Source organism: Nicotiana tomentosiformis, chromosome 10 (assembly GCF_000390325.3).
Source record: "Nicotiana tomentosiformis chromosome 10, ASM39032v3, whole genome shotgun sequence".
NCBI lineage: Eukaryota > Viridiplantae > Streptophyta > Magnoliopsida > Solanales > Solanaceae > Nicotiana > Nicotiana tomentosiformis.
This window is the reverse complement of record NC_090821.1, coordinates 63104922-63177010: the sequence shown is the minus strand read 5'-3', so window position 1 is coordinate 63177010 and position 72089 is coordinate 63104922. Positions and strand designations below refer to the sequence as shown.

The 72089-nt window shown below is 37.1% G+C and overlaps 3 protein-coding genes and 1 non-coding gene across 13 annotated transcripts; 3 read left to right on the top strand and 1 right to left on the bottom strand.

Moving 5' to 3' along the window:
• Window positions 1–41796: 41796 nt before the first annotated feature.
• LOC104118634 (uncharacterized) lies at window positions 41797–48535 on the bottom strand. Of its 6 annotated transcripts, none has more exons than XR_001973728.3 (14): window positions 48349–48533; window positions 47318–47615; window positions 46766–46956; window positions 46528–46663; window positions 45701–45979; window positions 45484–45581; window positions 45185–45299; window positions 44943–45048; window positions 44291–44384; window positions 44004–44194; window positions 43566–43665; window positions 43374–43485; window positions 43091–43147; window positions 41797–42497 (listed from the first exon to the last, which is right to left on the bottom strand). XR_001973728.3 is itself a non-coding variant. In XM_009629915.4 (14 exons), the coding sequence occupies exons 1-14, from the start codon at window positions 48445–48447 to the stop codon at window positions 42390–42392; spliced, it is 1989 nt and encodes a 662-aa protein (XP_009628210.1). In that variant the 5' UTR covers window positions 48448–48531; the 3' UTR covers window positions 41797–42389. The 6 variants fall into 6 exon arrangements, 3 of the variants coding, with proteins under 3 accessions (XP_009628210.1, XP_033508037.1, XP_018633927.1); XM_009629915.4 differs by having other exon boundaries at window positions 43374–43490; window positions 48349–48531; XM_018778411.3 differs by having other exon boundaries at window positions 42410–42596; window positions 43374–43490.
• A 1292-nt stretch (window positions 48536–49827) lies between these two features.
• Window positions 49828–56414, top strand: LOC104118635 (cell division control protein 48 homolog B). 2 transcript variants are annotated; one of them, XM_009629920.4, is made up of 12 exons: window positions 49828–50131; window positions 50224–50268; window positions 50574–50629; window positions 51261–51410; window positions 51562–51669; window positions 52220–52319; window positions 52475–52759; window positions 52835–53004; window positions 53822–53950; window positions 55340–55427; window positions 55536–55613; window positions 55762–56414. In XM_009629920.4, exons 1-12 carry the CDS (start codon window positions 49982–49984, stop codon window positions 56233–56235), a joined length of 1833 nt encoding a protein of 610 aa, XP_009628215.1. In that variant the 5' UTR covers window positions 49828–49981; the 3' UTR covers window positions 56236–56414. The 2 variants fall into 2 exon arrangements, with proteins under 2 accessions (XP_009628215.1, XP_009628216.1); XM_009629921.4 differs by lacking the exon at window positions 50574–50629 and having other exon boundaries at window positions 49993–50131.
• A 1233-nt stretch (window positions 56415–57647) lies between these two features.
• TRNAN-GUU (transfer RNA asparagine (anticodon GUU)) lies at window positions 57648–57721 on the top strand. Its single transcript has one exon. It is a non-coding gene; the product is annotated as a tRNA-Asn (tRNA).
• A 4638-nt stretch (window positions 57722–62359) lies between these two features.
• On the top strand, window positions 62360–71034 carry LOC104118636 (pre-mRNA-splicing factor ATP-dependent RNA helicase DEAH10). 4 transcript variants are annotated; one of them, XM_018778412.2, is made up of 13 exons: window positions 62360–62523; window positions 62651–62697; window positions 63249–63329; window positions 64668–64884; window positions 65133–65550; window positions 65797–66000; window positions 67122–67282; window positions 68025–68210; window positions 68855–69083; window positions 69299–69498; window positions 69643–69777; window positions 69901–70113; window positions 70293–71034. In XM_018778412.2, the coding sequence occupies exons 1-12, from the start codon at window positions 62447–62449 to the stop codon at window positions 70082–70084; spliced, it is 2139 nt and encodes a 712-aa protein (XP_018633928.1). In that variant the 5' UTR covers window positions 62360–62446; the 3' UTR covers window positions 70085–70113; window positions 70293–71034. The 4 variants fall into 4 exon arrangements, with proteins under 4 accessions (XP_018633928.1, XP_009628218.1, XP_009628217.1 ...); XM_009629923.4 differs by lacking the exon at window positions 70293–71034 and having other exon boundaries at window positions 65133–65274; window positions 65356–65550; window positions 69901–70139; XM_009629922.4 differs by lacking the exon at window positions 70293–71034 and having other exon boundaries at window positions 69901–70139.
• Window positions 71035–72089: the final 1055 nt, after the last annotated feature.

Genomic DNA, 72089 nt, shown 5'->3' with positions numbered 1-72089 from the left:
AACGAGATGTTGAGGAAGTTTGTATCTCGTTTTCAAATGGAACGAATGGACCTGCCACCAGTCACAGACGATTGGGTTGTTCAGGCTTTCACTCAAGGTTTGAACGAACGAAGTTCGACGGCTTCACGATGGTTAAAGCATAACCTGATCGAATACCCAGCCATCACGTAGGCCGACGTGCACAATCGGTACCAATCAAAAATTAGGGTCGAAGATGATCAATTGGGGTCTGAACCTGATGTTCGAAGGGATACTAATCGAGAACAAGGTCTGATCGAGGATCGATACCAACCGTACAACGGAAACCGCAGAGTCAGTGAATCGAGACATAACCTCGGACAAAATAACAAAAGAAGTGATCGAGGTCAAGGGTCCCGGGGGCTGATGAACAGAAGCAGGTTCGATAGGCCTGCCGGATCTAAGGAAGCGCCTCGGTTATCGGAATATAACTTCAGCATTGATGCATCCGCCATCGTTTCGGCTATCGGACGCATCAAAGACACTAAATGGCCTCTACCCATGCAGACTGATCCTACCCAGAGGAATCCCAATCAAATGTGCGAATATCATGGCACCCATGGCCACAGAACGGAAGATTGCAGGCAACTAAGAGAGGAAGTCGCCCGATTATTCAACAAAGGGCACCTTCGAGAATTTTTAAGCAATAGGGCGAAGAACCATTTTAAAAATAGGGATTTCGGCAAGCAAAATGAACAAGAAGAACCATAGCACATCATTCACATGATCATCGGCGGTGCCGACACCTCTCAGGGACCGGTGCTTAAACGCACTAAGACATCGATTGTGAGAGAAAAGCGATCTCGAACTCAATATTACACACCTACAGGAACTTTGTCCTTCAATGATGAAGATGCAAAAGGAGTCATACAACCTTATAACGATTCACTGGTAATATCTGTACTCATGAATAAAACTAAAGTTAAGCGTGTGTTGATTGATCCAGGTAGCTCGGCCAACATCATCAGATTGAAGGTCGTAGAACAACTCGGCCTGCAGGACCAGATCGTACCCGCAATCCTGGTTCTAAACGGATTCAATATGGCATGTGAAATCACCAAAAGCGAGATAATTCTACCGATAAATGTAGCCAGGACCATCCAGGAAATGAAGTTGCACGTGATCGAAGGCGACAAGAGGTACAATGCCCTTTTTGGAAGCCCATGGATCCACAACATAACAGTTGTACCTTCGACCCTACACCAGGTTCTTAAATTCCCAACACCGAGAGGAGTCAAAATAGTGTACGGAGAACAACCAGCCACAAGAGAAATGTTTGCCATCGAGGAAGCGAAACCAATATCCTCGCCTTCGCCAGTAAAGGGATCGGGCTCAGAAAGGGAACGAGATACCAAATAGCAACCACAGACATCGGCTTTGACCCTACCAGATAACCAGAAGATCGAAGAAGATGATGATCAGAGGATCCCTCGATCCTTCATGATTTTAAATGATTTCGACGCTACCAAATCAATGATTGAGGAATTGGAGCAAGTCACACTAATCGAGCACTGGCCCGAACGGAAGGTATACCTGGGAACGTGGTTGATCCCCGAACTCGGGAAGAAACTTATTCAATTTCTTATCGATAACATTGATTGCTTTATCTGGTCCCATTTATATATAACATGGATCCCACCGGGCATAACGACGTATCGGCTAAGCTTGGACCCTAGGTTCAGACCGGTGAAGCAAAAGAGAAGACCCCAGTCCGAGGTAAAGCATGCATTCATAAAGGACGAGGTAACCAAACTTCTCAAGATAGGGTCCATTCGGGAAGTGAAATATCCCGAATGGTTAGCCAATGTAGTTGTAGTGCCTAAAAAGGGAACAAACTTAGAATGTGTGTGGATTATAAGGATTTGAACAAAGCATGCTCCAAAGATTTCTTTCCGCTGCCCAACATCGATCGCATGATCGATGCCACGGCCGGCCATGAGATCCTTACTTTTATTGATGCCTATTCCGGGTATAATCAAATCCAAATGAACCCGGAAGACCAGAAAAAGACTTCATTTGTCGCCAAATATGGAATATATTATTATAATGTGATGCCTTTCAGGCTAAAAAATACAGGAGCTACTTACCAACGCCTAGTAAATAAAATATTCGAAAACAAATAGATAAATCAATGGAAGTTTATATTGATGACATGCTAGTTAAGTCTCTGCGTGCAGAGGACCATTTGACCCATTTGCAGGAAACGTTCGAGATTTTGAGGAAATACAACATGAAGCTCAACTCGAAAAATGTACTTTCGGGGTCGGTTCGAGCAAGTTCCTCGGCTTCATGGTGTCAAATCTGGGAATCGAGATTAACCCCGATAAAATCAAGGCCATCAAAGACATCACCATCGTGGATAGCGTGAAAGCCGTACATAGGCTAACGTGACGGATTGCAGCCTTAGGCCGATTCATTTCGAGATCGTCAGATCGAAGTCACAAATTTTTCTCTCTACTCAAAAAGAAGAACGATTTCACTTGGACCCCGGAATGCCAACAGGCATTAGAGGAATTAAAACGATATCTATCGAGCCCGCTATTACTTCATACTCCAGAAATAGACGAAAAACTTTGCTTGCACTTGGCAGTATCCAAATCGCAGTAAGCGGTGTCCAAGTTCGAGAAGAGCAAGGTACGCAATTTCCCATTTATTATATAAGTCGGACCTTAGGAGAAGTAGAAACTAGATATCCGCACATAGAAAAATTGGCACTTGCACTGATAAGCGCCTCTAGAAAATTAAGACCGTACTTTCATTGTCACCCCATATGTGTATTAACTACTTACCCTCTTCGTAATATTTTGCACAAGCCCGAACTATCAGGCCGATTGGCCAAATGGGCCGTCGAACTCAGTGGGTACGATATCGAATATCAATCCAGTACGACCATCAAGTCTCAAATTTTAGCAGTTTTCGTGGCCGATTTCACGCCAACTCTCGTACCCGAAGTCAAAAAAGAACTCTTGTTGAAATCGGGTACGTCATCGGGGGTATGGACCCTTTTTACGGATGGGGCTTCGAACGTGAAGGGGTCCAATCTAGGCATAGTTTTAAAGCCACCCACGGGTAATACTATTAGGCAATCTATTAAAACTACCAGGTTGACTAACAACGAGGCCGAGTATAAGGCCATGATTGTAGGTCTCGAGCTAGCTATAAGCTTGGGAGATGAAGTCATTGAAGCCAAGTGTGACTCTTTGCTGGTGGTGAATCAAGTAAACAAAACCTTCGAAGTTCGAGAAGATAGAATGCAAAGGTATTTGGACAAATTACATGTCACTTTGCACCATTTCAAACAATGGACTTTACAGCATGTTCCACGAGAGCAAAACAGTGAGGTTGATGCACTTGCGAATTTGGGATCATCGATCGAGGAAGGTGAGTTGAGCTCGGGGACTGTCGTTCAACTCTCGAGGTCCGTGATCGAAGAAGGTCATGCCGAGATAAATTCTAAGAGCTTAATCTAGGATTGGAAAAATAAGTATATTAAATACTTAAAGAACGGAAAAGTCCCATCGGACCCTAAAGATTCAAGGGCTCTACGAACCAAAGCTGCTCGATTCACGTTGGCTTCAGATGGAACGCTATACCGAAGGACATTCGATGGACCATTGGCAGTATGTTTAGGTCCGGGAGATACCGATTACATCCTACGTGAGGTGCACGAGGGTACTTGTGGGAATCACTCTGGTGCCGATTCATTAGTCCGAAAAATAATCAGGGCAGGGTATTATTGGATCGATATGGGCAAAGATGCAAAGGAATTTGTTAGAAAATATGACAAATGTCAAAGGTTTGCACCAATGATCCATCAACCCGAAGAGCAACTTCACTCAGTCATATCCCCATGGCCATACATGAAATGGGGAATGGATATCGTCGGCCCTCTGCCATCGGCCCCAGGTAAAGCTAAATTCATTTTATTTATGACTGACTATTTCTTTAAATGGGTTGAAGCACAGGCATTCGAGAAAGTAAGAGAGAAAGAGGTTATAGACTTTATCTGGGATCATATCGTATGTCAGTTCGGGATACTAGCCGAAATAGTGTGTGACAATGGGAAACAATTTGTCGGCAGCAAAGTGACAAAATTCTTCGAAGACCACAAAATAAGAAGGATATTATCAACACCGTATCACCCCAGTAGGAACGGACAGGCTGAATCAACAAACAAAACTATCATTCAAAACCTAAAGAAGAGGATGAACGACGCTAAAGGAAAATGGAGAGAAATCCTACCCGAAGTCCTTTGGGCATATCGAACAACCTCAAAATCTAGTACGGGGGCAACCCCGTTCTCCTTAGTATATGGCTCTGAAGCCTTAATACCAGTCGAAGTCGGCAAACTCAGTGCCAGATTTTGATATACAACAAAAGAATCAAATAACGAGGCTATGAACACTAACCTCAAATTATCGAACGAAAAACGAGAAGCTGCTCTCGTCCAATTGGCCGCCCAAAAGCAACGAATCGAAAGATACTATAATCGAAGAACCAAGCTCCGCCATTTTAAGCCCGAGGACTTAGTGCTAAGGAAAGTCACCCTCAATACCCGAAATCCAAACGAAGGAAAACTAGGACCGAACTAGGAAGGACCATATCAGGTTCTCGAAAACGTCGGAAAGGGATCATACAAGCTCGGCATTATAAACGGCAAACAACTATCAAGCAATTGGAATGTGTCGCATCTAAAACGATACTACTGCTAAGGTACGACCCTCCCGTATTCGTTTACATTTCAAAACTAACCCCTGCAGAAGTCCGATCAGGAGCTAATATGGATCCTTCAATACGAAGCCTTAGGTCTGAAAGCACGCGTTGCACTCTTTTTCCCTTAGACCGGTTTTATCCCAAATGGGTTTTTCGGCAAGGTTTTTAATGAGGCAACCAATGATCGTGCTGTACTTGGAAACAATACGACAGTATCTGAGGCCTCTTTACAATTGACCTCGAATACTGGGGGGTATTAGCCCTCAAATATATCAAGTTCTGATGCAAGAAAGTTATTTCGCAACAACGGGGTTCCAATAGGAAAAGTTGTAAGAGCCAAATGGTCAAAACGAACCATGCTCATGTAGTTGGCCCGGGCCTGACGCAAAACATGAACGCATGTATAATGACTTGCAAAGAAAGTTCTCCTCTTTACCGATATCTTATATCCAAGAAAAATTCCTTTATTTTGAGATTTATTATGAAAACAGAATTAAGATAAATCTCTGAGTTCGAGCAAGTACTCACTCGACCATTATGCCTACGGGCTACATTATTTCAAGTTCAAATCATTCACTCGACTACTAAGCCTACGGGCTACTTTTATCTCCGAGTTCGAGCAAGCACTCACTCAACCATTATGCCTACGGGCTACATTACTTCGAGTTCGAAACATTCGCTCGACCACTAAGCCTACGGGCTACTTTTATTTCGAGTTCGAGCAAGCACTCACTCGACCATCATGCCTACGGGCTACATTACTTCGATTTCGAAACATTCACTCGACCACTAAGCCTACGGGGTACTTTTATTTCGAGTTCGAGAAGCACTCACTCGACCATCATGCCTACTGGCTACATTACTTCGAGTTCGAATTCACTCGACCACTAAGCCTACATGTTATTTTTATTTCAAGTTCGAACAAGCACTCACTCGACCATTACGCCTACGGGATACATTAATTTGAGTTCGAAACATTCACTCGACCACTAAGTCTACGGGCTACTTTTATTTTGAGTTCGAGCAAGCACTCACTCGACCATCACGCTTACGAGCTACATTATTTCAAGCTCGAATCACTGACTCAACTAATAAGCCTAAAGGCTACATCACTTCAAGTTTGAGTAAAGCCTATGTTCAGACAATCACTCAACTCGACCACTAAGCATACGAGCTACTTTATTTCAAGTTTGAGTAACCGCTCGCTCGGTTATAGAGGCTACGAAGTCCAAATTTGATTAAGTTGTTTAAATCCTTGTGAAAATATTCATAAGGCATGAATAAAGTCTTCACAAGGCAGGAAACAAAATAGAAGCAAGTCTGCAAAAAGGGGGATATTTTTATATACAAAAATTGTTTACATGATTGATTACAACGTAAAAATTAAGGACTAAGCTTCCTGGTCATCCCCAGGAGCGATCTCTTCTCTATCCCTCCCCCCCCAATTCTCGGATCCGCTCTTACTCCCATCGTCATTATCATTTTCATCATCATAGTCATCGGAAACCAAGGCTTCAGTATCGGCTTCGAGTTCTTTGGCCCTTTTTATCTCTTTAGCGAGGTCGAAACCTCGAGCATGGATCTCCTCGAGGGTCTCCCTCCGAGATCGGCATTTAGCAAATTCGGCGACCCAATGTGATCGAGTATCGGCGGTCTCGGCTGCCTCTCGTGCTTGGACCTGGGCAGCTTTAGCATCGGCCCGATAGAAAACCACGAGTACATCCGCATCGGCCTTTGCCTTTTCGGCGTCATATTTGGCCTTGGCAAGTACAGAGGCCAACCGAGCCTCGAGCTCCTCTATTTTTCTTGCTTGGACCGAGCTTTTCTCCTTCATTTTTTAAAGTTGGTTTTTGGTTGATGACAATTAGGCTCGAGCAGTTTCTTTCTCTGCAGCAAAGCGGTCCATTCCTTCTTTCCACTTCAAAGACTCCGCTCTTATCACATCGACTTCTTCACGGAGTTTTCCGATCATCTCGATTTTCTGCTGCAACTGTGAGACCGAAAGATTAGCCATCATTCCGGTATCAAGCCCATAGGCTTTTAAAAGCATTATTACTTGCTCGGATATATCGATCTGATCTTGGCGAGACCTGGCCAACTCAGCTTGGAGGTCTTTTATTTCCTCTCCCCTTTGGCCCAAAATTAGCTTTAAGGAGTTCCTCTCCTCCGTAACTCGTTGAAGCTCGGCCTCGAATCGATACAGCTCGGTTCGGGACTGAGAACATGATTCTCGATGAACTACCGCTGCCTGCAAAGAAAGAAGAAATGAAGTAAGAAAAGAAAAGCAAACTTAAAAGGTAATGCTATATGATTTAAGGCCTACCTGATTCAAAGCTTGCTGCACTCCGTGAAAAAGATTTGATGCATCACTTGTACCGGTAGTGTCTTCGACGCCGATGAACAGGTCATGAAAAGGATCCTCTCCATCATGAGGCCTATCTAATTTGAGGGCCCCCAAAGCTTGGGCTTACCGAATCGCCCCTGCGGAAAAAGCAGGGAAGGTAGGCGAGCCTCCGATTACTACTGCCCCAAATGAGTCATCTGGGGCATTCTCTTCGGTTCGAAAAGATTCGGGAAGATCCCCTTTCAGACATATCCCTCATTCGTCGGCTTCGATGGGAAACATCTTTGATCTCCAGCAACTCGGGGACTCTGCCCGAATCTCTCTCCGATATATCCTCAAATCAAGGCGGAGCCTTATGAACCACCATTGATCCAGCTGTATGTGGAACGTCGGTGGTCTTCTTTGTTCGGGCCGCCAGAGCAGACCATCGTTCTCTTTTTCTTCTTCTTCATCCCTCAGACGCAGAACTGATTCTATAGTCAAAGGAATGGAATTCTTGCTCAGCTTACGAGCCGTCCTCTTCATCGATTTTTGATCTTCGAGGACGGGGGCTCTTTTCCTCTTATTATCTTTCACCGGCTTTGGGACAGAGGTCGAAGCCTCTTCCTCGGCAGACGAGGGCCTCAAAACCGCATCCTTGCCCACACTTGTATACAAAAAATTTTACTGAAGTATGTGAAAAGCATCTTATTCGAATTACCAAAAGATACGAGAGAAGTGCTCACCGTGATTTTTGGCCTCCCATCGGCCATTTGACAAGTCGCGCCATGAGCGCTCGGCATATGAGGAGGTCGAAACCAGATCATGTACCCAGTTCTTGAGATCGGGCACTGCGTCGGGCATCCAGGGAACCGCTGCATCACAAAAAGGGAATATTGGTGAGAAAAGAAATGAAAGAACAACATAATAGGAGATAACAGCAGAATTACACTTACGCTTCATGTTCCACTCCTCGGAAAAAGGCATCTTTTCGGTTGGGATCGGGTCCGAAGTCCTCACTCGAATGAACCGGCCCATCCAGCCTCGATCCTTATCATTGTCCATACTCGAGAACAAAGCCTTGGTAGCTCGATGTTGGAGTATTATTAACCCTCCTCGAAAAAGGCAAGGATGGTATAATCGGACAAGATGATCGAGGGTGAAAGGCATCCCCTCGATTTTACTCACAAAATATCGGATCAAAATAACGATCCGCCAAAAGGAAGGATGTATCTGGCCTAGGGTTATTAAGTATTTACGACAAAAGTCTATGATAATAGAGTCGAGGGGACCTAACGTGAAAGGGTAAGTATACACGCTTAAAAACCCTCTCATGTAAGTAGTAATATCCTCTTCAGAGGACGACACTTCCACCTCTTTGTTCTCTCAGTTACAATCTCTCTTTATCCGCTCGATGTACTCCCGAGTTATCAAACAAATATATCTCGATACTGGCTCACATCGGCCAGGGACCGGTGAACCTCTATCAAGTTTGTAATCAGAGGTAAAAACATACGCCGCCGGAACGCACTCATCAGGACGGGGATCCACCGGTCTTTTATCGGCGGCGAATTGAGAAGAAGAAGCTTTTTCTTTTTGGGGGACGGTTTTGGATGTCTTCACCATTTTAGATTTAAAGAAGGTGACAAAGATTTGGTAATTCAGAAGAAGAATTTTGCAAAGACGAATCACAGATTTGCGAATAAACTCAGAAAATACAAAAAAGAAATTGGGAAATTTGGAAGATTGAAGATGTAAAAGTGATAAATAATAAAAGGAAGGGTTATTTATAGGTTTAAGCAATGGCGGTTCAGTATCAGCGATGGCCGACTACCGTCTGACATGTATTAAATACCTTGAAAGACTAAATCGACAGGACAGCTATCACGTGCGTCATGGTCGAGCCCAATGTAAACGTCAGCTTATAATCTGATCGAGCCGTTGAAAAATCATATCGTTTCTCACCACATTCTTCCCGAGAAACGAGGGGACTATCTGTATACGGTCGAAATAGATTTCGGCTTTCGTACAATTGATCAAGTTCGAAACATAATCGAACGAAGTAAGACTTCGAGATGGGTTGCGAAGATGCTACAAACAAGCTTCGAGTCCGAGGAGCCGATCAATGTCGAGCTCGATATTATAATCAAGCTCGAATCCAAATCGAGCTATGATGCAAAGTAAAGTTGTCGAGCTTATGATCCAGAGACCGACCAACATTGACCATGAATTAATTCAAGGGTCCGAGTCAGAATCGAGCTCAAGCCAAGATCGAGAGTTCGAGTCAAGACCGAAAACTCGAGTCAATATCGAGCTTATAGACAAGAGCCATTGCAATCCCACTAGAGGAGAGAATCTTGGCGGGAATTGTAGAAAAGCTGATTTATCATTGGTCTCCCACTACGTATTTTTAATTATATCTAAAGTAAGATCTCTCTACTATAAAGGGGATAGTTATCATTTCTGTAGAGGGCAAGTTTTTTGCTTACATTATAATCCAAGCACCATATTCTCCTATAGCGAAGAGTTGTTCTTTCAAACTTCTTAAATTGATTCCACTTGTTTAGTCCTAAAGTTCACCTTCTTTGCAACCTTATCTATTTTGCATTCTTTGTAATCCATACTTGATATTTCTATTTATCCTTACAATTTGTATTAAGTTGCACCACATATCCTTAGAACCACGTACAAATTCAACTCTATCCGTTTTTCGAATAAACAGAATGAAGCCATTACTTTTGAATACATGTATAAAGTTATATTTTGAGACCTCTGAACTCACAGCCACTAGCAAGGTCCTCCGATGGAAATTACTAAACAATTCATCAATTACAGATTCATATCTTGGAGCCGACGAACAGAGAATTTTCAAATTTATGTGTTTGATACAAAGTGATTGAATCTCGTTTACAAGATTGTATGAATGAAATCTGACCTCCTTCATAGAGAATGAAAAATAATATTCAATAAAAAAATTGTCAAACTTGAATGAAAAAATTTTCTACTCTGAAATTGTTGAAAAAATACTAAATATGGAAGTACCAAATAGAAGAATAAAGATGCAACCATAAACAAAGAAAATGTCTAGGACATGAAGAATCGATTCGGGGCACGCTATGTAAGGTGTTGCATTCATAATAGATTCCTAAGCTACCTAGGTGCAAATAACATAATGGCGTCCTACTCCCAGCAAAATGTTGTGCATTTTCAAAAATAAGCATATTAATTTTGAATCAATCAAAATAACAACCAACATAATTAAGCTATCAATTGATCATTTAGCCATGTAACATATCTTAGATTGATCAGATGCTGGACAAGGTGATATTTTCACCCAAATTTTCAGCACAAGTTCTAAAGTGAAACAACCTGTTGATTCCATGAACATACTTTAATCCGATCTCAACTTCCATTAGCCTTGAACACGAGCCTGAGTCTTTTTTTCATATATCTATCAGCTTGGACGAACGCAAATTGGGAGTAACAATGATAGCATCAATCAAGTGAGTTTTTGACCAATATTATCCCTTATCTTTGAGAGTAGGTCTATTTTGGTCCCTCAAATATAGCTCTGAACATATTTAGTCCCTTAAATATGCTAAAGTGGAGCACATTTAGTCTCACTAACACAATGTGTTAAAAAACTAATGGTGTTATCCAACTCTGATTCATGAAGCAAATCTTCTGCTCTGAATCAAAATGTTTCCTCTCCTTTTATTGGTTAACACAAATTATCACTTTAATTCCACATTTTTAGATAATGTCTTCAAAAATTTTGACCTTGAAAATATCCCCTTCTTTGCCAGTTTTCAATGAGAAAATGACACTGCATAGCAGCTGTAATATATATATACACATACACACATATACATTTTGTATGTACATTGTATAGCAGTTATAATATATATACATTTTGTATGTTAATATACAAAAATTATACAAATTTTATATACTTTTTCCGCTACCAGATGTAAATAATTTCTAACACGGGCTAAAAGTGATAATATAACCTGGTTATTCGTTTGCTTCAATAATATGCCTAGAAGTGATCCTGCCAATTTTATTTTTTTTTAAATTTTAACTTTTTTTAAAAAAAAATCAATCGAAATTTTTAAATATATATTTTTCGGCTATTCTTTTTACAACGGCTATACAGTGTCATTTTCTCATTGAAAACTGGCACATAAGGGGATATTTTCAAGGTCAAAATTTTAGAAAACATCATTTCAAAATAAGGAATTAAAGTGATAATTTGTGTTATCCAATAAAAGGAGAGGAAATATTTTGTTTCAGAGGAAAAGATTTGCTTCATGAATCATAATTGGGTAACACCGTTAGTTTTTTAACATATTGTGTCAGTGAGACTAAAGATACTCCACTTTAGCATACTTAAGTGACTAAATACGCTCAGGATTATATTTGAGGGACCAAAATAGACCTATCCTCAAAGACAAGGGACAATATTGATCAAAAACTCTCAACCAAGTCAACCATTTTACTTCAGCTCAAATTCTCCAATTCAGGACTCAAAAGTTTGATTCTATTCAACCTCTTGCACAAACAAAGAGACAAGGATTTAAGACCCGAGAATGCAGGGGAAATCTCTTCAGGAAATCCGAACGTATTCACAATTCTATTTCTAGGGCTTGTAGCTTAGTACTACAAGCGCGCATATCAAGTTTCAACGCTTCTTCTTCTGATGAAGAACTAAACAAGTGAAACTCGAACACATTGCGAGCTTCTATTTCTATTGCCCTAATTTTATTGCCATTCACCTGAACCTTTCTAAGTTGATTCAGACGACGTGGCCCTGAGAACATAGGGAGTAACAATTTTTCAAGATTAACTCAACAATAAAAGGACACTTTTCAATAAGCTTAGAGAAATTTGCCGAAGATATACAAACAGAATCTAAACATATATCCTTTAGTAGATACAACTCACTAGCATCATCCCAATGTTTTTCTCGTCAATTTTGCAACCTTTTAAATGAAGAACGGTTAATAATCCTAGGTCTAAAACATGCATCTAAAAATTGAAAAAAGTAGTACTACATACAAAAAATAATATTCAGTGTAATTACAGTAGTCCGTCGTATTAGCAGCAAGTTTAATCATACGGTGGCGAATATGAAACCAACTATCATTATGTCCAAAATTATAGGCCATTGGATTGCAAAATCCACAGCTTGAAGAATGTGTTTGCACAAATTTGTTGTCATCGTATGATGCTATAGTGTGACACCATTTTGGGGAAACAAGGGAAGTTATTGCTCTCTGTTTGAGATTTAGAGAATATAGAATTTTGTGGAAGATTTCGTGGGCATTTGATCATAAGAATTGTAAAATTCCCAAAAAAGTGAATTTTTTATTCTAAGTGAAAAATGGTGTTTGAAAATTAGAGTTGTGTTTGGACTTGAATATGGGTTGTTTTTGAATTTTTGTGAGTGATATGAGTGAAAATTTTGCAAAATTAACTTTTTGGAGTTTTTTAAATTTTCAAAATTCATCTTCAAGTGAAAATTGAAAATTTTATGGTCAAACACTGATTTCAAAAAAAGTGAAAAATATTTCATGGCTAAACGGGCTCTTCATCTAGTAAAGTAGAAATTAAACTTTCAAAAGCCATGAGTTTTGCTTGTAGATTTTTAGCAGTATATATAATAAGGGAATCTTATACAAATATTCCAAATAAGTCCTAACTTACTAACATCTAGCCGACTTAACAAAACTAGCCAAGCACATATAAAAATTAAAAACTCAAATAAATAAAGTTTTTTTCTCTCTAATAATCACACGCAAAAATCTCCTTTCATATTTTTAAGCGTGATCATCAATATTAAATGCACGACGGAAAAAATAATTATGGATAAGGTAGCAAACAAGGTAATAATATATATACATATACATACAAGATTTCAAAAATCTATACAAAAAGGGACCTTTTTCAATGGGTATGGTTAAAATTTATTGAAAATATATAGATTAGTCAATATTCGGAATTTGAGAAGATTGGAGGTGATTTGGATTGATTTGGTATCAAAATTTGTAGTTACAATCATGTTCAAAAAATTCGTCTATGACACATGTAGCACGCATGTATCACACACATAGGTATACATGGATATACATGTGATACACAAATGATACACAGTGTTATACACATATCATTTTTTCATGTTCATCTTCTACTTTGAATTTTCAATTCAAACCACTTCAAAACTTTACCAAATCATCCCAAAATCGTGATTCAAATTCCTTAAGATGTACGCAATCTATTCTAAGAACACACACTCAAAAAAAGTAAAAAATTTGGTATTTTGGCTACAAATAGCTAATTGGCTAATATTAGTAATATTTTATGAATTGGCCAAATTTTGTAACAAACTACTTTTAAATTGACATAGCAGGTATTTTCCCTATTTATAAGCATAAGCAAGCCTGTCAAATTGGGCCCAAGCCCAAATGACCCACCAAACTCGTCCAAGGTTGGGTTGTTATTGACCCGTCCATTTATTGAACTCAGTCCATCTTGACCCAACCCATCTCGACCCATTTAAAGTTAGGCTGAATTTTAGCTCAATTGATCCATGAATAACTTTACCAAAATATCTTAGAAATAATTCTTTTTTGTTAGATATGTTATATATGAAACAATACATATTAATGAAACTTACACATCTAATTTTTGCGGATGATCTCATGATATTTTGTATAGGAAATATCTCATCAATGTGTTGAGTAATAGAGGCCCTGAAACATTTCTCTGCTACTACTGGACTAATAGCTAATCTGGAGAAGTCTAGTATTTTTATTGCTGGTATTGATGATGCCACATATCGTTGGAGAAGACCGGATTTGCCTTAGGTACCTTTTGTAACAACCCGATCGATCGTTTTGAGCTTTAGAATGTCGTTCGGCAGTTTGAGGTCTTGAGTAGCTTCACTTCAGATATTATGACTTGTATGCATGGTCGAAATTTAATTTCGAAAAGTTCGGAGTTGATTTGAAAAGAAAATTCTAATTCCGGAAGCCTTAAGTTAGAGGAATTGACAAAAGTATAATTTTTTAGTAAACGACCTCGGAATCAGGATTTGAAGGTTCCAACAGGTTCGTATGATAATTTTGGACTTGGACGTATATCCGGATCGGATTTTGGATGACCCGGGAACGTTTCGACACCTATTGTGAAAGTTGGCATTTTGGAAGAATTTCATAAAAATTGAGTTAAAGCATATTTCAATGTTATCGATGTCCGTTTGGGGATTTCGAGTCTGAGAATAGCTCTGTATGGTGATTCTGATATTGGGAGCGCGTCCGGAAGTGAATTTCGAGGTCTGTAGGTCATTTCGGGGCCTTTTGGCGAAAGTTAGAAATTTGAAGGTTTTTGAAAAGTTTGACCGGGAGTGCACTTTTTGATATCAAGGTCGGATTATGATTTCGGGATTTGGAGTAGGCCCGAAATGTCGAATGTGACTTGTGTGCAAAATTTGAGGTCAATCGGACGTGATTTGAAAGGTTTTGGCATCAAATTTAGAAGTTTGAAGTTATAAAGTTCATCAAGCTTGAATTGGGGTGTGATTCATGATTTCGATGTTGTTTGGCATGATTTGAAGGATCGATTAAGTCCGTATTGTATTTTAGGACTTGTTGGTATAATTGGTTGGGGTCCCAAGGGCCTCGGGTGGATTCCAGAAGGTTAACGGATCGATTTTTAAACTTAAGAATTTTTGAAGCTTAATATTTCTTGTGTAATCACACCTGCGTAACTTTGGCCGCAGGTGCGAGATCACGGGTGCGGTGAATTGCTCGCAGAAGCGAGAATGGACTGGAGTCGGGGGAGCCGCAGAAGCGGACTAGAGCAGTGCACCTGCGGGTGCGCAGGAGCGAGGCAGTTGCCGCTGGTGCGTAAAAATATGCATATGCGCGAGAGCAGGTTGCATCTGCGACGCCCGCAGAAGCGTAAAGACTTCTGCATGTGCGAGTTCTTGGATGGGCTGTGAGGACCGTAGGAGCGGAATTTGGACCGTACCTGCGGAGCCGCAGAAACGGTCAGGTCATCGCATGTGCGATGAACGCTGGGCAGTGTGTTCTCTTTAAATTGGGGGTTTGGCTCATTTTCACTTTATTTCGTCCATAGGAGAAGATTTTAGAGCACTTTTGGAGTGCCATCTTCATCAACTATAATGAGGTAAGTGATTTCTTCACATTGTGAGTTAAATACATGGTTTTTACATGGATTCAGGCATGAAATTTATAGAAATTGTGGGATTTTGAAAGAAACCTAGAAATTTATATTTTTGAATTTCGACCACGAATTAGGGCATGGAATTGAGAACAAATCATATATTTGAGTTCATGATGTTATGGGTAGTAGTTATCTTCAAAAAATTCCGAAATACGGGCACGTGAACCCGGGAGTGAATTTTAGGAATTCTTAAATTTGGGTTGAAAAATCACTTTAATAGCTAGGAAGTGAACTCTTGAGCATGTATTGACTATTTTATACTCCCTTCGTTTTAATTTATGTGAACTTATTTTCTTTTTAGTCTGTGCCAAAAAGAATGACCACTTTCTTTATTTGGAAACAATTTACCTTTATGCAATGATTTATAGCCACACAAAATATATGTGCCTCATTTTACACCACAAGTTCAAAAGTCTTCTCTCTTTTCTTAAACTCCGTGCCCAGTCAAATAGGTTCACATAAATTGAAACGGAGGGAGTATAATATTTTACTAGCTTCGATCGTTTGGCGCCATGTAGAGGATTTAAAAGCACAATTTTGGATCAGAAAGTAAGCTTTGAGACGAGGTAAGTCTCTTGTCTAACTCTGTGAGGAGGAAATTACCCCTAAGTGTTGTATGTTGATGTGTGCTACTTGTTGTGGGGGATACGTACACACGAGGTGACGAGAGCCCGTACGTAGCTACATTCATGTTATTGTCCAGGTAGGCTTAGGTTCAGATCATGATGTAGGTGCACTATTTGAGCATTTTCTTGCCTATTAAATTCCCTTGTTTTACATTTCTACTTGAGACTAGACTTGATATTGTAGAGACTTCACGAATTCATGATTAGTCACCGAATAACTTTACTCCTCTTACGGCATGTTTCCTTGATATATATACTTCATTGAAAGGTTTTCGTTAAAGAAATTACAACTCAAACGTTTATTCGTGAGTGAGGTCAAGGACCCGTCAAAACTTCTTATTCTAATGGTATCGGTCGTTTGGCTCGGAGGGATTATGTATTTCACTCTTATGGGATCGGGTCGTTCGCCTCAGCAGGATTATGTATTTCACTCTTATGGGATCGGGCCGTTCGCCTTGGCAGGACTATGTATTTCACTCTTATAGGATCGGGTCGATCGCCTCTACAGGATTTATGTACCACACTGTTATGGAAGCGGGTCGTTCGCCTTGACAGTTTAATAGATGCATCTATGGTTCATGTTGTTCGACCCTCGGTAGTGCACAGTTTAAATATTTATGTTGGATCGGGCCGTATGCCTCGGCATTTCCTATATCATATCCTCGTGGAATCGTGCGTAATATTTTGCAAGAAGCCAGTGTATCTGTGAGTTTTCCCAATTTGAGTTATGACAATTTATATGATGAGATCCACTATATCTATATATATGCTCTGGTTAAGGAGGGAATTTCTAATGGAGAGCTTGGGTTTCTTGTAAAGAAGGGGAGTTATACCACATGATTTATACTTGTTTATCTCATTTATTTACTCTGCCTCATATTTACTTACCTCTTTACTGTACCTAATATTATTGGACCACTAGTGAGTGTCGATGTCCACCCCTTGTCACTACTCCTCCGGGGTTTGACTAGATAATTACTGGGTACACGTTGATTACGTACTCATACTACATTTCATGCACATTTTTATGCAGGTACATATGTGACTAGTGGCCTTGTGAGAGCAGATGCGTGTATCTATGTAGGGACTTACTTGAGCTACATTTCATATTATGACCTGCAACTGGTAGAGTCTCTTTCAGAGTATTTATATTTCTTCTGTCCAAATTTGTATTCCGGACAGATACTGCATTTTATTTTACATTCCTAGTTGATGCTCATGCACTAGTGACACCGAGTTTTGGGGTGATTATGGATTATTTTGGATTAAATTTGTTAAGAATTATTATTGTTTACATTGTAAATTCCATCTTTTACTATTTAATTGAAGGAAAACATGACTTCAAAAATATTAAAATGAGAACCAAATTAAGTATTTATTTTTGGCTTGCCTGACAGCGGTGTCCGGCGCCATCACTATCTTTAATAGATTTTGAGTCGTGACAATATGGTATCAGAGCACTAGGTTCACTTAGGTCTCACGAGTCATGAGCGAATCTAGTAGAGTCTTGCGAATCGGTACAAATATATCTGTACTTATATTCGAGAGGCTACAAGGTTGTTAGGAGCACTTCCCTTCTTGATTCCTCATCGTGCGAATTGATTCTTTTGAGGCTTGTACCTTTATTTCTTTCTTATTCAATCTTATGCGACGTGAAGTGCTTGTTATAGATTGGGAATCAAGGAATTGTCATGGTACTACAGAGGTAGTGCAAGTTGTTTCTGCCTGCGTATTTGATTGGGCTATTACCATCGCCTTGCGGAAGGTCGTCCTGTCGTTTCAGCTTAGCATAAGTATTTCCTATGGTTTTGAGATTTGGTATTGATTGTTATGATGATTTGTATGTTGTTATTGCACCATCTTGGTGTAATGGTAGGGTGTTTGTTTATGTGTCGAGGCAGTGAATGACTTGAAATGAGGTTTTTCTCAGTGCATGATTCAGAAGTTCAGCATTTTATTTCCGGCGGACGAAATACAATCGGACTAGGAATGTTTAGATTTGGGTTGATGGAATAACGAGACTTGGTATTTTCGAGCGCGGCATAGTTCTCAATTATGATGTGGTGTCATCATCCTTGTTGAACGCGTTAAGGTTCGTCGGTGTTATGGTCTTCTTCAATTCCCCTTTGGGGAAGGGGATTGTGGAATAGTGTCGGGGAAGCGACTGTCATAGATCGCGGTGTGCAGTGGTTCAGGATCGAATCGGTGTTCCTACTGTTGATGGTTCGAGAAGGATGATCTTCATAGAGGCTTTAAAGTTGGTAGCGATCTATTGGTTCAAGTGCTACAGAGACGGATTTTGATTTAAGGCAACAACTGGACAGCGGAGGATGAGGAAGGACATGTGGAAAGTATCTTGTGGTGGTTAAACATCTAGAAGGCCAAATTTGTGAAGAGGAAGTCGAGTAGTTGCTTAAAGGAGAGGGTCTGACCAAAGTGGGAGAGTGGCAGAGTATCATATGGGTTATGTGGTAGGATAGCCACACACCTTGGGAAAGTTTAGAGTGATTTGGGATTTATGGTGGACAGTGACTGGGTCTACGGACTAATTTGGAATATTGGTTGTTATACCGAGGAAGGTTGGATATGACAGAAAGGAGTTGCTTGATATGAAGAGGGATGCAACATGACTTCGGATTTGAAATGTATTATCGCACCTTTAGTTTAAGTCAATGGGGAGTGAACAAACTTGTACAGCTGATGAATGAGTACGGGCTCAGGATGGTTTACTGATTTCATGGTGATGACGGAGCTTCTACGAAGAATTCTACTGGCTATCTAGTAAGAGGTCGAATATGTGAGTGCGGCTAGTGATTCATAATGTTCACGAAATGTTTAACAGTAGGATTTCGATAAATTTGGTAGGTCGATTGTGCAGGCTCATGCCTATGAGGAAGGAGGAATATTGGCGGGTCCCTGGGTTATGTAGTTGTAGCTTCAAGCTAAGTGGGAGAGCCCCACCATCTACGATTGTATTGCATGGTTATCTACTTGTGAGGTTTCTGGTTATCGGCATATTGGTAGGTTATTACGACTAAGGAAAGAAAACATCAGTGGAAATTTGAGCAAAGGATTAGAGGAATGTGTGTTATACTTGGGCCTTATCAGTTCATGTTCAGTTTTGAGAAAATACAGAGTTTCTGCTTCTGGTGGAAGTAATGTACAAGGGAAAAGAATTCAGTTGGGTGCTTCTTTGATAAGATGTTTACATGCTGGCAGAGCGCTAGAGTTTGGCTTATACTCGGGACCAAGACAGAGTGGGTGACTCTCAACAGTGGTCCTAGTGGGTTCAAGAATTTGAGTACAGTACCTAAGGACTTGGAATATTCTATGTTATCATTAGGTATGTGGTGCAGTATTGTAGGAAGGTAATAGGTAGCTTCGGATTCACGGAAGGTCTTGCAGAACGGGTGTACCAGTTGGATGTGTTATTGAGCGCTTAAGTAGAATATGAGACGGTTCATGGGTATTGAGACGATGTGGTCTCGTGGATTGGGTCACTCGGGATGAGTGTTGTTGGGTTTCGTTACATTAATGAATGGAACTATTATTGTTTCTAAGGCAAGATGAGAATAAATTTGAAGCTGAGGATCAAGGTTGTAGTTAATGTCGACAAGAATGTCAAGAGCTTGGATGAGCAGGGAAGAATTCAAATGTTTAGAGTAAGCTGGTATTGTCTTTAGCGTCATCTGAGATCGGTGTCATGTGGAAGAGGCTTTGTGTATTGACTTGCAGATTTTTGACCCACTCTATAGAATTAGAACGACAGGTGGTATAGATGTGCGGACCTTGCTACCTGAGCGGAATGGTCGTGGGAGCATGCCCCACAATGAGATTTGTATAAGTGTGACATGCCAGTCACTTGATTGTTAAAGATTGAGACCGAATATAGAGGTCATGGTAATATTGCAAGTGCGAGAGTTTATGCCTGAGAGGCATTCTATTCCTTGGGTTGTGGACCATGTGAGTTCGTTTCGGATTTGACGGTTGTTCTTATGTGTTGTGAATAGTTCATTGTGGGTCCTTGAAGGGTTATTAGCCCAGTACGGTACGATCAGAATCGGATTGAGGTCCGTAGATAGATCTAAATGTGAATATGTGCTCTATATCAGGCCGGATATGTTCGTTTTAGCATAGCGTTATTTTCGGACATTTCGTGAGTATAAGTGTTACGACTCTATGTGTTTTTTCTTTATATTATTATGTTTGGATCGGGTAGCACGCCGCCACGGGTATATGGTTGGATCGGGTGGCATGCCGCCACAGATATGTTGTATGGATCGGGTGGCGCGCCGCCACAGATATGTTGTATGGATCGGGTGGCACGCTGCCACGGGTATCATGGTTAGATCGGGTTGCACGCCGCAACTATATCATGTGTGAATCAGGTTACAAGTCGCAACAGTGTGATATTGAGTACAGTTTCCCATATCTATATTGGTTGAGTAGATCTTTCCAGAGTTCGTTTCCTTATGTATCACATTCGAGTTTGTAGCTTGTTGGCACATTGTGGCATCCTATGATACTTTTGGCAGTGTCTAAGGTGGCTTATTGTAACGACCCGGCCGGTCATTCTGACTATTGCAATCTCGTTCCCCCATTTACTGCTCAAATTATGAATTACAGTTGTTATTTGGCTTGCCGGAGTAATTGGTTTGGGTTCGGTGAGGTTTTGAAATGATTTAGAGCGCTTAGTTCCAAGGTTTAGAATTTAAGTTGAAAGGGTTGACCGGATGTTAACTTATGTGTAACGACCCCGGATAAAATTATGCTAAGGAAATTAAGGTTTGCTCGTCGCGGCTTGGATTTTTTGGGTTGAATAATACACCAATGTGTAAAGGAAAATTTTGTTGGAAAATGGTCATTTCTGCAACCACTATGCGGTCGCAGAATCACTCTGCGGACCGCATAATGGTCGCAAAGTGGATCAAGAGAGGGGTAACATTTGAGTAAAATATGCGGTGCACTATGATAACGCAAACCTGTTTTGCGGTGCATTATGCGATCGCAGAACAAGTATGCGGGCCGCATAATGACCGCAGACCGGGTCAGTAACGCCCAGCTTTGGAGGCCAAATTATGCGGCCGGTATGCGGACCGTATAACTGTGTCAGAGCTTCCATTCTTTCTAATTTTTGACCCGACCCAACTTCGATTTATAGCCCTTGAAGCTCATTTTTGAGCCAAAATCTAATATTTTAGAGAGAGGTGAGAGCATTTTAGAGAGATAAAGTGAAGACTTAGTCATTTATCCATCAATTCTTGTTCAAGGTTTGAAGATTTCACAAGGATCTTACTAGGGCTTCAAAGAGGTAAGAATTTCTTTCCTCAATTCTTCAATTTCGGGTTTGGAATAAAAATGAGTGATTTATAGTATGATTCTTGGGTATAAGAGTATTATGTATATATACCAATAAGGTTGTGAAAGGATTGTTAAGTTCAAATGGGTAAGAATTGGGTTGAAAATGGTAGAAATCTTCATAGATTTTAATTGAAGATTTGAGGGTCGAGTTGATGTCAGATTTTGGTGAAATTTATATGGTTGGACTTGTGGTTGGATGAGCATTCATTTTCTGTAACTTTTGTCGGGTTCCGAGATGTGGTCCCTATGGGCAATGTTTGAGTTAATTTCGGATTTTAATGGAAAAATTAGTATTTCCTTGTGGAATTAATTATAATAATTTGTATTGACTGATTCAAATTAATTGTGTCTAGATACGAGGCTTTTGGAGACCAATTCTCGTGGCAAGGGCATAGCGGAATAAATAATTACACGAGTTGAGGTAAGTAACAATTATAAATCTGGTCCTGAGGTTATGAAATCCCGGATTTTGTTAACATGTGATTATTTTGGAGGTGGCGCACATGCTAGGTGACGGGCGTGTGGGCGTGCACCGAGGGGATTGTGACTTGGTCCGTCCCGGGAAACTGTAAAGTTGAATAATTTATTGTTAGCTATATGACCTCTATGTGTTGAAGAAATTTGACTAGAAATCATGCTTAGGCTATGTTATAGTACTGTTGAGACCCGTAGAGGTCGCGTACTTGTTGAATTATTTTTTAATTATTGTCTTGTACTCAGTCATGATTTTTCTTGCGTATTATACCTCAGTCTTTCTGGATATTTGTTGATATACTTTGTTATCTTTGTTTGGGCTGATCTTGTGATTTCTGAGAGCCCGAGAGACTTGAGAGGTTGAGGACTGAGTAAGGCCAATGGCATGCCGGTGAGGTAAGGATATTATGGCACGTGAGTTGTCCATGCAGGATATTATTGCACGTGAGTTGTCCGTGCAGATTATGGCGCTTGGCCTATAGGAGCCCCTCCGGAGTCTGTACACACCCCCAGTGAGCGCGGGTACCCATTGTGTGTGAGTGTTGAGGGCTGAGAGCCGAGTGGTTGAGCTGTTGTGACGAGCTGAGTGATTGTTGCTTGAGAGGCTGTACTTGCTTTGCATTTGTTGTTGCACTTGGTTGCTATCTGTTATTGTTGTGAAATCTCTGAAAGAATTTATATCGGGATTACTTGAAATTGAACTATATAAATTGATTTGACTTAAACTGCCGGATTTGAAAGCATGTCTATTCTTTGCTAGAACTACTGAAAGTGAACTATGACTCTGTAGTTCGTAATTATCTTCAGTTCCTTAGTTATTATTGATACTTGCTGAGTTGGTTGTACTCATACTACACCATGCACTTCGTGTGCAGATCCAGGTGTTCCTGAACATAGCGGGTGCAGATCATTCCGCGCAGTTAATTTTCAGGAGATTTTGAGGTAGATGTCGTATTCTGCAGACCTTGTCTCTCCTTCTCTATCTCCTTGTTTATTATATTTGGTCTCATACTATTATAGAGCGTATTTTCCAGACTTGTACTCTTATTAGATGTTCATGTACTCAGTGACACCAGGTTTTGGGAGTGTTGTATCGGAAATTGCTAGATTTTTTGGCATTGTATTAAACGTTATGTTTTTAAATTTAAAGGAAAATCGGGATTTAAAGGTTCCAACAGGTTCATATGATGATTTTGGACTTGGGCGTATGTCTGGATCGGGTTTTGGATTACCCGGGAGCATTTCGGCGCCAATTGTGAAAGTTGGCATTTTGGAAGAATTTCATAAAAATTGGGTTGAGGTGTATTTTAATATTATCGATGTCCGTTTGGGATTCTGAGTCTGAGAATAGCTATGTATGGTGATTCTGGTATTGGGAGCGCGTCCGGAAGTGGATTTCGAGGTCTGTAGGTCATTTCGGGGCCTTTTGGCGAAAGTTAGAAATTTGAAGGGTTTTGAAAAGTTTGACCGAGAGTGGACTTTATGATATCAGGGTCGGATTCCGATTTCGGAAGTTGGAGTAGGTCTGTATTGTCGAATGTGACTTGTGTGCGAAATTTGAGGTCAATCAGACGTGATTTGAAAGGTTTTGGCATCGAATGTAGAAGTTTGAAGTTCTAAAGTTCATCAAGCTTGAATTGGGGTGCGATTCATGATTTCGATGTTGTTTGACGTGATTTGAAGGCTCGACTAAGTCTGTATTGTGTTTTAGGACTTGTTGGTATAATTAGTTGGGGTCCCGAGGGCCTCTGGTGGATTCCGAAAGGTTAACAAATCGATTTTTAGACTTAAGAATTTCTGAAGCTTAATGCTTCTGGTGTAATCGCACCTATGTAACTTTGGCCGAATGTGCGAGATCACGGATACGGCGAAATGCTCGCAGAAGTGATAATGGACTGGAGCTAGGGGAGCCGCAGAAGCAGACTGGAGCAGCGCACCTACGGGTGCGCATGAGCGAGGCAGCTGCTGTTGGTGCGTAAAAATGCGCAGATACGCGAGAGCAGGTCGCACCTGCGATGCCCACGGAAGCGAAAAGCTTTTCGCATGTGCGAGTTTTTCGCTAGGCAGTGAGGACTGTAGGAGCGGAATTTGGACCGCACCTGCGGAGCCGCAAAAGCGGTCAGGTCATCACATGTGCGATGAATGATGGGTAGTGTGTTCTCTTTAAATCAGGGGTTTGGCTCATTTTAACTCTATTTCGTTCATGGGAGCCGATTTTGGAGCATTTTTGGAGTGCCATCTTCATCAACTATAATGGTATAAGTGACTTCTTCACATTGTGAGTTAAATACATGATTTTTACATGGATTCAAGCATGAAAATTGATAGAAATTATGGGATTTTGAAAGAAACCTAGAAATTTATATTTTTGGATTTCGACCACGAATTAGGGCATGGAATTGAGTACAAATCATATATTTGAGTTCATGATGTTATGGGTAGTGGTTATCTTCGAAAATTTATAAAATCCGGGCACGTGGACCCGGGGGTGAATTTTAGGAATTCTTCAATTTGGGTTGGAAAATCACTTTAATAGCTAAGATGTGAACTCTTGAGCATGTATTGACTATTTTATATAATATTTGACTAGCTTCGATCGTTTGGCGCCGAGTTGAGGATTTAAAGTACAATTTTGGTCCAGAAAGTAAGCTTTGAGACGAGGTAAGTTTCTTATCTAACTCTGTGAGGGAAAAAATACCCCTAAGTGTTGTATGGTGATGTGTGATACTTGTTGTGGGGGATACATATGCACGAGATGACGAGAGCCCGTACGTAGCTACATTCATGTTATTGTCCGGGTAGGCTTAGGTTATATCATGATGTAGCTGCACTATTTGAGCATTTTCTCGCCTATTAAATTTCCTTGTTTTCCATTTCTACTTGAGACTAGACTTGCTATTTTAGAGACTTCACGAGTTTAGTCACCGAATAACTTTACTCCTCTTGTGACATGTTTCCGTGATATATATACTTCATAGAAAGGTTTTCTTTAAAGAAATTAAAACTCACACGTTTATTCGTGAGTGGGGTCAAGGACCTGTCAAAGCTTATTATTCTAATGGGATCGGGTTATTCGCCTCGGCATGATTATGTATTTCACTCTTATGGGATCGGGTCATTCATCTCGGCAGGATTATGGGATCGGGTGGTTCGTGTCGTTCGACCCTCGGTAGTGCACAGTTTAAATATTGATGTTTGATCGGGCTGTACGCCTCGGTATTTCCTATATCATATCCTCATGGAATCATGCGTAATATTTGTCAAGAAGACAGTGTATTTGTGAATTTTTCCGATTTGAGTTATGACAATCTATCTGACGAGATCCACTATATATATATATATATATATATATATATATATATATATATACACACACACACACACACACACACTCTGGTTAAGGAGGGAATTTCTAATTGAGAGCTTGAGTTCCTCGTAAAGAGGAGGTTTTGTACCACGTGATTTATGCTTGTTTATCTCATTTATTTACTCTGCCTCATATTTACTTACCTCTTTACTGTATCTAATATTATTGGACCACTAGTGAGTGTCGATATCAACCCCTGGTCACTACTCCTCCGGGGTTTGGCTAGATAATTACTGGGTACACGTTAATTACGTACTCATACTACATTTCATGCACATTTTTATGCAGGTACATATGTGACTAGTGGCCTTGTGAGAACAGAGGCGTGTATCCATGCAGGGACTTATGTGAGCTACATTTCATATTATGACCTGCAACTGGTAGAGTCTCTTTCAGAGTATTTATATTTCTTCTGTCCAAATTTGTATTCCGGACAGATGCTGTATTTTATATTACATTCCTAGTTGATACTCATGCACTTATGACACCGAGTTTTGGGGTGATTATGGGTTGTTCTTTATTGAAATTGTTAAGAATATTATTATTTATATTGTGAATTTCATCTTTTACTATTTAATTGAAGGAAAATATTACTTCAAAAATATTAAAATGAGAACCAAATTAAGTATTTATTTTTAGCTTGCCTGACAGCGGTGTCCGGTGTCATCACGATCTTTAATGAATTTTGGGTCGTGACACCTTTCCTATTAGATACTTAGGACTGGCGTTGTCGCCAAAATAATGGAGTAAACTTGAATGCCATCAAATGTTGGGGAGGATCACAGAGAAAATAAGTTCAGCCTCAACCAGACACTTATCATATGCAGGTAGGGTTCAAATCATCACCTCCATGCTATTTTCTTTACACAACTTTTGGGGCTCAATTTTTATTCTGCCGCAAAGTGTTCTGAAGGAAGTAGATAGGAAATGTAGAGACTTCTTAGTGGCTTGGGAAAAGGTCTATTTGCCTAAGAAATATGGGGGCATGAGCATTAGGGACTGCAAACTATGGAACATATGTAAGCAAACTGATATGGTTTTTGAATGAGAAGAAAGATGTGTAGTGGGTTAAATGAGTGCATGGGATATATATGAAGAATGGTTCGAATTTTTGGACTCATATTCCCACAACTGATAGTAGCTTGTACTGGAGGAAACTACATAAATTCAAGAGGTATATGGTAAATTGGTACAACAATAGGAAGTATTTACTAGTTGCTAATAAAAAATACTCAATGTCTAAGAGTTACTTAGCCATGAAAGGGGATATACTACCTATATAGTATTTAGCAGACTAATTTGTAGCTCAGTCACAATCCCTAAACATAGATTTATTCTCTGGCTGGCTGCCCTACGGAAACTACTAACGAAGGATCGAATGCTAAAAATGGGGATGACATGTGATGACTTAACGTGTTGTTTATGTGATTGTGGAAAGATGGAAACATCTTACCATTTATTTACTGAACGTGCATGGACTACAACATTATAGGGAGACTTCTCCAATTGGTGTAGGATGGAAATACAACAGAATGAAGCTGAATCAAGCCTTTATCAGTTGGGTAAGAAATATTGGACTAAATGAAGGAAAAGAATCATAGTTGCTGCACTTGGAGCATTGGTCTATCACACTTGGATTACCAGGAACTGAAAATTGTCTAGAGGGCAGGATGTAAATAGAAAAATAGTAATACAACAAATTCAGGTTAAAGTTAGAGAAAGGGTTAATATGTTTAGGAAGTCAAAGATAGAGAAAAGATATGAAGATTTGATAAGAAAAATATATATAGTTAGTCGAGTTCCTCTTTTTTTAAGTTCTGAGACCTCATAGCTTAGATATCCTTCTTGGAAGGAAGTCGAGGACTGAGGTGCTCTTTAGGTGTAATCTTTGAGTTTGTGCTATGGTAATATTTCACAATTATTACCAAAAAAAGAGCTAAGTGGGTTGGGTTATGACCCAAATTTTAGCCCATCTTGCCCTATCTCATCTCAGCCCAAGTAACTTTTGGGTGGATTATTTATAGACTCATCCCATTTTGACCCGCTCAAAATCGACCTAACTCACCCATTTGACACCCCGAAGCGTAAGCCTCGCTGAGTAGCATAATTGTTTCAAATTATGGGCTTGACCCACTTCTAACTCGTTGCTTTTAATGTCTTAAATACTCTTCTTTTTAATAGAAAATATTCTGCAACACAACAAACATATACACTATATTTATCATTCGTAACTATATTTTTAGAAAATTACCATTTATAGTAAATTTTACAGCAAATATACTTGATATACTGAAACAAGAGATCAATTATTTTGAAATTTGAACTGAAACAAAAGAGCAACAAGCTCTCGTAGCTCAGTTGGTTAAAGCACATGCTTAGTAAGTGGAGGTCTTGAGTTCGACTTTTAACAAAGGTATTCTATTTTTTTATATTTTTGTATTTCAGCTTGGTTGTATTAGGTGTGCGAACGAATACGGTTGGCACAAGTTGTATTTGGTGCACGTCTCAACATAAGTTATACAAGCTTGTAACAATTGCACAGCAGCTACGGATGATAATTAGGCAAACTATAATTACGTATGATAATTAGGCTCTAAACTATAGTACTTTATAAAAATTTCTAATTTAACCTTGTCAAAACCAAGAGACTAAGTATGAGTAGAAGCTTCCATTGATGCAACAACTCGAGCTCACGAAGAACAGATTTGAGAGAGAGAGAGAGAGAGCAACAGAAGCTTCTAGAGAAACAATAAAGTGGGAAAAGAAATTCAATTGTATTTATGTAATGTGTCCAATATATACCCGTATGAAAATACTCCACTAACTACCACTAGCTAATTACAAAGATACACTTACTAACTTACTCAACTAACTAACTACCATTAACTATACATATAAATACAGCTATAGTTGAGCTATTGTAACGATCCGACTTGTCGCTTTAAGAATTAACTCCCCGTTCAGTGACTTAAGGTCTCAAGCAGTTTCGTAATATGTATTATGACCTGCGGGTGTGGTCGATTTTGATTTTCGAAAGATTTAGAATTAAATTGAAAGAACAATTCCTATTTAGAAGCTTAAATGGAAGAGTTGACCAGAGAGTTGACTTTTGAGCAAACGACCCCGGAATGGAATTTTTATGATGTCAATAGTTTTGTATGGTGATTTCGGACTTAGGTGTATGTTCGGATTTGGATTTGGAAGTCCGTAGGACAATTCGACGCATTTGGCGAAAGTTGGAAAATGGAAGATTTTTGGAAAGTCCGACCGAAGGTTGAAATTTTGATAACGAGGTTGGATTTTGATTCCGAAAATTTGAATAGCTCCATTTCATCATTTATGACTTGTGGGCAAAATTTAAAGTCATTACGTATTGATTTGATACGTTTCGGCATAAAATATAGAAGTTGGAAGATTTGAAAACTCTTAATTCGATTCGTTGCGCGATTCATAATTTTGGCATTGTTTGACATGGTTTGAAGCCTCGACTAAGTTCTTATTATATTTTGGGACGTATTGGTATATTTGGTTGAGGTTCTGAGAGCCTCCGGTGGATTTTAGAAGGTTAACGGATCAATTCGGACTTGAAGAAAAGCTACTGGAATTTCTGGGCAACAGCTGATGCTTTCGTTTCTGCGGAAATTTCATCGCAGAAGTGATTGGAAAGGGAGCTGGACAGAGGCTGGCTTGAACTCACAGAAACGGACATTTCTGCGCACCTGCGCAATCGCAAAAGCGCAAGTAAGAACGCAGAAGCAAAGCTGGCAGCTTGCTATTTTATTTTTTTTACAGAAGCATGAACAGTGATCGCAGAAGCGTGAACAGTGATCATAAAAGCGGAGGTAGCACAGAAGCGTGAACAGTGCTCGCAGAAGCGGAACTGGGCAGAAACATAAGGACCAAAAATCAATCACTTTAACATTTCGTTTTGGAATTTTTGGAGCTCCGTTCTTGGGCGATTTTGAGGATTTCTTCACAATTTCAACTAAAGTAATTGTCCTATACCCGAAGGTGTTTATATTTTATAAATTCATGGTTATATTCATCGTTTAATTCGGATTTAAATGGAAGAAATTAAGATTTTTGCAAAATCTTCCAAAAACGAAAAATTTAAGACTTGGAGGTCGAGTTGTTATCGAAATTTGATAAAATTGATATGGTTGAACTTGTATCGGAATGGGTGTTCTGATTTCATAAAAATTATGTCGGGTTCCAAGGGGCAGGCCCCGCGTTGACTATTGTTGACTTTTTGGAATAAATTTTTAAGTTGAAGTTTTATTGTCCGAAATTATTTTCGATGAATTTTAATGAAGTTGTACAATTAATTTGGATAGATTTGAGCTGTCTGGAGGTCAATTCAAGCAAGAATGCAATTTTGAAATATCGGCATAACTTCAAAAAGGTAAGTATCTTGCCTAACATTGAATGGGAGAATTACCCCTTAGGCATCGAGTCTTATGTGCCATTTGTGAAATGTAAAAAGTCGTGTACGGGAGGTGACGAGTACGTACTCAGGCTTATAGGTGCAAAATATATTGGGTTAAAGTCTTAGACATATTGTGTAGTAAATTGGATAATTGTTGGCATTTATTAAACCATCTATTTTCCATGCCTCAATTCGTGTTTGTTGTATTTGTTTTTAAATGACAGTTTGATGTGATTTTTACTTGTATCTTAATGTGAATTCCGTGAGTTTGATGATTTGATATTTCTTGGAATTTAATTTCATTATGGATTTTCCCTCTGTAAATAATTAATTAAATAAGCTTAAGAATATGTGTTAGTATATTTACCAAAAACTTGTATAAAAACAAAAGGTGTTGTCGTATGCTGAGTTATTTTTCCATCATTGTTGTTGATTCGAGATTTTATACGCATTGTGTGGAGCCTTGGGCTATTTGTTGTGAAAATAATTGATTTTGTTATATCTTTAGAATTTGGTTGTGGCCGTTGGGCAATTTGTGATATTAATTGGTTTTTGTTATGTTGCCGTGATAATATTCCGTGTAAATTGTTATGTTATTTGAGTTATTATTTTGAGGATATAAGGGTGGCATTCCACTGTTGATGTTATGTGGGTATAAGGGTGGAATTTTACCGTTGTTATGTGTGTTGGGATATTGTTTGGGCGGAGTGATAAGGATGACTATAGGAGAGATAAGGGTGGCTATAGGAGCGATAAGGGTGGCTATTGATATTGTCAGAGCGTAGGGATAAGGGAGTCTATTATAGGAGTGATAAGGGTGGCTATTGTCGGGGATGATATGTGATGATGTGGAGTTGTTGCGTTGGTGATTTTTATGTGATGTTGTGATTTTCCTTGTGTTTATTTTTATATCTTGTGCAATTGGTCTTGTTGTTGGTAAATTGGTAATAGTCTTATTTATGTTGAAATTGGGGGCATGTGGCTATTGCCAGGCGAATTATGATATGAAATGTGGGCACGAGGTGCCGTGAGTAAATAATGATGATATTGGCACGTGAATTGTCCGTGCATTTGTGATATGAAATGATAGTATGAGGTGCCGTGGCTAAATGATGATGATGATAGTGGCATGTGAGTTGTCCGTGCGGTTATGATAGAGAAATTTGGCACGACATGCCGTGGAAATATGAAAGTGGGTTGAGACCCATATTTTATGATTTTGAAATGAGGTGTCACATGGTGACTTCGAATTGAAAGAATTATATTCAAAATATTTATTTAGAAGGATTATTATTCAAAAAGATCTATGTGAAAGAATCAAATTCGAAAGATATTTATTTGAAGGAATTATATTTGAAAGAGATTTATTTGAAAGATATTTATTTGAAGGGAGTATATTCGAAATATATTTATTGGATAGTATTATATCCTAAGGATTATTATTTGAGAAGTATATAGGCGAAAGATTTGTATTTGAAAGACTTGAATTAATTGGGTGTACTCGTATTTATTATTTGTTGAGCAATATTGATGGTGTTCTTGTTGCCTTGCTATGCATATTACTGGTTGATTAGTGTTGCCATTATTGTATTTGTTTCCTATTATTTTGTATACTATATTGCACAGGTTAATAGACTAGTGAGTGTCTTGATTGTACCTTATCACTACTCCACTGAGGTTAGTCTTGATACTTACTGGGTACCGACTGTGGTGTACTCATATTACACTTTTGCACATTTTTGTGCAGAGCCAGGTATTGAAGATATCGGACTTGGACATAATTAAAGCGGGATCGTAAGGATTCAAGGTAGAGTTGTTTGGTCATTGCAGTCCCTTGGAGTCTTTTCATTTTATTGTACTGTTAATTTTTAATCAAACAGTATTGAGTATTCGATCCTTGAGATCATTCTATGTATTCAGTTAGAGTTTGTGACTCAGTATTACCAGTCTTGGGAGATTTTCATATTTGTTTCCGCTGTTAGTTTTGATTACTTATACAAAAACAAATTAAAAATGGCTTGAAATCTAATTGAAATCGACTTACCTAGTCTTAGAGACTAGGTGTCATCACGACGGCTGAGGTGGGATTTTAGGTCGTGACAGCTATCAGGTAGTACTCTTAATACCCCTCCCCCCCCTAAACTCCCACCCACCACCCTCAAGTTAGAGGTGAGGAACTCACTTCCAACTTGCCAAACATGGAGGCATGCTTGATCCCTGTTAAGGCCTTGGTAAGTATGTCTGCTAGCTGAGCATATGTGGAGATGTGATGTAGGGTGATAAGGCCATCATGCAATTTGTCTCGTACGAAATGTCAATCCACTTCTATATTCTTGGTACGTTCATGAAATACTGAGTTTCTTGCCATGCGTAATGCAGCTCGGCTATCACAAAAAATTGAGATAGGATGTGGGCAAGGAACTGTTAGTTCTTCTAGGAATTTTTTAAGCCAGACTAGTTCTCCAACCACCTTTCTTACAGATCTATACTCTGGCTCTACAGAGGAGAGGGGGATTGTTTCCTACTTCTTGGATTTTTAGCTAATAGGGATATCACCTAGCAAGATAATGTGTCCACTCACTAATCTTCTAGAATCAGGGCATGCAACCCAATTCGAGTCACAGAAGGCCTTCACAGTACAATCTGGGTTGTTGGAAAAGAAAATGCCCAAGGTTGGATCATTCTTAAGATATCTTAAGACATGGAAGGCAACTTTAAGATGAGACTCTCTAGATGTTTGCATGAATTGACTTAAGTGTTGAACACTATAGATAATATCCAACCTTGTGTTAGTGAGGAAGTTGAGTTTCCCAACAAACTTTCTATAATGAGTAGGATCTGCCAATAGGGCTCCCTCTTCTGCCTTCAGCTTGACAGTACAGTCAAGAGGAGAAGAGACCGTAGTGTACTGATTGCCATACTCTTTCAACAGATCTGCAATGAACTTTCTCTGAGAAATGAGGGCCCCATTATATTTGTAGAACACTTCTAGTCCCAAGAAATAATGCAACCTCCCTAGATCCTTGATTTTGAACTGATCATGGAGGAAAGTTTTAGTGTCTTAATTTCTTCTACATTTGCACATGTAAGGATTACATCTTCAAAATAGACAGCCACAAGCATAATTGAAGAGTCAACCTTCTTACAAAACAATGAGTAATCATTGTCTGAATGTCTAAAACCCAGGTGCACAATGCCTCAGTCAGCTTGCCATACCACTCCCTGCTTGCTTGTTTCAGTCCATACAAGGACTTGTTTAATTTGCAAACTAGACCAGGATCCTCAATCCGCGGTCCCTGTGATACATCCATATACACTTCTTTATCTAGGTCTCCATGTAAGACTGCATTATTCACATCTAATTAGAATAGGTCCCAGCCTCTTTTAACTGCTATATTGATCAGGGTCCTAATAGTTGTCATCTTGACAACTGGAGAAAATATTTTAGTATAGTCTATTCCAGCTTGTTGTGTGTATACTTTCACCACAAGTCTTGCCTTGAACCTCTTAACAGCGCCATCTGCTTTGTGCTTGATTTTATATACCCATTTTCATTATATAGCTTTCTTACCTGCAGGCAATATCACTAAATCCCAAGTATGGTTAGCATACAAAGCCTCAAACTCTTGTGTCATGGCTGCTTGCCATGCGGAGTTTAAGGTTGCTTCCTCATAAGAACATGGCTCAGATTCATGAGAAATGCTTCTCATCATATGCTGACTATCTTTGCTTAATGCAGTAAAAAATATATGTTGGTGATTTGAAGGGGGAATATTGAGTAAAACAGTGTATGAGGCATTGTTCTTTAGATTTGGAAGAGAATAAACATATTCATTTAGGTAGCTTTGTGTTTTGATTGCTCTGGATGGTCTTGTAAGACTTGGGTATGAGGAAGTATCAGTGGTATGATGGTTTGTAGTATTTGAAAGACTAGGTGAGGTTTCAGAAATACCTATATCAATAGGTGAAGGGTCACTTTGATCAACTGGTGAAGAAGTATTTTGATCAACTGGTGAAAAAGTATTGATGACAGAACTTGGTGAAGTCCCAGTAGGTGACTGACTATGACTCAAGACACCACTTCTATGACCTTCACAAACAGGATCAGAATGAAAAGATGGTAAAACACAAGGGAAAGAGGTGTGATCAGAAGACACTACAAAAGGAAAGACATGTTCATAGAATTGTACATCCCTAAAATTTGTATTCTTTTAGTGGCCATGTTTAGTACTTTGTACCCTTTTTGCCAAAAGGGTAACCTACAAAGACATGAGGTTCAGTTCTAGGCTCAAATTTGTCTTTATGAGTCTTAAGAGTGGTAGGATAACATAAACATCCAAAGCTTTTAAGGTGTGAATAGTTGGGTTCCTTCTTGTAAAGCATTTCAAAGGTGACTTATTATTCAGGATTGTAGAGGGTAGTCTGTTAATCAAGTATGTGGCTGTGAGGATGCATTCTCCCCAATATTTGATAGGCAACTTGGACTGGTATAGTAGGGCTCTTGCAGTTTCCAACAAATATTTGTATTTCCTCTCCAATCACACTATTTTGTTGAGGTGTGTATGGACATATTTTCTGGTGTATAATTCATTTGGAATGAAAGAAGGATGAGGTTTCATTGTTGATAAACTCCAGTCATTATCAGACCTCATGGATTTAATGGAAGAGTTTAACTAGTTTTCTATCATACACACAAAGGTTTTTAGAACTTGAAGTGTACTACTCTTGCAACTCAGAATATATGTCCATGTTGATCTACTAAAATCATCAACTATGGTAAGAAAGTATTTATAATTGTCATGTGTGACTATGTGTAACAATTCAAAGACATTGGCAGGTGATGTGATTTTTTTTGGAAATGGTAGTCTTGTTTATCTGGCTGTAGGGCAAATTGAACATAAGAATGATTGTTTGGGTGCAAAGTTCACATATATGGAGGATATTCCCCTCATTTTTATAAAGGATACATGGCCCAATCTATTATACCACAAATAAATAACATAATTTCCATAAGATGGGGAATTAGAAAAAGATACATACACATTAGTAAAACATGAAGATATACAAGAACCTTTCTTATTGCTTGAAAGTGGAACATTTACAGATGATGATGAACGGCAATCAGCAGAACAAGTTTCTTTATTGTCTGAGTGGACAGTATTTACAGTAGGTGATACATGTGATTTGTGTGGTTGTGCATTGTATGAATTGCTAACATAAATAGAATATGAATTTGAAATGAGAGAAGTGGGGACAGTAGCTGAACCAAGGAACTGGCACTTTGAGCAGAGGAAGTACAGACCATTCCTTGCTCTACAAATCTCCAGAGGCCTCTTCATTGAAGGGGCCTGTAAAATACATGAGGAATCAGAGAATTGGACAATTGACTTAAGATGTGATGTTAAAGAATGAACTGAGATTAAATTGAACTTAAAACTAGGAACAAACAAAACTTTATGTAAAGTCAGCTAAGGACTGCATCGCCAATTTATATCACTTTAACTTTGTATCCATTTGGTAAGGTCACTAGGAAAGGATAAGGTAGAATTCTAGTGTTAGTTAACAGGTCTTTGTTATAGGACATATGGTTAGAAGCTCCGGAATCTAAAATTCAAAATTCATCAGATGATTTGAAGCATTTACATGAAAGATCCAATTATTTCTTTATGAGTAGAGCAGGCCAATATACCTACAAAATTTATTGCCCCACTAGTGATGATGTTTGAGACTTCAATTGTATTTCCGTCATGAAATTCTCCAATAGGTGCAAAAGTTGATTATGCTGCTCCTTTGTCAGGCTCTGAATCCCCGTGCTTTGATTCCCAATATCAACTTAATTACATCCTCTAGGAATCATCCCTTCAGGCCCTCCATGTACATTTGCAGCAGATGCCACATTTTTTTTCTTTGGTGAATTTGAAGTCCTAGGGAAATTTGTGTAGTTTGTAGCATTTATCTTTAGTGTTTCCTTGCTTCTTGCAGTAGTCACAAAACAAGTGTGACATATTAGGTGGATAACTGCCTCTATATGAGTTGTTTTCTATAGTGTTCCTCTGCTGAGCATAATTTGTCCTAAAAGCTAGATTTGTAGGTCCGTTGACCTTCATTGAAGTAGACTTCATCATTAGATGGTTATTTGGCCTAACTTCTCTTTGTTTTTCTTCCTGAATTGGGATAGAAAAAGCATGTGCAATGTTGTGCAACAGATTCATCATCAAAATACTTCCTCTCACAATTGTGTAGATCTCATTTGACCCCATTAGAAATCTAATTAGCCGTTTGTCTTGTTCAGCCTTGTGCATATTTGCCTTGGCACTACAAGTACATTGACACTTACAATGTGCGCATTAATGTGTTTAACTCTTTCCAAAGCTTCTTTATTTTTGTATAATATCCTGTAATGTCTAGGGTTCCCTGACTTGGGTCATTGATTTCTCTCTCAAGCCGGTATAATTTCGCTCCATTCGTCTGATTGTACCTATCCTCCAGTTCCTGCCAAAATTCCTTTCCATCGATCACATACTGTAAGCTATCTGCCAAGTCTTTTGAAAGTAAGTTGAGAATCCACGACGTCGCCATATCGTTCCATCTCTCTCACTGCTCGAATGTCGGGTAGCCGGAATTTGGCTTCTTACATTTTTCGCTGATGAAATCGACCTTATTTTCACTGAAAGGGCTCTAAGGATGCCTCTTCTCCAGGATCTATAACTGGTTCCGTCAAATACCATCGGCACCAGTGTCGATCCGGCACTCTCCGAAGGATGCATGTATAATGGATTGGTCGAATCCAATGTATTTTTATTCACATTTAGTGAATTAGTTGAATCTAAAGTATCGCCGTCTACAGCCATGATATGAGATGAATTAATCGACAAATCTGAGAGACTGTGGGTAAAAATTAGGGTTTTCCAATTTTGACTTGCAATCTTGAATCGAACAAAAATTAGGGATGAGACTGAACGAAAAATTGAGTCAACACTGAGCCTTAGCTTTGATATCATATCAAAACCAAGAGAATAAGTTGAGTAGAAGTTGCCATTGCTGCAGCAACTCAAGCTCACGAAGAACAGATTTGAGAGAGAGAGAGAGAGAGAGAGAGAGAGAGAGAGAGAGAGAGAGAGCAACAGAAGCTTCTGGAGAAACAGTAAAGTGGGAAAAGAAATCCAATTGTATTTCTGTATTGTGTCTAATATATACATGTATGAAAATACTCCACTAACTATCACTAGCTAATTACAAAGATACCTTTACTAACACACTCAACTAACTAACTATCATTAACTATACATATAAATACATCTACAACTGAGTTGTCAGGTAGTACTCTTAATAAACCTAAATAATCGTTCACCCAACCTCTTAAACCAAAAACAATCAGTGAATATATAACATATGTATAATTTATATATAATATGTCTATAATCGTATATAATTTATGTATAGCTAGAAAAAATAATGAATTCGATCAGTTGCTTATGTAATGATCTAATGATCCCTTTTTAATATGGGATATATTACAAATAGGAAATTACGTTTAATGCCCTTTAAAATGGATGGTCTTGAATTTTTGACCTCGTCTTTCTCATGGGCAAACTTTGAAAGTCAAAAGGGTTGCCCATGTGGAAAGCAAGGGCAACACTTGTTAAATTTGAAGTTCTGCCCGTGGGGCAAATAGGCTCAAAAAATCAAGAGTGGTACCTAAATGTCCTATTTGTTCAAATCACCCTATTACAAAATAGGAGTAGAATTTATTTAAGCAAAAATTTACCTGATGTTTAAATCAAACTAAAATTTATTTCTTGTTAAGAGATTTAATAAAGGAAGAATATATATTAATTGTTGAAAAGTTGGAGTTTATTTGAGCTTGGAAAAACTGTCATAATCAAGAGCGGAGCCAAAAATTCATAAAAGAAGATCAAGGTAAAACATAATAGAGTGTCACACTTAGGATTTGAACGTGTGATCTACAGCAACATTTGAACCTTCTTTGTTATTACACTAGATTTTTTTAATTTATGGATTTACTAAAATAGTACAATAAATTATGAAAAAGACATTTAAATCATAAGATTAACATAATGTGTTGCCGGCTTGTCGGCCCTAAACCAACTTTATATGCGGGTAGTGGTAGGAGGTTGAAGAGTGAAAATAACAGAATAAGTTACTAGATTGAAGAGACTTAAAAATATTCTTAAGCTATAAATAGGAGGAAAATTCAGGCGTTTAAGCCATCAGGTTTAAAGTTTAGCAAAGAAAATTGGCCTTCCTAGTATAAAAAATATTCCAGGATAAATTGATTTCTTTCACTAACAAAATATGACCAAAATATCTATAACGCCTCAATTTAAAGAATAGATTAGGAAAAGAAATGTTGTAATTATATTTTAAGATAAGAAGTTATCTTTGTCTACTTTGTTTAAAATTATTTTTCAAGAGATTTTACAAGTCTGAAAGTGATTTTCTTCTAAATTGCAAGTCCAGGCAGTCTTAATAGTAAATATAAAGGATTATGTATATTAGAAAATGTACATATATTGTTTTTGGTAGAAATGACATCAGATAGCCATTCTAAAGGATTGCTATTTAGGAATTAGTAATGTGTGATAAATTTCAGTTTTCTAGTTCAATTTTTCGAAATACAAATATCCTAAATTGTCATGAAATTAAGATTTTTAGTTCAAATTTTAGGAATAAAAATATATTGGCTAATTCCTAAGAATAGTTGATTGAAGAGAAAATGTAAGTAATTAACCCTTATGCAAATTTTCAACTATTTTAAAATGCTAATAATCACAAAATTGCATCAAATTATTACTGAGTCCCTTTTTGAAATATTTTTTAAAAAGAACTTCTTAAGAGAAATATTTTTCGCAAATTTTAGAAGCTCGACCAAACATACTAAAAATGGGATTAAAGGGCCATTTGATACTGCATGACAAATGTGTTCAACTATCGGCATAAAGAGCCAACTCTTTAGTATTTGCATTAGCAGCACAAATTCAATATTTTATCTAAAAGGTAGCAGCACAAATTCAATATTAACCAAATAATTTCCTTAAAATTAGCAAAAATATTTTGTATCCTTTCTCTCTCTCCTAATGATTCCAGCCAAAAAAAATTAAATATTTTTTTCCGAAATCGCTCTACTTCCTAACGACCTTGAAAAAAGAAAATATTTTTCCATTTTCAACTGTTTGGTTGCACAAAATAGTTTGAAAAATATTTTCCTAGATATCATATTTTTCTGATGGAGGAAAATGATTTCCGTAGAAAAAGTTAAGAAAATATTTTATAAAAACTTCACCTACCCTCACATCTAACCCTAACCCACTCCAACTTCAATTTTCGGTATTTTTTTCGGTTTTTTGCGCCACTCACCCACCCCAACCCCGTCAAACCCCCCACGGAAAACATTTTCCACTTGAGGATAAACTGATGCTATAGTAACTAGCTGAGATCCCTTCCAACTTCCCCCAATCCATAGCCGAAATTATTAAAATAATCTTCAAGCGATGAATCTAATGAATTATATTTGAATGTATATTCACTTTATATATCAGTATATATCACCATGTATTTCTGTTTTATCTCTCTTGTATATTATGCATATTAAAAACTATTCTTATGACAGAAAAAAAAAATGAGGCTTTTAAGATTAAGACGTTTGAATCCGAATGTATATTTGAATATCAAGATGTGTATTAAGATTAAGAGATTTGAATCTGAATACACATCTAAATATTAAGATGTATATTAAGATTAAGAGATTTGAATCTGAATACACATCTGAATATTAAGATGTATATTAAGATTTGAATATTAAATGATTAAGACTGTTTGATTTTTAATATCTGAATGTGTAAAAAATATCTTTATTTAAACATTAATAAACATAAAATTCAAATAAAATACTAATTAATCCAATATTCTATCAACAAAATATATAATTTTTTAAAATATGATAGTTGCTGGTGGTGATGGCTAACGATAGTGTTTATGAATGCCGACTAGAGGCGGTGGTTGGTGGTAGTTTTGGTTGATGGTGATAGTTCAGGGTAGTAGCTAGTGATGATTGGTAATGGTGGTTATTATTATTGAGGATGGCAGTGGTGGATAGTGATAGTTAATAATGGTGGGTGGTGGTGGTAGTTGTGATTGAGGAAGGTGGTGGTGGTTGGTGATAGTTTATAATAATGGGCAGTGCTGGTTGTGGTTGTTGATGGTGATGGGATGGTTAGTTGTGGTAGTTGAGGTGAATGAGTGTTGATTGTGGTTGAGAATGATGGTGGTGGGGATGGTAGGTGGTGATAGTCGATAACGATGGTGGTGGTAGTGGTGGTTGAGTATGGTGGTGTTGGTGGCATGATGGTAGTTGATAATGGTAGGCGGTGGCAGCAGTTAATAATGAATATGGATGATAGCATCTTAATGAAATTAAGTATCTGTTATATATCTTAATCATACAGACCTATTCAGACTCATTAAGTGTTGTGAAGTAAAAAATAATAAATACACTTAATGATTAATATCTAAATAATTAAGATTCGGACTTTAAAAACAAACGCGCTTAATATCTGAGATCTGAATGATTAAGATTAAGATCTCCATTAAGTGCAAACAAATGAGGCTAAAATAACATATGACCAAGATATCTATAACACGTGGATTTCAAGAATAGATTAGGAAAAGAGATGTTGTAATTATTTTTTAAGATAAGTAGTTATTGTTAGACTAAGAAATACAATCTCCGGTTAAACTATTTAATTTATATAATGAAGGGTTAAATTTAGTTAAGGATAATAACTTAGATATTAAGCACAAGGATGCACGATCGATGAGACAGAATCTGCATATGATTGATGACAATAAATGTAAAATACCCTTGCGACAAGAACATTAAATGAGATATATCTAGTAATAAATGTCTGTAAATGGCGTTTATATAAATAAAGAGAATGATTCACCCGATAATAACTGGACAAGGTGAACATTCTGTCTGACAATCGGTGAATGACAGATAGATCCAAGATTTGCATGAACAATCCTTGGATCTGGTGGAAAAGTGGGGAATAATATGAACGAGAATCTTTATAAAAAGGTAATCTTTGTGTTTTTGCCAGAGGGAAGTCTTCTTCTCAAAAAGTGTTCTTATCAGAAAAAATATTACATGCCCTTATCAGCGTCTCTTCTTTCTATATATATGGGCCATTTTTCTCAGAAAACCCTAATAGTACAAACACCAAGAATATTCACTGGAATATTCCCTTTTTTAATACTTTATTCCGACAAATTAGCCGTTACAAGTCTTACCACTAATAATTATTCCTTTCAAAATTTACACAAACCCAAAAGAACTAATGTATTACTTTACTTTTTTCACACAAGAACAATGTTGAAACTTGAGCTCAATACCTAAAAAGAAAATACTTTATTTTATTGAAAAAGAATGTATTCTTTCTCCAATATGAAAAAAATTACTCATTTTGATGAATGAAAAGACAATACTTTTCCTATTTCAAAATACTTAGTTTATTGAAATAAAAGAAAATATTTTTTCTACGTCATGAAAATGAAGTACTCGATTTGTTAAAATTTAAGAAAATACTTTTACTACATCATGAAAAGAATATTCATTTTGTTGAAATAAAAAAAAGTATTCTATCTACAACATGAAAAGAAAGTACTCTTAATAATAGTTCTATTTAGCGTGGGTGGTGGGCGAGGTTGGGGGTAGGGGTGGGTGGGGTATAGTGTGAGGGGGGGGGGCTAGAGAGTTAGAGTGAGTGGGTAAGGTTGGGGTGCGTGGGTGGGTGGGTGGGGATGAAGAATAGGGTAGAGAAGGTTGAAAAAGAGTTTTGTAAAATATTTTCCCTTCTTTTGATAGGGAAAACATTTTCCTCTAATTGGAGGAAAATGAGTTCACGAAGAAAACGTTTTCCAAAACATTTAAGACAACCAAACATAAGAAAATTGAAAAATATTTTTCGCAAAATATTTTCCTTCATACCAAACACACTCTACGAGTCAATTCTTTGGTATTTGGCATTCGGTAGCACAAATTCAATATTTATTTTAAAGAATTCATGATGTATACATACATCGAGCCAATTAATTCCGAACTCAAGAGCTTTGGCTCAAACCCATGTAATATGTGTTAAAAGATCCACTATATAAGTATATATAATTGATTTCAACCCTAGTAAATCAAATGAGTTGTGGTAGAATCCCAAATGCGAGCCAATAAAATGTAAGCTGGAGCTGCTTATAATTACTAAGCTTTACAAGAAAACAAAAGGAAAAAAGGCATCAACCGAGTGAAAAACAACGGTGTGTGCTTGGATTTTAAACTAACTACATATATTGGATGTTCACATAAATGGAGCCTATAGACAGTTGAAAGACAGAGCAAAACCTAGTAGGAGCAACATAGATCATTTGCCAAAAAGCCAAGAGAGTTTTCACTATATCTTTCCACCAAAGTATCAAACTAATAACCCTCCAAAGGATAATCAATGGTTTCAAAACTAAGTAGAACAAAAGGGAAAGTGTAGGGTCATCCTCTTGAACTCGGCGTCTTGCCAAAGCGAACACACAAGACAAGTGATAATATCAACATTCTCGACTCCCAAAACCGTCCTTCAAATAATATGCAGGATCAGTCATCACTCTAATAATATTATGGCACTAGCTGAATGTTGGAGTTGGCATGCATGCATCTTTTGCTAGTTTGTCATCCACCTTGATTTATGGTCTCATCCCGTCGTAAAGTAGATGAATGGAGTTGATAAAGGCTCCAGCAAACGAACTGGGCATTTATGATACATAAATATGGGATTATGAGTTATTTCCATATATCGTTACACTTCCGGCAGAGGCTTGATTGGCTGCACGGTTGCTTCCAAAATTCTTCCGATTTGATTCTCTTGCAATTCTTGAACCAAACTGAAGATAATGTTTAAAACATAGTTGAGTGAACTTGCCACGTTAAAAATTTGAGCAATGGAACTCTATGGCCAATGAAGGACAAGCAACAAGTGGTACCTAAATTGTAAAGCAAAGTTGATTTTGAATGCAAAACTCTATTTGGCAAAATGGATATCAACATTCAACAGTATGACAAGAAGAGTGCCATTTGGTTCTTGCATTACAGAAAGTTCTTATATTGTTTAGGAAAACCTCAAAAATTACTTCCCTAACAAACCTAGTGCCGAGGATGAGGCGAAAGGGGATCTAATGGTACAAGTAATTGGTTATTAATTTTGCAGTGAGGATTGCGATACCTTATATGATTAAAAAAACAAATCACAATCAACTTTTATCCATATTACCAATTATTCTTTATAAGTTTTAAAGTTGCTGTCAGAGTACGTGCATGCACAAGAAAGGATTAAAAAAAGAACGCTGTACTATGCACAATCACTCACTACATTAAAAAAAGTGGAAACCAAACTCCTCAATTAAGATATTTTATTGTTACTCATTCATGAATAAGAGAATATTGACTCGGCGACAGATGAAGAGCAATACATGCATACCTGGATTGCTCTTTTTGGCAGAGCGGCTGCTTCAGATAAACCAAGTAGATATGCAACCTTTAAAAGAAAAAGATAAAAGTGAAAGATATCAGAAAGGGGGAGAGCCACCGGGATGAAGAGAAACTTCGGCAGAGTGCAGCAGTAAAATTGGAAGAGAATAAAGTAAGGATTACGTTTCTGTTTAAGGTAGCCACCAAGTACAAATATAAACAAAGGATCATGACATCCTTCGTTAATGTAATTTCAAAACCCAATCTAAGATAAATTCAAAGGTGAATCTAACCTCTCTCAAGATTTTCTTGTCACCAATACCAATTGGTTGATCAAGGTCAGCGATCTCCCACAATGGAATATCTAGCAAAATCCTGATGACATCCTCATCTAAGAATGGAAACCTGGCCTGGCAAAAATAGAAAATAAGATCAGACTGTAACTATAATATAAGAAAGTACGCCATTTAAGCAGTTCAAAGTACCTCCTTGCCATTGTCAGCAATACACCTGTCATCTCTCCCTAGGTTTCTCTTCCAAATCCTCTGCATGTCTAGTTTCATTTCATCATTCAGACTTAACCAGCTGATCCAGATAGAGCACCAAATGAACAGGAAGGAGGAGCACACATTAGAACATGAGCAATTACTATTTTAAGCTCTCAGAACTACTGAAGCAACTTTTTTTGCAGGAGGAAGAGGACATAGAAACATTAAATCATCTCGAGGTGAATGCACCCCATTGCTAGCTGCCCCTAGTACTATTGAGGAAGACAAAACTACACATAAGAACGCAGTGAATCAACAGGAATTGATTAAACAGAGCAAGAGAGGTTAGCGTACTATCAATACATGCACGCTCTACACAGTTCCACCTTTTGAATTGTGGAAGACAGGGTAAATTCATATACATGAGGACTTCACCTTCCATTTCTATATTTTGTCCTATGCCGACCATATCCAGCACATTGCTCATCTGCACCAGAACCAACTAGGAGAATCCGAGCCGCAGATTTGTACTTGACACGGTCAGAGGTATCATTGTTGCCTGTCTCATCTTGCAACAGACCATCTCCACTAGCAGCCAACCACAGAGCTATACCAATATTCAGATCCTGAAGCAAGGAAAGAAATTAGTTGAGCAAATTGATCGTGACTCAACACAAAAAAGTAACAGACGCAAATCATATAAATATCGATTGAAAAGATACCATGTAGGTACTTGCAGGATTTATTAGTGACATGACATGCTTCGTTTCAGAGGTCAGCTTCAGCAGCTCAGCATCAATCTCTACAAGTTTCCATCTGCAACTCAATTTTATGATGAACAAACCTCGAAAAGAAAGAAAAATTACAGAAAATGGAGAGAAACAAAATGGTAGACGCTCAAAACCAACGCATAAAAGTGTTTTACTTTCACATGGGCAACCTAATATCTCTCTGTCTTAAAAAAGTACATTGAGCAGGACCATTTTTTTAACATACTTAGTTACAAACATACCTCACAAGGGGTGTAAATGTAGGATTTCTGTAGAATAGGGGGTGTAAGTGTAAGTGTAGGCCTCTAAAATCCAAGGGGTGTATCTGAAACTGAATCATATTACATGGGTGTTTAGTGCGATTAACCCTTTTTTAAATTGCCAAAATTCTTCAATGCCCAATTATTCTTCACAAGAGCTATGCTTGCATTTAAATTCGAGGCTCATACTTTGCTTGTAAATGCAAGGCTCATACTTTGCTTGATTCATCATTTTGGGCATTATCAGCATGCATATTCAAACATAAGTGTATCATCTTGCTTATTTCTCACGAAGAACTCCAGTCCCTAATAGTACATATGAAAGCAAGAAGGGGAATGGATACCTTCTTGATGGGGCAATTTTTTGGAGTTCCTTTAGACCTGCTCTAGCAGAGATTCGATCAGGAGCACATGAACCGTCAAAGCTTACATTAAGCAGATCAATTTCGTCTACAATTTTAACACCAGAATAGACCATTACTAAGGTTAGATTTGCCACAGGTATAACAAACAGGAAAGGAATTATAAAGAATGTTCTATTCTAAACTCAAGCAAGAGGGACATAGCAGATATTGGAAAAACTCACACTTGGCATCCATGCACTTATCTAGTAGTGCTGCAAGTATCATAGAGTCTATTCCACCGGAAAAGAGCACAGCAACTGGAGCATTGCATTTATTTGTGTAGTCAACTGTAGCGGACTACACATTACCCAAGAATTATGTCAATTATGAAAGCTAAATAGCAGCTTATGTTTTTGCTGTTCCGTTGAAGGGCTTCTAAACCAACATGACTTTCCCATGGGGGGGGGGGGGGGGGGGGTTTCAAAGCATTAGTTCTAACCATTGGGCGGAAACAGAAAACAAAAGCTAAACAGTTTCAAACCTGGTAGATTGTATTTAAGGCAGTGCGCCGCATTATTGACTCTTGTAAAGCATTCATTACCCTGTGAGGCAGCGATGTAAGTAGGCAGTCTGTAGAAGCTGTAAAATTAGAAGAAGACTGCACTCAAGTTAGACTCTGAACGCATTTTTAACTACAATTACTAAATCCACCAAACATGTAATAAATGGTATTAACAGCATGACTATGTGATATTGACCTAACTTAGATTCCATCAGAACGGAAGGAGTTAAACGTGAGTCCTCTTTCGTGCTATAAACCTTTTGACGGGAAGCAAGCAAGTCCTCGTGTTTTGGTTGGATAGAAGTTCTCTCCCAAGTGATTAACTCCTTAAGCTTTGGATCTGTCCAATCATGCTTCAAAACTTCACCAATTAAATCCTCATCTGTTCCTGAAGCACCAATAGACAAACTGTATACACCACATGGAAGTTCTTCCCAAAAGTCTATTTTGGTTATTCCACCTCCATCTGCAAATTCTGCAAGATCAAAGTGTTCCATGCGTTAAAACATTGCACTTATTCACAGAGGGATAATCGAGGAGCTATAGACTACACTACCAACTGCTGCCATATTTCGTCTTTTTCATGTCGGTAGGAGACACTCAAATAATTCACATAGAAGTTTCGAACTTGAAAGTATTAAACTATGCATAAAGAATTTCTTCCAAAATCAACTATTTTATCCAACTAATAGACCGCTTGAAAGCTCAAAAGGAACAGTTTTGGATTGAGAGAGCTAATCTTCAATTATGTTTTTACGAAGCAACAAACTTCAGAAATAGAGGATGGCTAATTACCAGAAAGCTCAGCCAAAAACAATATGTTTGATCGTTAAATGTTCTTGTCTGTACATGGCACGTTCTCAATCATCACTATTGATAATTTAATATAATTGTTCTCAAAAGAGATAATGACAACCGATTCGCTTATGTTTTGCTTCAAAATAAGATGAAGTTTCTCCAAAAAATCTTTGATATTATTAGTAAAAGATATCAGTAAACGAGTAAGATTTTGAAGAGAGTTACCAGATTTTTCATTTACAGAGGCAAGTGTTGATACGGAAGACAGCAGAAACTGAGGGTCCTCCTTCGTTGGCCAGTGAACAAGAAGGCTTCGCCTTCCAAATGCATCTCGACCAAACCATAATGTTTTTGAACTACACTATAGCAAAGAGTAAGCAGAGCATGAGAGAAGCATTTGTTTCAAAATGATTCAGCCTTTCCTGCTGAAATAAGCCAATAGAAACTTACCACAAAAAGTTACCTGCCAGTAGATCAAAGCCCACGGCCCCTTGATTCTGGAAAGAAGTTCTGGAACAGAACTTTGCCTTTCTCCTGAAGTATGAGTTTTATTATGTGGAGAGGAAACACGAGAACAACATAGTCCTAGATGTTGCATAAGAATTTCAGTGTCATTGCTATCACTACTCATTTGGATGCCTCCAAATATTTCACCTAAACAGGAATACAGGAAAACAAACAATAGTCAATAAAAATAATTAATGTTGACAGAATGAAGATAATATAAAACAGAAAGAATGCTGAAGCAAGCAACTTGGTCGAGAAAAGAAAAAAAAATCAGAATTGTTTTTGCAAACAAGAACACAAATATTGTGGAATCTGCATTTGGTCATTTACTTGAAAGTGCAGAGAAACAAGTACTCATAATTGTGTACATTCTTTGACTCTCCAAGGTTAAGCATCAACTAAGTTAGAAAAAAAAAATATCACGCATAAGAAAGTCAAGAACCAAAAAAAAATACAAGATATGCTTCAGTCTAGCATGTAGGTAAAGGCTCAGACGCCGTGGTATTACCATTATAAACAAGGATGTTCCCTGATACGTCTGTCAATGGTTGAACAATAGGATTTATGCCTCTAAGCTGCAATGTAGCACCAACAAATTGCAACTCTCCGGTGAATTCTTTACCACCACCACCCATACAACAAGCCTCCCCCTCACCGGAATCTTCATCTTCCACAAAGGCAACAACATCTTGCTCCCCACCACACAAAGATGAAACCCCAGAACGAAGTAAAATTTTCTTGCATCCCAAACTATCTGGACCCCTTCTTATTAACACAGCTTTTATGTCATCCACTGAAAACAAAGTCTAGTGACAATATAAAACATCGTTATCCTTTTCAAGATTTCTCTTGAAATTGAAAAAGATTACAACTTTAGAAATTCCACATAAATCTTTCCTCATTAAAGGTGCAAAGGTAGCTCTTTTCTTTTAATACTCTTTTATCAAAGCAAGCTTTTTCCTTTTCATTTGCAGCCAGTTTTTATGCTGCTTTTGCTTAATTTGAAATCTGTATAAGAAGATCAATCAAAAAGATTTTAAAGAAAAACCATACAAGTTGTTGTTCTTCTACTTAATTTAGATGTTGTAAGCAAAGGGGTTCATCTACTGAAAGAGTGATTTGATAAAGATAACAACTTTAGAAACTTCACATCAATCTTTCCTCATTAAGGTTCAAAGGTAGCTCTTTTCTTTTAAATCTTTTAGTTCAAAGCTAGTATTTTAAATTTCCCTTAAAAGACAATTTTTATGCTGTTTTTTCTACATTTATGTGTTGTAGAAAAATGGGTTCATCTCATATCAATCAAAGAGAATTTTTATTTTTTTAAAAAAAAACAGAAACTTCATAAATAATGATACAAAGATAGCTCATTTATTTGCTGTTTTTTAATTTACTTAATTTAGATGTTGTAGCAAAAGGGGTTAATCTAAAACGATAAAGAAAGGAGTTATGAATGTGAAATCAGAAGTAAAGTACAGGACTAATAAGGCTGCAGTTTTGTTGTTATTACATCAATGGTTAATTCAGTATATAATATACCTGCTGTTCCAAAAAAGGTAGTGGAGAGATGAAATTGATGTTGAGAGATGATGATAAGAGAATCCTAATTCCAGACACAATCACTGCTATACCACACATCTCTCTCTTTTTCTGCAGCGTCCCTAAACCCTAAACTCACTTGAAATACAGAGAGCTCTCGGAAGGAAGAAAGGTTTATGAAATATCAAAAAATTTAAATGAATATTAGCGAAAAAAATGACAAAAATTGTCCATTATGTTTGGGTAAGTTTAAAATAGTCACGTAAAAAATAATACAATTAACACAAATAGTAATTGACTTAAACTAAAAATAGTCCATCAATATATAATATCTACATAATTTATATATTTTATGTGAATAATTATATATAACTAATTTTTACCCTATAAAAGTATGTATAATCTTTTTTTCTAAAATAAGATCTTGAAAATAAAATTTAAACTCTTGAAAATAAAAAATAAAAATACTTCTTCTTTTATTATTTTATAACATTTATTAAATATTTGACGAAAATTAAAAGTGCTTACGCTTGACAAATTTATCAACCATAGCGGATCAGAAGTATATTTAAAAGCATATTTAAATGACTATTTATAATCTAGCCAAATCAATATTTCAAAAGGAGTTTTCGGGGCGAGGCGCACCAAAAATGCCCCAAGGCGATGATGTGGAGCGAAAATCTCAAGAGGCGTATGCCCTGGCATTCGGACGTTTGAGGCGTATTTTTTTTGTGATGCGTAAGCCCTAGAGACTTTTTCAAATTAAAATAAAATTTGTTGAATAAGTCTTTCGTTTAATACCCAAAATCTCAAAAGTCAACTTGGTAATTACTCAAAAGTTTTAAAAAGGAACTGAAATATATTAAATCTAAAAGGCAAGACCTTTTTTATTGATTTTATGGTCTTTCCCAATTCTTTATCTTATCCGCTAGTCTGCTAATATCTCCCAAAAGTAACAAATATTTTTTAAAAAAAATTACAAATACAAAGAGAACTCCATTCTCCTTCGTAGCAGCAAGTTAAAAGTTCAAGTTACAGGTTAGTCATCCTTTTTGTCCTCCATATAGAAAACTTTATTCTTTTCGGCTCAAGTTAGTTGTGATTTTAAGTAGCATATAATAGATTATTTTAACTAGTTTTTTGTGGGGACGGAGCACATCGATATATATATTTTTCACATATTTATAATTTTCTTCAATTTTTATGTAATTTTACTTATTTATAAATATTTATTATAATTATATTATTCTATAAAATATTAAAAATTAAATATGTTATGTCCGGTGTCTCGCGCTTACAGCTCGATGAGTCATACGTAAATCTGACTTGTATTACGCCCACGTCTTCTAAAAAAATTGAGCCAAATATACGAGACATTGTCTCGAATATTATCTATACTTTGATTAAATATTAAAAGGACAAAACTACCCTTCAGGTTAATTTCTTCTCCTAAGCCTTTTCAGAATAAAACGCTGAACGCTGCTGCTATTTCTCTAGTGAACAAAGCAGCCATTGCTGGCTGGGCGATTTTTTCTCCACAAAGGTTAAAAGAAGTAAAGGCAAACTGTAAAGCCAACCACCACCTCTGCTCTTCCATTTGCTGCGCTGTTCACCTCTTGCCACCGTAGTGGAGATGGAAAGTAGCAGCGGGAGCATCAGCTACGGCGGTGAGTGGAGAGCAGAGGAAGCTATTGCCGGCAACGCTGAAGCCCTTCGAATTCTCAGAGAACTCATCACTTATCCTCTCCTTTACTCAGCTGAATCTCGAAAACTTGGCCTAAAGGTACTACAAGTTTTCCAAATAGTATTTCCTTAATATTCGGCTTATTATCTTTAATTAACAACTTTCATTGCTTTGCTTATTTTTCTCTGTAGTGGCCACGTGGATTGTTGCTATATGGACCCCCAGGAACTGGCAAGGTACTATACATGAGCTTTCTTTATTTGGGTCTGTGCCAAAATCATGCCTTTTTTTTTAATTTCAAAATTGACTTATTGGTTTTGAGCCAAAATCATGACATCTCAATTTCGAAATTGACATTTGGGCTGAGCCACAATCATGTGCTTGAATCTCGAATTTGGCAATTGTTAGAGCCAAAGCCTGTCTTATCAATTTCACAGTTGACATTTGGATTTAAGTCAAAATCATATCTTTGGATTTGGAAATTGACTTTTGTGTTCTAGATAGTTGTTTGGTCAACTTTTTGTAATTTTTTTAATTGTAGACAAGCTTAGTTCGTGCAGTTGTTCAAGAATGTGGCGCCCATTTGATCGTAATAAGGTGTGTTTGATTCTCATTCAACTTTATTTTCTCTGTCAGGCTTCTTTCTTTTTGTTGCTTATGTGCAGTAAAAGTAATGGTCGTTTTCTTCATTAGTTCGGTGTTATCTTTTCCTTACTATGTATGCCTGACAAATAACAACAACTACGCCTCAATCCCTGCCTTCTTGGAGGTAGGGTTAAGGTCTGCGTACACACTACCCTCTCCATACCCCCACTTGTAGGATTACACTGGGTTTGTTGTTGTTGTTGTTTTACGCCTCAATCCCAAGCAAGTTGGGGACTGACCATGCTGCTCCAATTAAGTTCATCTTAGGACCCATATTATACAACAACAAAAAGTACTAGAAGTTCTATGCCTAGCAGAAACTTATCTAATTGGCTAATATCTATCAATTGAATCACTGAGCATTCCGTGATTGTTATGGTCCTTGATGTTATTTAATTAATTAAAGAATGTCTGCATTTTGAAAGAGTTGAGCTTTTGATGTTGGTTATTTCAGTATGGTGGGACAGTGGGTGACTCCACACTTTTAAGTACATTTAGAGAAGAGAGAAGAAATTGAACTTTAAGGGGAATCTTGCATTGTTTTGAACTTTATTGTGCCTTCTGGCTTTGGATGTATTTGCAGTCCTCATTCAGTTCACAGGGCTCATGCTGGTGAAAGCGAGAAGATTTTGCGGGAGGCATTTTCAGAAGCATCATCTCATGCAAAATTAGGCAAGCCATCAGTCATCTTTTTAGATGAAATAGATGCTCTTTGTCCTCGCCGGGATTCTAGGTACATGTTGCACCTCTTTATCCACATCCATACGACAGTGGCCTTGCTTGAACCATAGTTTTACAGTAAAAAGAAAAGATGTTGGCAGGGTAGAGTAGATGATATATACCAATGTTCTTTCTAACATGTTATTCGAGTTCTTGAATTGCAGAAGGGAGCAAGAAATTCGTGTAGCCTCGCAGCTCTTTATGTTGATGGATTCAATTAAATCATCATCAACATCTGTATCACATGTTGTGGTGGTAGCATCAACCAATAGGTAAGGGTTCTGCAACATTTGCTTTATTTGGTTTTTTATTTTTTATTTTTGTGGTGGATTGCATTTTCCTGTGTCTCTCATGTAAGTCTGCTCTCAACAGATTAATTTTTGTTGTCGTTATTAAGTAAAAACATCCATTAGATCTTTCCTAGTAGTCCTCGCAGGGCAAGCTGTAGGGCATGATATTTTGCGATGAGGAACTGCAACTTAGCTATTACCTGCCAAGGAAACCATTTCTAGGAATAGACTTGGTGAAGGATATTGTTCGCCCTTCAGAGATGTATGAAAATTATGATTGCTCTTACTTTTGTTTCTTTTGAGTTCATAAGAAACTAAAAAAAAATTCTCTTTATAATGATTAAAAAAATTCACGCGTTATATCCTAGAAGATGTATGCAAGCTACAGTGCCAGCTTACTTTATGTACGCAAGCCACTGAGCCCCTAATGATATCCTTCTAATGGTCATGAAATTCTATGCTTACTTCTGTGTCATGGTGTTGTACACTTCCAAACCAAATTAACTCTGATGCCTATATATTTTATGTGCAGGCCAGATTCTATTGATCCAGCTTTAAGAAGGGCGGGACGTTTTGATGCCGAAATTGAAGTAACAACACCTACTGAGGAAGAGCGGTTGCATATTCTCAAGGTTAGCTGCATAAGATAAGATTTTTGCGTCTGCACCAATTTAAGGAGATACAATGGGTACTCTTTGTGGATATCTACGGTTTCTCAATTCCCTTCTATAGTATGATCTACATGAAGTTGGTCTTAAGATGCTGGTTTTCATTTCTAATCTTTCAGCTTTATACAAAGAAGCTTCAATTGGATGCGAGTGTCGACCTTCGAGCCATTGCCGCATCTTGTAATGGTTATGTTGGGGCAGATCTAGAGGCTTTGTGTCGTGAAGCTGCAATGTCTGCAGTAAGAAAGTGCTCTGATTCAAATCTAGACGAAGGCTCTTACAGCATTAGTATGGAAGACTGGAAGCATGCAAGATCAGTGGTTGGTCCTAGTATAACTAGGGGTGTTACTGTTGAAATCCCCAATGTTTCTTGGGAAGATATTGGAGGGTTGAAAGACATAAAGGTATGACCTCGCTTGAACAATTAGGTCTGGTTGAATATTTGCAATATCTAATATTGTGTTAAAATCTTGAAACAGAAAAGGCTTCAGCAAGCTGTTGAATGGCCTTTAAAACACTCTGAAACATTTGAACGGCTGGGAGTATCACCTTTCCGTGGAATCCTTCTTCATGGACCACCAGGTTGCTCGAAAACGACCCTTGCTAAAGCTGCTGCTCATGCTGCCCAAGCTTCATTCTTTTCCTTGAGGTCTGTTGACCGTTCTGGTCTCTTCTGCACTTGGCTAAATTATTGTATGCTGTTTGATGCCCTGTTTCCTGCTGACCCTTGCTGCAAATAACAGAGAAATGATAACTGTCATTATAATGAAGCATGAAACAGGGCATCATAAGGTAGGGGTAAGGTCTGCGTACACATTACCCTCCCTAGACTCCACGTGTGGGATTGCACTGGGTTTGTTGTTGTTGTTGTTGCATTATAATGATTTTTTGATATAAATGCTTCCGCTAGTAAAAGGAAACATATGCATGCACTGATAAAAGTCAAAATGATCCAATAGCTGGTTATACACTTGCAGTGCTTGCAGTTATCATAGCTTTTTACCTTTCTATCTTGTCTTCTTTATTTTCACCTATTTTTCTTATTTAAGCATTTCTTTTGAATGCATCTAAGAAGTTTATCTTTATTGTTTAGTAATTATTTCATGCATTGCTTAGAAGCAACTGAGTAATTTTTGTCTCCGTGAGCCTTTGCCAGCTGATATGACAGTTTATGGAAAACCAAAACCATGTTAAGTTCCAACTTATAGTTTCTGGAAAACCAAAAACATGTTAAGTTAGTTTAGAATGGCTGCCATTTAGTAGGCTCCACCTAAATCTTGAATGTATGCTGGTGTTTTATGCCTCTTTTGGAAGGCATTAGATTGGTATTTACTATGATGTTAACTATCTTTATTAGCTTGTCCGCAGTAACTAAGTCTATATTATTATCTTGTGTATTTGATGTTTTGACTAAAAATTACAAGTCCTAATCGTTCAATTTCCTGAAATTCATAATCATGGAACAGTGGTGCAGAGCTGTACTCTATGTATGTTGGTGAGGGTGAAGCTTTACTGCGCAATACTTTCCGAAGAGCTCGCCTTGCAGCACCAAGTATCATTTTCTTTGATGAGGCTGATGTCGTCGCAACCAAACGGTAAGCTTATTTAGCTTAGCAATGTCTTGTGAGTTGAGTATGACTTTGGTATAAAACATTTTGGACCATCTCGTGTTTAGTAATTCGGATTTTGATTGTATCATGTCAAGTTTACACATATATCGTAGAGTTTATTGTACAATTTTGGTGACTAGGTGCTTGCCCCATATTCTGATTTCTGGTCTGGTAAACACATGCTTGACTGCCCTTGTTGCTTACTTATGGATGGAGATGGATGGAAGAGGGAGACAGAGAAAAAGAGGGGAATTGGGAGTCATGTAGTGAAGAGAGAAGTGGGTAGGATTGTATATGAAGAGAGAGACTGAAGAATAATCTTTTGGGAAATCCTTGTGGACTTTAGAAGTCTTCAGGCACACTTGTGCCTTGTCAAATATAATCCCTGCTTATACAAATTGCTTTTAGTTGGTACAGGACTTACCAAGGTCATGTCCCTAGAGGGGCCATCTATTTGTTAGTCTGACTGCGAGTTTAAGTTTATCTTCCTCATTATTTATGGGGTGGGGTGGATGAAGTGGAGGTCATCGTCTGGAGTCCTGTGTAACAAGAAAGTGTCACCGATACTCAAAGGTAAGTTTTATAGAGCGGTGGTTACGCTGGCCATGTTGTATGGGGCTGAGTGTTGGCCAGTTAAGAACTCACATATCTAGAAGATGAAAGTAGCAGAGATAAGGATGTTGCGGTGGATGTGCGGGCGCACTAAGATGGATAAGATTAGGAATGAAGATATTCGGGAGAAGGTGGTCGTGGCCCCCAGGGATGACAAGCTGCGGGAAGCAAGGCTCAATGGTTCGGGCACGTTCAGAGGAGAAGCCCAAATGCCTGGTGAGGAGGTGTGAGCGGCTGGCTTTGGTGGGTACGAGGAGAGGTAGAGGGCGGCCTAAGAAGTATTGAGGAGGGGTGATCAGGCAGGACATGGCCCTAGACAAGATGTTGTGGAGGTCGAGCATTAAGGTTGTAGGTCAGGAGGTAGTTGTGCATATTTTTACGACGCACCAGACTTAGGCTAGTCTGGTAGGATTTAGTCTTAGACTACTAGTGGATAGTGTTGAGTTCTCACTACTCTTTCGTTCCTCTTAGTGTCGGGGCTTTATCTACTAGTTATTGTTTTGCTTTTCATCTATTTTCTGGTCCTTGTGATGTTATTTTTTTTATGGTTTTTATTGATGGTACTGATATATTGCCTCTTTTCGTCTTCTTGAGCCGGGGGTCTTTCGGAAACAGCCTCTCTACCCTTTGGAGTAGGGGTAAGGTCTGCGTACACACTACCCTCCCCATACCTCACTAGTGGGATTTCACTGGGTCGTTGTTGTTGTTGTTGTTCCTCATTATTTATGGGAAACTCTGATATGGTTGATCCTTAAATGGCAGAGGAGGAAGTTCAAGTGGAAGCAGTACAGTTGGAGAGAGACTTCTATCCACCCTCCTAACCGAAATGGATGGTTTAGAGCAGGCTAAAGTGAGCAGTAAATCTTTTGCAGTTTTTTATGTACTGAATGCAAATAATGGATCATTGTGATCAGGTATAGAATGTGGTTCCTGTGTTTTCTAATCATTGCTTTGTCAGGGAATTCTTGTTTTGGCTGCCACAAATCGCCCCCACGCAATTGATGCTGCACTGATGCGACCCGGAAGATTTGATCTTGTAAGAAACTTATCGAATGCTTACTGTAATTTAGCATCTCAACATGAATGTTACTCTTAAGAGGCGTTCTTGTACTCGATATGGGTCATATAGTGTGGTTAGCAGCAACAGTAATTAGCTCATTTTATTCAATTTGCTTTGCTTGCAGGTTCTTTATGTCCCCCCTCCTGACCTGGAAGCTCGATTTGAGATTCTGTGTCTTCATACGCGAGATATGAAATTGAGCGATGATGTTAATCTCAGACAAATTGCAGAAGACACAGAGCTCTTTACTGGAGCTGAGCTGGAGGGACTATGCAGAGAAGCTGGAATAGTTGCTTTGAGAGAAAACATATTAGCAACAGTAGTATGTGATCGTCACTTCCAAATAGTCAAGAAGTCGCTAAAGCCAGCACTTACCGCAGAAGAGGTTGCTTCCTATTCTTCCTTTATGAAGAATCCATCTAGGAGGTCCGCAGATTCATTTGAAACCAGCTCCAAAACGAGTGACAAGCAAACCAAGAATCTGTTAGTTTTGGCCAGTCCTGTTACAATTGGTGTCATTAGTGTAGTATTGTACATTGGTGTGAGATACTTTCTGATGCCTACTGAAACATTGTCGAGGGAACTAAGGAGTACATAGAGTGCAACTAAGTTACTGTTAATTCCAGCACATTACAACACGATTAAATTACCAAATTTTGAAAACAATTTCATGGCCAGTCTAGGCAGTCCAGGTATGTGATAACAGTTTTGATGCGTTTGATTGTGTGTAACGTGACCTTTGATAGGAGAGTATGGAGGTTGAGAATTATGGTAGAAGGTTAGTAAGTAGTCGAGCTTTTCCTTTTTCATACCCGTAGTATCATTATTATTCGCAGATTTTTACACTTAGATCTCTAATACTGCCAGTTGTCTCTTTTGCTTTGGCTATCTTATTATCATGTTGGTGTTGAAATTATTGGTTTTGTTTTCTCATTCGTTGTTTCCAACTCCGGTAGCTCCCCTGTGCAAAGTTATTGCAACTGCTATGGCTGAAAGGCAGTGTCAGCAAACAAAACCAAATAAGGAACATTGGTAGAAAAAGACTTACTTTTTATTCTTCAAACAGTAGCTGCTCTTCCTATTCCCAGAGGATAACAGTTTTTTAGCAGTGTTTCATTCTTAGCCTTTGGTATTATCTTTTATATAGTTTAAAAACTTTCTTGTTGATACTTTGTTCATAATAAAAAAAAAAAAACACTAGGTGATTTCGGCTTCTATCCATATTATCTGTCAATGAACCTATTTTTTATTCATATTAAATATGGATTGGATCGGATGCTTTGTCCGTTTTTGTATTATGTGTTTTCGCTGAAAAGCATAGAAAGATCATTGCTCAAATAATAACAAAGACGAGCATTATTAAAAAAAATCGTTGCATTAGTTCAAGCCTTTATTTTCCGAGAAGATTTTTGTGACTTTAGAAGAAATTCCTCCCGCTGACTTTGTTTAGGAATTTTCCTTTTTAATGAGGTAATATATCATGAGAGTTTTTAGATGATAAACAATAACATACAAATGTAGATAGAATATAGAGGCCAATTAATAAGAAACGTAGAAACAGGATCAGACTAGTTTCTTGTAAATTGCTTCTTGACTTGCATTACATTTTCACATCTTTCTAATGACTATTAAATAATTTTTTTTATTCTTAAAAACTATCCTGATAACACTTTTAAATTAATATCTTTTATTTTTTCTAAGTATCTTTATATCCTAAAAAGATTGACAGAATTTGAAAAACCTGAATTGAAACGTCGGACTTTTGGTATGAATTCAAACAACAATTCCTCACAAGTTTTTTTTTAAAAAAAAAAAAATCAATACTCAAAAATTTTACATAAAAAGCTAAAACTCAAAATTTGTATGATTAAGAATATTTTAGAAATATTTGAAAAGTTGGACGGGAAAAATCTTAAATTAATACGAACGGCATAAAAGCGAAGAAATAAGTTGAGCACGGGACACTGGATATAAATGTTTAATATATTAAAACGCAGTGAAAACGCATAAGCTGGAATAGCTCAGTTGGTTAGAGCGTGTGGCTGTTAACCACAAGGTCGGAGGTTCAACCCCTCCTTCTAGCGTTGTTTTCTTTTCCTTTTTATTTTTTAAAATAAAATTTATTCAGACTTTGGTAGGATGCATTAGATAAGCTAATGCATGCATTAACTTTGTGTATTAATAATACCTTATTTAGTACACTTTTTGAACCTGCGGACCCTGAAGCAGATTCAATATTAGAAGTAAATAACTTTAGTCGTAAAATAGTAGTTGTCAAGTGGGTTCAAATAAAATATTTATACAAAATTTATGCAGCTTTAGTCGTAATTTATACATATACACAATATTATTTTTCGATGAAGCGAGTTCAACTGAACCCGCTTGCTACCACGTGCGTCAGCCACTGTATGCATTAGTTATGCAAGCATTACTTACACCATATTTGGCATTATCCTATGCATAACTAATGCATAAGAAACCATGGTATTAACAATGCAATGGATTTTAATGCATGCATTAGCTTAGTTAAAGATAAAATTATCCTTCAAAATTTATGCTTGATTAAAATATGATATTATATTAATGCATGTTTGAAATAATCAAGAAAGTGGGAAATAAAATTATATCACTAGTAAATAAATAAATACTTAGCAAAAATTTTATTGATAAATAAATATTCAGTTTTATACTACAATATAGGTAGATAAATCAAATATTTTTTTAAAATCTTTTTTATATAAAAATATTCCTCAACATATGTTTCTTTTAAAAATATAAAGTGATGGACTAGTTATGGGTGTATTTTTTTAAACAAATAATTCTTTTAGAAATTGTGCAATATTTTAATACGTCAAACCAAATAATGGATAAAAAATATGTCAGCATAACTAATGCAAGCATAACTAGTACCGGCATTACTAATACACCATATTCAGTATTATTCTTATACACTCTACCATTTGGTAGGATGCGTTAAATAAAATAATGCATGCATTAGTTTTGTATATTAATAATACCTTATTTGATACACTTTTTGAACATATACATTAGTTATGCAAGTATTAGTTATACAACATATTTGGTATTATCCTATGCATAACCAATGCATAAGAAATCATGGTATTAACAATGCAATGAGTTTTAATGCATGCATTAGTTTAGTTAAATATAAAATTGCCCTTCAAAATGTATGCTTGATAAAGTGATGGACTGGTTATAAGGTTATTTTTGTAAACAAACAATTCTTTTAGATATTGTGCAATACTTTAATACATCAAATAAAATAATTGTTAAGAAATATGTCACCATAACTAATGTAATCATAACTAATACCACAATTACTAATACACCATATTTATCATTATTCTTATACACCCTACCAAATGACCCCTTAGGGTCGTTTGTTATGGAGAGAACTTATGCAATGATCAATTATGTAAGGATTAAAATATGAGTTTTGTTTACTTTTAAAAAAATGTCTAATACACCGTCTATTACAATTTATACAAACCTTTTTAATCGAGCATAAATTTAAGAAAAAAAACTTTTAAAATTTATGATCTAAAATAAATTTCCCCCCGTATTATTTATGGGAAACTCTGATACAACTTTGGGAGGAGGGAGTTCAAATGAAAGCAGTACAGTTTGAGAGAGACATCTATCCATCCTCCAAACTGAAATGGATGATTTAGAGCAGGCTAAAGTGAGCAGTAACTCTCCTGCATTGTTCTCTAATCTTTGTATTTGTTTATTATTAAATAATTATATTTTATCTTTTACTCTGCCTTTTTATTTAAAGGGGAGCAACATCTTATTATCTTCGCGAGAACTTCCGGATCGTAGAAGCATTCGGAACGGGCTCCGCGTTCATTTCATTGGCAGAAACAATTCATGTAATTTTTTATCGTACCTTACTTTTTTAAAATAATATTATAAGTTTATTCTTCATATTATTGGTGCATGATATCTTGAAACGGCAGTAAACAGTACAATCTATCCAAACATTATATACATCAAACGATACAGTATAATACAATATAATACTATACGATACATTATGAAATGATACATAACAACCATCTAAAAAGTTGTAAGTTCTTGTAGAAAGATTTACCGGTGCTTTTGGGAGATAACAAGCGTCCGATAAAATAGTTGAAGTACACGCAAACTAACCCGTACAACACTATTATCCAAAACGCAAAGTTCGTTCTTTACAAATAATGGTGCCATCTACTACTGATTTTAACAAATTATTTTGCATATTCCATGTTTAAAATATTAGTTTTGGTTAGATTTAAACTCCTAGTTGTAATGTGAACATGCAAGAAGGTAAGCACTTATGCAATATGGTTCTTCTGGCGAATTATTTAAGATGGATTAAACCAAATTCGGAGAAAACAGTCCATTCCAAATTTTTTTATTCATGTATAACTTTGAAAATAAATAAATGGTTTAAGTAGTTTAAGTAAGCTTTTGAACAAAAGATCTGAACAATCAGAAAACAAGAAAAACGCACATTAAAATCTTTAAATAACTTCCCTTTACAAAAAGAATCTCTAAATAAATTCCTTAAATTGTCTGTTAAAAACAGGTTCAAAAACGAAAAATATTAATTATGCTGATTTTTTGCGATTTTTATTACTACGACATATAAATTACCTCTTTGACAAAAGAATGTCTAATAATTTTAATATATGAAATTTATAATATATAAATTCTTATATCATTTTTATATTTCAAAAATAATTTCACATTACAGCTTGTTTGGATGGTTGTTACCAATTGTACGTATTGTTACTTCAAATACAATATTTATTTTGATTGTTGCTTAAATTTTATTGTATCGTATCGTTAAATCCGTCGTTACGTAATGACAAAAAATTCCACCTTATGTAACGACAAATTTGGTGTGGTCGCGTTGTTACCTTATTTTCCCCCTCTCATCTTGCCCTTTATTATTAATAGATAATCTTATTTTATCATTTTCCCTAACGTTTTATATAAAAATTCTACCTCGTATCATAATTTTTTTTTAATAATATTGCAAGTTTATTCTTTATATAGGTGGTGCGCGATATCATGAAACGACGGCAAACGATATAGTCTATCCAAAATTTATATTCATCAAACGATACAGTACAATATAATATAATACGATACGATACATTATGAAACGATACGAGACAACCATCCAAACAAGATGTTAAAGACAAATAAACCAATTAGCAATTCTTTGTGGGAGAAAGAAATCAGACAAACTTAAAATAAGTCGCAGATATATAATATATGTATAATTCTATGTATAGTCATATATAATCATTGTATAATGTACTAGCTAGAAAAAATAAATAATGAATTCAAATTTATCTGTGTAAAAATCCCCTAAATTTGTAGGTTTTGCAAAGTGTCCGGTTTGACTCAACTTATAAACGTCGTTCTTCAGTTTAATTTTTCGGGTTCTTTGTACGCTCACAAAGTTTAGAACCATTAACAAGTCTAAGGGCGACTCCATAAAATTAGTGGCCCAAAACTAAATTTTAATAAGAGGTCTTATGCTTTTTTTATTAGTACATATACACACATATATGCAAAACAATTAATCTTGACATTTTTTTTCATACTTGTTGTTTATAGTATATATTCTTAAATGATATAAAGTCTTTTAACTTCACATAGTAATATTATTATTTATATTAGAAAAGGATAGTTTAAATGAATGAGATGTTAGACATATATTTGCAATATGTTACATTGATATCGTTGTAAAAAATATATTTACTAATATGAAGATTTAAGCAGTTTAATTCAAAGTTTTTAAAATATTACTGTTAAAGAGTAGACACCTTTCTTTCTTTTTACAATATTTTTTGTACTTTTTTATTTTTTTCTACAAATATTAATATTGTCTAATTTGAAATAAATTATAAATTTCATTATTCAAACTTTTGGGGGACCTAAATCAAGGCTTTAATAGTCTCTTACTAGAGCCACTTGTCCACCATGACATTCTAAATCAAATTTATAGAGTCTCACTTAAGATAATGCAACAATGACAAGAATATTAAAGGCAGTAGGTGTGTCATTCAGTTACCAAATGTTAATGAAGGTGGTTGAACATTACGTTCATGATGGGGCAGTAGTCTGTAAATAATTATTGATCGTCAATGATGGTCGGCTCAACATAATTGGTAGCCTAAAATCAAAATATTAAAAAGACCCTGAAACGTCTTTTACAAAATCCATATAATATTGAGACACAAAAAAAACTACATCATTTTGATACTGGTGAGAACGCAACTCATGATGTATGAGTTAGACGCACGTCATATGGTATTGAATTCTTCCAAGTGAAAAGGGTAAAGGATGAGCCTATTATCCATCATGTTTTGAACCTTGCGACATTTGTTACGGGAATTTCTTAGTTAAAAAAGATGAGGCACCAAAGAACTTGATTTCTGGTATGTGGATCAATCAAATGTGACAAAAAGGAATATATAATTTATAGAATTTCAGTTGAAATTGGAAAGTAAAAAATCGAGAGAACCATAGAAAAAGACTATACATAAAAGAAGATTTTTTTTTTGATGAGAAGGTAAATATATTATTTAATTTAGTGAGAAAAATTTATCCAATAAAAATTAAAATATTTTATTAATAGTTATATAAATATAAATTATGGGTATATATTATATAATAATATAGTAGTGCTTTTTATTTTTGGGGCCTTAATTATTTGGGGGACTAAGGGCGTAAGGCAAGGGAACCTGGAGCCGCCCTTGAACAAGTGTTTTTGGAGCAAATCTTCAGACATGCCAGGCGCTAATAATTTTTCAAGAAACAGTTATCTCCATCACCCTAACCAAACAAAAGGGGAATTTTTTGCCAGGTTTTTTACTTTTTAGCATACCCCATTTGTCTATTAACCTTTATCCCTTCGTTGTTCAATCCCTGAGGCTAGAAAATGCTATATTGTTGTTCAAAGGTTTGATCTTTCTTGTGTGAAATTTTTGCAGGAAGCAAAAGATTGAGCAACGGAGAAAAAAATTACCAATTGCTGCAGGTATTGTTTTTGTTGTTTAATTTGAATCCCTTATTCTAATGTCTGCTCTCTATCTTTATTTTAACCATGTTCTGATTATTCCAATGTGAGTTGCTTCTAAGTTTACTGATTCTTTTACAAATAAAAAATTTACGCTATGTGCTGGGTCCGGGGTCCGGGAAAGCGCCGGACCACAAGGCTCTATTGCGCGCAGCTTACCTTGCATTTCTGCAAGAGGCTGTTTCCATGGCTTGAACCCGTGACTTCCTTGTTGACATGAGTTGTGCTTAAATGGAGAAGTGAGGATTCATATAGCTGACCCCAACTTGTTTGGAAATTAATTTTGTCTGGTGGTTACAGCTGTTTTTTGTCTAAAAAATCTAGGGTGCTGTGGTTGTTCAGGAAAAAAAAGGGATGTATGCTGTGTGTCATTCATTACCTGAGAAGACAATGCCTGCATTATTTTTCATTCTAATCCTATTTCTGTTTTATTTAGTTTTCGTCCGTTCTGGATTTTGGTTTACTGAATTCTGTAGTTTTTCATCTTACATGTGATATTTTATTGACTCTAGTTGAAAGGAGACTAGTGGAGGAGGTGCGGAACAATGACACTCTGATAATTGTTGGAGAAACTGGAAGTGGAAAGACAACTCGTAAGTACTTTGCTACACGTCCTCTTGGTCTGAGTGACATGCATTTGAAGCAGAATTATTTGCTTTGCACTACTTTAAATGATACTTCAACGAAGGTGGTCATTTATGATGTTTCATAGTGTAGTACTAACCTTCTTGTGTACACGTGTTTGCATCTTTCTTCTTTATCAGTGTATTTGTGCGTTGGGTTATGTGTGTTTTATCAGTCTTTACTGATGTGTAAAAGGTCTTTCTGTATGTTTGTGCAAGTCAAGCATTATAGAACTGGTGAAATCGTGAAGATTGATGACATATTTGATTCATTGATACTTTGGTGAACATGTCACAGATGATTTACGTGTGGATTCAGTAATCATAGCACTGAATAACTTCTTAGAGTCTTTTTCTTTTGTAGTGAGGGGTTAAGGAAGTCATCTGTCTTTTTGTTGTTCGCAATTGCATGCTGAGGTTGCATCCAACCCTCTATTGTTTTTCATCTTTTGCTTATTCTTTTTATTTTGGACTCCTGTTAGAAGAATTAGGGCATATCTTACCTTTTGGTAGATGGGTGTGTTTGAGGATGGACAAGTGGGTTGCTCTAGTGGTGAGCACCCTCCACTTCCAACCAAGAGGTTGTGAGTTCGAGTCACCCCAAGAGTAAGGTGGGAGTTCTTGGAGGGAGGGAGCCGAGGGTCTATCGGAAACAGCCTCTCTACCCCAGGGTGGGTAGGGGTAAGGTCTGCGTACTCACTACCCTCCCCAGACCCCACTAGTGGGATTATACTGGGTTATTGTTGTTATTGTTGTTGAGTGTGTTTGAGGATGAGAGGGAATGTGAGGATTGACAGCAGGAAGCATGATGAATTAGGATGGGAACACTATAACCTTAAGAAAGTTTCAGTTAGATCCAAGTAACCCTCAGTAACTTGGTCTAGCCATAAACCGAGGAACGCTTGTGGTGGCTAGTGAAAGTTTGTGATTTGGTCATAACTGCTTGACTTGTGCACCACTGCACCTGATAGTATTGACTGGATTGTCGTTAGGCAGCTCACTCTGTTTCGTCGGTTTGATATTTTGAGTGTGTCCTAATTATACATCCTGATAATGATAATGAACTTATATGTACTGGCCTGTGAATTCTGAGATTATTCTTGGATGCTCTTTTGCTAATTTCCTTCATCTCTCTCTCTCTCTCTATTAATACTTCATTACTTAGGAAGTAGTAACAAAATTTGTTATTCATTCTATAGAAATAAATACACCAGAATACTCTTGAAAGTTGTGTCTTTTGTAATATTCATCAGATACAAATAGGTACGTGTTACATGGTCTATCTTATCCTGGCATATATATTTGCAGAAATACCTCAGTATCTTTTTAAAGGGGGATTTTGCCGTGATGGTGGTATCATTGGGATAACTCAACCTAGACGTGTGGCTGCTATTACTGTTGCTAAACGTGTTTCTGAAGAATGTGGAGTTCCACTGGGACAAAAAGTTGGATATGCTATTAGATTTGAAGATGTAACTTCTGGCCTAACAAAGATCAAATATATGACAGATGGTTTGCTTCTAAGGTAATAAGGAAGAATAGTTTGATGCATAATGTCCATGAGTCTTGCTTTTTCCCCCCCAAAAAAAGAAGTAATATATACCCATGACTATGGACTCGATTGTTGCATACATGGTACATGTATGGAGTGATTGTTCAAGTTCCACGTAGAGTTTACCTTACATCACAAGATATAGCTATTTATGGTTATCAACAGCTGTATGCGTCTAGAAAAAGCATTTACAAATGGCGAATGACATGTCACTATTGCAGGGAAGCATTATTGGATCCATACCTCTCCAAGTATTCTGTTATTATTGTTGATGAGGCGCACGAGCGAACTATCCACACTGATGTATTGCTTGGCTTGTTAAAGAATGTACAGAAAGCAAGGTCAAAGGGTATCAACGAAGTGGTAAATACTGATCATAATAATTCTAATAACGGGCATGCCTCGGAGGGGAGGATTGACAATCAGAATAATGGTATTTTGAAGCCAGGTCAAGCGAAAAAGTATAACCCATTGAAATTGATCATCATGTCAGCTAGTCTGGATGCACAAGTTTTCTCAGAGTACTTTGGTGGTGCAAGAGCTGTTCATGTTCAGGGACGGCAGTTTCCTGTCGATATATTCTATACCCATAAGCCTGAGACAGATTGCATAGATGCAGCTTTGATTACTATATTTCAGGTTTGAACTGAACGACAATGTCACTAAAAATTTTCACAAAAACACAGCATTTTTATCCTTTGTTGTTGCTTTCTCATAGTATCTTATAAGCTCCATTTGCTTGATTTCCTACTAACATTGGCTTTTTTCCGTAGCTAATTTTTAATGTTTCACGTAGCGTTGGGAGTTCAATTAGTTAAGATTATAGTTTGTGGTGTTGCTGAATGTCTTATTATCTATTCATCTCTTTCTAACTTGTTTTCCTAGATACATCTAGAGGAGGGTCCCGGTGATATACTTGTATTCCTTACTGGCCAAGAAGAGATTGAATCCGTTGAGAGGCTTATCCATGAACGCCTCCGACAATTACCTGAATGCAATAGGAAGCTCTTAACTTTTCCCATATACTCGTCACTTCCCTCTGAGAAGCAAATGAAGGTTTTCATGCCTTCACCAGCTGGATATCGTAAGGTTGATTTGTTTCTTCGGATAGCTTATTTTTTGAAGTTTGAGATGGATGTATTCACTGTTTTTTTTTTTTGGGGGGGGGGGGGGGGGGGGCTGCAATTAGGTCTCTGTGAAAACATGACTTAAATGAACTTCTTTTATGGATTTGTTCAGAAGATAATTTAAGAATTGAGGGTGATATCCTCTGTTAAAAAAAAAAAATTTAAGCTTGAAATCGTCTGAAAATTCAAATCGAGTTGCAGTTTTTAAAGGAATAATCCACTTGCCAAAATACAGACACTACTCAATTGAGATGAATGCTTGAAAACAAAGGTTCATGCGACTTTAATATGCTTTAATTGGTAATCACTGATTATTTTATGAATTCCTTCCATTACCTTTACACAAACATAGTATAAATACGAGTTTCATGGTCCTAGAAACGTTTTTTTTTCACGTAGATGCCAGATAAGAGGTGATGATAACACCGGACAAGCAAAATTTTGAAGGGCTTTACATAGACCCTTCATTGCCTTTATGTAAATGTGTAGAACGGGTGTCACGTTGGTGTGTGGGTATTTCGTGTGGATTCTTCAAATACACCCAACAAATGCAAGTACGCCCACTGCGGTGCCAGGTAGTTGCACTTGTATTAGAGTCCTTGTAACATATATTAAGGGGATATATATGTCTTGGGGATAAACGTATGGGCCAATTTTTTTCTCCGGGATAGGTCCATATGGGTGGTCAGTTAGTGTTTTCAATATTTTCTTTCTTGGTTGAGTTTATAGGGGTGCATCCCTTTGTCCCTTTTTTTGTACACTTTTATCTACTCAATAAAAGTATATGAAATTAATACCTGACTTAAAGAAGGCATTCATTTGGTTATCTCTGACATGAGGGAAATAAAGTTTGGTTATCTGCTAGCTTGTAGCCTTGTACTTGTTGTGATATGGGCTTAGCATTGTGAATGTGCATCTGTTTATTATTTAACTGTTTTAATGATAAGGCCTACTAATTTTTTATCCAATATCTCTTTTATGCTTGACATGGGGTTTTCATTGCTGAAAATATTTGGTATTTGCTCTGAGTTGGCAAGCTATGTCCATTAAAACCAAATTTTAATTCTTTCATGTGGTGTTTAGGTGATACTGGCAACAAATATTGCTGAGACATCGGTGACAATACCTGGAATTAAGTATGTTGTTGATCCCGGATTGGTGAAAGCACGAACTTATGATCCTAAGATGGGAGTTGATTCATTGATCATTGTCACAACATCTAAAGCTCAAGCTCTGCAAAGGAGGTAGGGTGTTTGCACGTGCATTTAAATCGCAATACACATGTTGACTAAAACACTTTTCCTTCACTAACTTTAGAAACATTCTTTGTCCAGCTTTTATACTATATTATGGTGGTTTGAACCATAATTTCCTTCTTACTTAAGGAAGCGCATATATCAATAAGGCCTCGTATGCATGTCATATTCATATTTGACAAGTGGGATAGGCTCGGGATATGTACCCGGATGTGCTTGTGATTCAAAGATTTTTTTATCTTGGATCGGTATCTACTACTAGGCACATATATCCTTCAAAGGGTCAACATAATAATGATGATACCATCAGAGGAAATAAAAGGATTGTAATTGTAAGCATATTTTTTTGAAGCAGAAGAATTGTTTTTATTTCTGGTAATATATAGAAGCTTTAAATTTTAAAATTGCAATAAATGGAAGTTAAGCTTATTCTTTCCATATGCCTAATCTTTGGTGGGTAGAGTTTTGTGGGAGGTAGCAGGTACTCAGCGGAATAATCGAGGTGTGCACAAGCTAGCCGTAATACGACCGTTATAAAAAAGAAACAAAGTGAAACGTAAAAAATTATGGGTGCACCCTCCGAAGTAAAATCCACGGGAGGATAAAAGTTGAACCAATGCAGTAGGATTTATATATACATGAGTTAAATGGATAATGGACCTGTGCTCTGTTTTGGTCATGTTGTCTGTTAAATATCAGATCAAGGGCTAATTTCTTGAAATATTTATAGTGGACGTGCAGGACGTGAAGGACCTGGGAAATGCTATCGCCTCTATCAAGAAAGTTTCTTTGAGAAACTCACAGATTCTACATTACCGGAGATTAAGAGATGTGATCTCTCGAATGTTGTATTGCAGCTTAAAGCTCTAGGCATTGATGATGTCATTAATTTTGACTTCATCGAAAAACCAGACAGGTGATTACACCAATCAGTGAGACTAGTTTTCCGGTGCATATTTCCAAGTGTAATTTGGCTATCAGCATCTATGGTGCTTTTTCTTCGAATCCTTACTCCCCAACATTGTCCTCTAGTCTGGTACTAATATTTGCATGACTTAAGTTTGTCGGGCGTGTTTGACCATTCATTTGCATCTATCTCTAGCCTGGTGCTAGTATATTGTTTCACTACACATATGTTCCTAATTTTGCTAATTTCTATGTATTAGAAACCATTATATGTTTTGTTAAATTAACGAAGCACTAGGGGGAGAACATCCCTCCTATAAACCTGCATTTTCCTTGTGAAACTGTTTCGAAACGTCATCAGTATCCTTGAAATTTACTCTCTATTTGCTGGAAAATCCTTGCGTCGTCTTATAGTACTATTTTATGAAATATCCCTCCTCAATCCTACAGTTTATAAGAGAAGAAACTAGAAATTTACTGGACAATTGCCAAACATTTCTCCTGCCCCTTCCTTTATGTAGCAGAATGTTGCATCATCTGATAATGCAGTCATTGAGTGCTTGGATGTTGCTGTGGAGTTATTTTTTTCAACCTTTTGGGAAAATACTGTTTTCATCTTTAACTATAGCTTCTTCGTTGATTCTCTTTGAACAGGACTGCGATAGTCAACTCACTGTGGTCTCTCTACTTGTTGGGTGCTGTAACAGAAGAGAATAAACTTTCAGATGTTGGATATCAAATGGCCAAGCTACCCCTTGATCCAGTCTATTCTAAGGCTCTCATTGTTGCTAGCCAATTTGGCTGCTTGAAAGAAATGTTGATCTGTGTTGCAATGCTTTCAGTCGAATCTATTTTCTATGCTCCACGTGAAAAGTTGGAAGAGGTAGTCCTTTGTGCTGCTAGTTGTGATTCATCCCCATTTTCCCTTTATCAACAATCACAATATTTTGCAAACTTGTGGGTATACATGAGAAATTGTTTCCTCTGTGTTATCTCTCAACTTAGCATTCACCTTGACTTTGTTGATGTGTTGCACTATTTCTGGCAGCTAATGTTAACAGAAAACACAATCTGAACAATTTTACTTGTTTTTACCAGTCACGAAATGCGTTGAAAAGCTTTGCAAGTCCGGACGGGGATCATTTGACTTTGCTTAATGTATACCGCGCTGCTGATGAGTTCTTTCAGAAGAACAAGATGGTAAATAGTGAAGAAAAGGCTGAAAAGAGTCTTAGAAAATGGTGCAAGGATAATTATATTAACAGCCGCTCTCTAAAACACGCTCGTGATATCCACAGGTGGGCTTATGTACTTACAAGATTATTGAAAATCTATTCTTATGTATTCTTATACTTAGTCAAATATGATGTCTTAGCTTCTTCTTCTCATTTGCCCGAGTCCTCAAGCATGTGATTTATTTAAGCTTTCTACTTATTTTGTAGTCAAATTCTGAGGAATGTAGAACAAATGGGTCTTCGTGTCACTTCTTGTGAAGACGATATGCTCCTCTTCCGTAGATGCCTTGCTGCTTCGTTTTTCCTTAAAGCAGCTATGAAGCAGCCTGATGGTGTATACAGGTAAAGATTTGTGGTTTTATCTGTTTGTATTTCTATTTGTGTTCAACTTTTTAAACAAAGGCAACTTTGACATATTATCCATATGTTCCCTTGATATCTGACATTCATTTTATATACTCGCAGGGTCACATTAAGTGGTTTGATAGTGCAAATACACCCGTCTTCTGTCTTGTTCCGAGCCAAGCCAGAGTGTATAATTTTTAATGAATTAGTCCATACTAATCATAGTTATGTCCGTAATGTTTCTAGAATCGATTACTTGTGGCTAGTTGAGCTGGCTCCTCACTTGTATGCCTTGCAAGACTAAAGGTGTTTACTGTCATATTATTTATAATAGTAAGAGATCCCTTTGTTCACTGTCATATATTCTGCCTACTCTGGTGTTCAAGTTGGAAGTAAAGGAGAAGGAAACTAACATGTGAAGTTCCGACTTTGAGTTCGTTCCAACTTTATTTAAGTCTCCGGCATGTAAATATTTGACAAGAGTATGTCTTCTGATGTCAACCAATTCTCAGTTACAACAGCCTGATGAGATCTGTCCGCGGTATTGTATATGACATTACCTTTCCTCATTTGTATGTTGTGAAATCCTTCGTCAGTAGACGATATTTGCTTTGGAGGGAGACTCTCTTGAAGTGCCAAAAAGCAGGACTGAAGCGTTGAATACGTATACGAAGGCGCCATGTTTATCTTGCCTAGGGTGTTGAATCTGGAGAAGTGTTCATCATCTTTAGCAGACTCTCCAGCTTTTATTGATGCAGAGGTACCACTGGTTATCGATCTTTTTCGGGTAGGAACGTCTGAATACTTGAGCAGAAACTAGCATTTCTGGATATACTGCTGGATAAATACCTTTGGCGGCCAATTCTCTTGATAGTAGTACGGCAGTAGAATCTATATGTGCAAATGTCGTATCAGGAGCAGGGTTGGTCAAATCATTTGCGGGTTTTCTTTCCATTGAAAATTGATTTTACTCTATCTTTTTCGAGCCAAGGGTTTTTCGGAAACAGTCTCTCTACTTTCTTAAGGTAGGGGTAAGGTCTGCGTATACTCTACCCTCCCAGACTCCACTAATAGGATTACACTGGATTTTTTTGTTGTTGTTAATCGATTTTACTGTATAGACGCTTATGACCTCCCACTCTATGCTTTAGCGCTAATAATTCCTCTGACATTAAGGCCTTATGTAATTGCTTTGTAAAGAGCGCTTTATCCTCCTTAGTGGTTTGGATTAGTCGGCCCAGCAAGTTTCAGATACTTATCCTCCTTAGTGGTTTGGATTAGTCGGCCAGCAAGTTTCAGATACTTGATGACCAAAAAAAAAGTTAATGGAGTTGTAATGCCAACTCATTAGAGTGACTCAAATATTTATTTATCAATATAACAGAAAATGTGAAAGTTGTAATCTTGTTAGTGGTTTTTACCAAACCTAGTCTTTTTTATTTTCTCTCTTTTGATGATGATAATGTGAACGTCAAAGAAAGACAAAAAAAGGTTTCAGTTGCAGTCAATCACCAAAATATATAAAGAGCACTAACTTTTAGCCACTTTCTTTAAGACCGAGGAAAATAATTAATCAAAAACAATAAAATTTTGGATTTTTTTCAATTTCATCCCGCGCCAGAAATTATTTACATTCGATAGCCGAAAACGTATATAATATATAGAATGTATGTATATATATATATATATATACACATTTTTTTTTTTTTTTTTACATATTTTGGCTATTATTTGAGAGCGGCTATACAGTGTCATTTGGAGTAAAGTTTTATTACCTCCACCAAAACAAGTTAAAAGAAATTAACAGTGTAAACATTTTTAACACTGTTAGTGTTAATAAGTTTAAATCCTAGACTAATATTATTATTTATCTAAATTTTACAACTTTCAAGAATTTAAATTCATTAATTATTTAAAATTTTAAACTTCGGTGGTGTGTTCTTTATCAAATTAATATCTTATTGTCATTTAAGATTTTCTTCTAGTACTATTAAGTGAACACTCTTGTAAATGAAGAACGGAAGCCTTCGAGCAACAATAAAGTTATTTTCGTGCGACTCATTGGTCACGGGTTCGAGCGGTGGAAACAGTCACATGCTTGCATTAGAATAGATTGTCTACATCACACTCCTTGGGGTGCGGCCTTTCTCTGGATCCTGCGTGAATACGGAATGACTTGTACATCTAATTTTTTTTTTTTTGTGTACCTAACTATCAAACTTAGTATCATAATATTTTGAACAATTTGCTAATAGAGCATTTCATAGCTCCAAGCAGGTGTGTTATTTTAAAAGGAGGAAAGAAATATC

Bases quoted from the DNA above. Each gene is read 5' to 3' on its own strand.
- LOC104118634 (XM_009629915.4), bottom strand. From the start codon at position 48,447: ATGTGTGGTATAGCAGTGATTGTGTCTGGAATTAGGATTCTCTTATCA. The intron at 45,049-45,184 runs GTGAGTTTTTCC...TTAAAATTGTAG, and splicing joins TAAGTGCATGGATGCCAAGT to ACGAAATTGATCTGCTTAAT. The intron at 42,498-43,090 runs GTATGCATGTAT...CATTATCTTCAG, and splicing joins TGCCAAAAAGAGCAATCCAG to TTTGGTTCAAGAATTGCAAG.
- LOC104118635 (XM_009629920.4), top strand. From the start codon at position 49,982: ATGGAAAGTAGCAGCGGGAGCATCAGCTACGGCGGTGAGTGGAGAGCA. The intron at 50,269-50,573 runs GTACTATACATG...TTTTAATTGTAG, and splicing joins GACCCCCAGGAACTGGCAAG to ACAAGCTTAGTTCGTGCAGT. The intron at 51,670-52,219 runs GTAAGGGTTCTG...TTTTATGTGCAG, and splicing joins GTGGTAGCATCAACCAATAG to GCCAGATTCTATTGATCCAG.
- LOC104118636 (XM_018778412.2), top strand. From the start codon at position 62,447: ATGCCAGGCGCTAATAATTTTTCAAGAAACAGTTATCTCCATCACCCT. The intron at 68,211-68,854 runs GTGATTACACCA...CTCTTTGAACAG, and splicing joins TTCATCGAAAAACCAGACAG to GACTGCGATAGTCAACTCAC. The intron at 69,778-69,900 runs GTAAAGATTTGT...ATATACTCGCAG, and splicing joins CAGCCTGATGGTGTATACAG to GGTCACATTAAGTGGTTTGA.